The following is a 69671-nucleotide window of genomic DNA, read 5'->3' as shown; positions in this document are numbered from 1 at the left end:
AGTAACAGAGTTGTTACTTCCACCACTGCCAGCAAACTGCGGCAGGATTTTGTCTGATTAACAATACACCAGGCAGTAAGTTTGCCGAGTCACTTCTGGAACAAGGATCAGCAAATTTAACTCTACCTTAGGCTACTTCTGCACAAACTGGATGTCTTCCTGTTTGACTCCTATATTGTGGAGTTTGCTTTCCTGCTTCATGTAAGCCCAACATTGTCTCTCCATGGCTTCTAATACAACATTTGTATTTAGCACTGAGTCTTAGGAGATGAGCACTAACAATTGTGAACAAAGCAACAAGTACAAGAAACTACAGCCTCCTGACTTTGGCAGTGAAAACTTGCCTGCATGCAATATGTCACAACTGTTCCTTGTTGTTGCTTATACTATAACCTGCTGGCTATATGCTGAGACATCTTAGAGTCAGAGTGAGGGGAGGTATTAATGGGAGACAGAGGCATAAGCACAGACAGCACCAAGGAGACAAAAGCACAGGATAGGCGTGGGCAAGCCGCACCATGACTCACTGGTAGAGAATGCTTGTGGATACCAAATGTGCCTCACACAGACCACTCTGATAATGCTGTCCTCCCTTCACACCAAACATCTACTGAAAGTGATCCGCTTAGTACATCAGCCATCAAAAATGCTGTAATTGCTTCAGGACTATTGTGATAATTGACCCCTTCCCAGTAGGGTTTTTCCACAGATTCAAACACACCAGGGAGCGAGTCGCTGGACTGCGTCGCACACTGATGCACATGGAAGTTGTGTTTTGTGAGTTCCCATGGTGCAGCACAGCTGCTTGTGGTAGGGTCCTTGTGGATGATCCAGTTAATTAGAAGGGCAGAGTCTTTCATCATGATTCCCAGACAAATTGTGCCTGTACTATTACAGTGTCAAGTTTCAGATAGCAAACACAAAACAAATGCAGAACAAGTTTCATCTACTTTGCCATTTGTTCTAAAACTGCTTTGAAGGGGGAAGAGATGGGCAGGAGTGCACCAGGATAACTACATTATCTGTATGCCTTTTGTGCAGAAGCTTCTTGTAATTTGACGTTTTGATACTGATTTGATGTTTTTTTGGCACGCTAATGTCCATCCGCCAGTCTGGTCCACCAAGACTGGACCAGACTGAATTTAACAACGGAAACTATTGGATGGACTGCCATGAAGTCTGGTTCAAACAAAGCATTTCCACATCTACTGGGGGGATTACCACAATATTTTGTGCAGACATTCATGAGTCCCAGGCGACAAATCCTCATGACTTTGGTGATCCCATGATATTTCCTCTAAAAGCACCGTGAGGTTGACATTATATATTTCACTCAAACCCATTTGTGGGTTTGAGTGAAATATCTCAGCAGCTATTGCGTGGACAGCCATTAAATTTCCCCTCCCCTCCCCTCCCCTCCCCTCCAACTTTCCATATCAGGTCAAAATTTCAACTAGAACAGAACTTAAGTTAATGACCAAACACCGGACAGCTAACAGCTTCCGTTTAAAGCAGAAGTAAAGGCTTCAAACATCAAACAAAACTCAGATGCCTAACTTGTGATTTTGAGCGTAAATACGTTTTTCGTGTGCAAAAGAAACCGCGTAGTGTAATACACTGCTGTTAGTGTTGAGAGCAGGCCTCTCTATTTTTGGCCAAACAGGCTGCTGTTGTGTGCTGTGTACTCTCTGCCCCCCTCATGGCATCAACACCAAAACTTTCCACTCCAGCCCAGTTGATTGTTTGTGTGTGTGTGTGTGTGTGTGTGTGTGTGTGTGTGTGTGTGTGTGTGTGTGTGTGCAAGTGTGTTTGTTTACTTCGAGTAGAGGATTTCACAGAGGAAGTCGCTAAATTACATTACAAAGCACTGGTTTTAGCCGCCATAAATAAAGGAAGATGAGAGAGAAAAAAAGAAAGAAAGAAGGAGAGAAAGAGTGAAAAAGTAAGAAAGAAAGAAAGAAAGAAAGAAACAGACAAACAAAGGAAGAAAGGAAGAAAGAAAGAAAGAAAGGAAAACTACAGCTTTTTCTTCCTTTTTCCCCCATCTTGCTCTTCATTCTCTCTCATCCCCTGTTCGTTTGGTAAAAATTTGCTTAGACATACAAACAAAAATGCAAAGTTATGTGATGTACACACAATGTGAACAAATCATTTACTTCCTGGTTTCTGTAACTCAACAGCATATGCAATCAATTATTCTAGTTTGATCTAAAAAAGCCTGTAGCTGTTAAGCAGCTGCACTTGCGCAAGAGCGTGTCATAACTCTTTTGAGTTCATTATAGTTTATGAGCTATGGTTTGGCCGAATGTATCCCTGGAAAGGAATGAGATCGAAACTGCTTAGTTCTCTTGGCATTTGTGCGGTTATAGCAAAAATAATGCTGCTGCTACCACGCAGCTCTGTTTACAAAGAGTTACCATTGGACACCAGGAAATATGAGACCCACAGAGTGCAACACAATGAAATCCACATTTGTTCAGTGACTCTCCCCTTGTCTTTCTCTCTGTGTTTGTGCTTTATTTGCTCTCGTTTCCATTATTTCTGAGCTTTGTATGATGACTGATTATGCAGACAATATACTCCTGTAGAACAAACAAACTGCTGGTAATTTGACTGTTTACAGAATATTGCTAAAGTTGCTATTGCTATTGCTATATTTTGTTGAGTTGTGTACATACAGTACGTTATCACAAAAGTTTCCAATCATGTTCAAACCCAGAGGAATTTATTCAAGGTAATGGTGCGTTTCATTTGGCCGCCTCCAATGGCGACACAGGAAATACCAGATGATGCAGAGAGAGTGAGGAAGGCAGTCGGCGAGCTTTAATAAAGCTTTAATTCATTACCTCGCCCGTGAACACGACTTCTGCCTGAGTCATGTCAGATTTTCATCGCCAGTGGTGGTTTAGCGATGAAGACAACAACGCCCATGATCAACGCCCACACTACTTCACGATGCCATCAAACTATGAATTTTGTTACTGCTTCAACTGAGAAAGCCCTCGTGGCAGGAATGACAGACTGTGCATCTGCTGTGCATTTGCATGTGCAGGTACAGAATAATCTTCGCACATTCATGAACTCCGTTAACTGCAGCAAACAGTCTAACTCCAACAAAGCACCATTCATAAAAAGTCACTTCTGCTGCCAGCACTCTGCTCTGGCTGGAGCATTTGAGGTTACAGAGTGTTTTAGGAGCCTTCGATTGTTCCAAAACTCATTGCTTGTCTGTAGATGTCAATTACAAACGGACGTCTACGTTCCATATATGCATTCATAGGTGTTTACTTTTGTTTTTTGAACATTTATTGCCATTCATAGTATCACCTCTATGGAATCAGTCAGCTGATAATAAGTGACAACCAATTACTGCAACTTTGCGATGTTTGTGTGTGTCAAACGTGCTGCATGTTATTTCCTTTCCTCTCTTTTTACACTTTATTTCCTATCTATTTCTGTTTAGTTTTCTGTTCACTGTTTGGTGGACACTCACAACACGCAGCCTGGAATCAAAAAGAAGAACAAAGGAGGCACCTGGCCACCTACGTAGCCTCTTTCACAAGTGGAGGTGATTACACCTGGCTGGGGGTTGAGACATCAATGCAGACATATCTCCATGACATGCTCTAACTGGTTCTAGGGCGCAGAGGGAAGCTCTGAAGTAACATAGAGACGCGCTGCTCATTTAATTTACCAGTGTGTTGTCTCTTTAGGATTAATTATATGTCTTTGTGCAGCAGAATAGGTATTAGGGTTAATTTATGCTTACACTACTTTTGGTATAGCTTTACTTCTGCAGACAGTAATTTGGGTCCCTTGCAGACCACTTAACTTAATTTGTTATGAATAATTTAAACAGAAATATATTAAGAAGCTGCATCTGGACGGTTCATGTCATAAAGCCTATATACAGTATGTCACCAAGAGGACATTTAAGGTGAGACGCTACACAGGAATAGGGAAAAAATAGATATCACCATGAAACTTCCCCAGCTGATTACTTCCATTAAGACAACTGTTACATTACAAATTTCCTGAATCTTTATGGGGCATCATCTGTTTAGACAGACTTTAAACTCACATACAGTGAGATGCTTTTATGTCCAGTGGCAAATATGAATTTCTGTGGCACAGAACAGGTTCTTTACATGTAAACAACCTGTTCTGTCCTTAGGTTAGGCACAAAATCAGTGATGTTATATATTTCCTTCTTTATGTTACCACCTGAAGTGGATTTAGAGGTTGGGAGTTTAAAAAAAAAATACATTCTTTCTGGCTGAAAAGGAGAGAAGAAGTTGGTTTTACTTCACAGCTGTATTTTGATTAACATACATGATGGTTGAAGCATTTCCACAAAACCAAACTGTGGCTGGAGAGAGCTGAAATGCTTCAGACCAGGTGCTTTCTGTTGACCCAGCTTCACCTGGCGGACGGGTTCATAAAGGAGGCGCTTTCAAACAAATAGATGCAAAGAGGCAAAGATTAGTCGTGTCACACAAAGAGATGGAGACTGGGAGTTGGACAGGGGAAAAATACTATGTAAAGAGGTCCTGATAACAGCCAAAGATCAAATGTGTGGGGGACTTCAATAAAAGTCCATGTTCATGAGTCCATGAAGGAGCCCATTAAACTTAATTGTTTCTGTTTATTCTCGTAGGGACACTACTTTGAAAACCAGTTTACAGAAAGTCACGTTCTGTAGCTTCTGCTGTCAGTGAAGAAGCGTCCCATTTTTTATACATTCTGATGCAAAGGTTTCCTAGTCAATCTTCTGTTTAGCCTTCACCTTCCTGGCATTTGCTTGTCTTCTTGCAGCAGCATTTGGACATGAGATGCACACACCTAATAAACTCTCTGAAGTGGATCAACGCTGCCCCATAGCCATGTGAAAGTCAGCTGCACTGACTTCAAGAGCATCATTGTGAACGAGAGGCGGGACAATAAGAGAATGGTTTATGTCTAGAGATGCTTGTTGTATTGCAACTGTGCCATGTAAAGTGAGGGTGTGGGGTTTGCGTGTGTTGAGTCATAGCTGCAGCTGGACAAACAGACTGAGATTGATTTTGAGGTATATAAAAAGAAACTGGTGTTAATGTCTTCGAAACACGAAAGTTAAATACAGTCGCAGACACGCTGTTAGGCCAAAGTTTACAGGTAAGAATGTAAAAGTCAGTCGTTCAAACTCTTCACCGAAGGTGGACGACAAATGCTCAGTTCTGAATAAAGCATTAGTGAAAGTAAGGAAATACACTCAAGTTTTAGGCAAATAATGATGCTGCCAATTTGCAAACAATATTTCGCCCTTTCTGTTTCAGGTCTCAGGCTTTTATTTTTTTTACTATTCTGTACCTCAGTCTCTGATTATGTTACAGCATTTTTTTTCCTTACACAAAACTGCCTGCCTCCATATCTTATGTTACATCCGAACTCAGCCTCGGGCTCACGTTCACCAGGTGAAGAGAGATCATGTGTGTATCATCTGCTCTGTCCCAGAAGAAGTCTCCTTTTATAACAGCAGACATACAATATCTGACACACAGACCTATGCACAAAGAAACACATTTGGTGACTCATATACTGGAAATCTGGCCTAATCCCCACAAACCGGCCTGACCTGTCCTTTTGTGCCATAAATAGAGCATTTGCACAGAAGATGGATTGACTATTGTGTTGTCTGTAGAGAAAATTTGTATTTGCTGACACTGATCACATGTGTATGTATGTGTGTTACATTGATGTGTGAAGTCTACGAAGGTTCTCAGTCATTCAGGTCATGTTTATCCAAGGAGGGTTGAAATGATTCAGCTTCAAAACTTTATTTTTAACATTATTACTAATTCATTAATACCTGGTCTAAGAGAAACCCGAAGTCACTGGCTGCAGAACTTTTGCAAGAGCAAAAGTTCTGTAATCATAAATTAACCCTAAACCCTATTCTGCACAGAGATATACAATTAATCCTAGAGATGGAGGAAACTACTCCCATGTAAATGTAGTGTATCCATGTTTCAGTGGGGTGTTGGTTCCTTGTGAGACTTGAAGTTCTTAAACTTCTTCGTTGGAGTTTGTAAAATTTGCTATTTGCCGCCTCCCCCTGCCTCCAGTCTTTGTGCTGGGTTAGAATATGCCTCACAGCTACGTCCGCATTGATCTCATCTCTCTGGATAAGGCTCCACCCCAACGATCATAAGACAAACATAATAGAGTCAGATAAAACCGGCTGTTGCACCAGACTTTACATGAGATTAACATTTGAGTTTTGCATGTGGAATTTCCTCACTTTTCATATATAGTTCATTTGATAAGAAGACAGCCACATATCCAAATGCTACTAGCAAAAGAAGACAGGTCATGGCCAAGAATGCGAAGAAGTTTGACCTATGAAGAATCACCATCATCTGAAAAATGTGACACTGACAACAGAAGCTACTGGTACATCAAATCTGTTTGTTGGAGTTTGAAAACCGGTTTTCAAAGAAATGTTCATTCAAAACTGTCTGAGAAGAAAAATAATGCAGCTGAACTTGATGTCGTCTTGTGCACACACCACACGACTGGAAACAAAAGGAAAGAAAGGAAGGAGGAAGCGGAGACGATCTCTTGTTAAGATTACAGAACATTTTCCAAATTGTTGTAACTTTCCTTCAAGGTCTGGTCAGTAATGAGGATTTATGGAAGCCCATTTCCACAAGGTAAACAAACCCCCCCCCCCCCCCCCCCCCCCCAGAAAGAAATCATGTCAATATAAACAAGACTATAATATAAGACTTCAAAAGGCTCAGGCTTTACAAGCGAGAGATATCTAGTCAAACAATGCGCCTCTGTGTTTTAGGACTCATTATATTTCCTTCTAAAAAGACATATTAGGGTTGATAAATGTTAACACGATTAACAGCTGCACACTAGGTACAGTTTTGCTTCCGCAAAATGTGGTGCGTGTTCTGTATCCAAAAGGAGGTTTAAGGTCATAGAAAGCTTTTGATCTCCTGTTTTGAAGATATGCTGATACACTTGCTCCACCTGGCAGGCAGCAGTGAGAATGCAGTCCAGTAAATGTAGTGTGTTCATGTTTCAGTAAGGTTTGGTCCCGAATGAGACTTAAAGTTCTTACACTTCATCATTGACCATACCTTCATGGAAATGTCCAACATTTGTCCCCCCTGCCTCCAGTCTTTGTGCTGGGCTAGAATATGCCTCGCAGCTACGTCTGTACTGATCCTCTCATCTCTCTGGGTAAGCCTCCACCCCAAGCTCTATATTTGGAGGATGTAGTAACACCGTAAACTGCGGCTGTAGAACGTTTGTAAGCTTGTACAATGTGGCAAAGTCATTCCAGTGAAGCGCAGACTGAAGGAGAGAAGGGTCTGATATACTCATGGGTTTATGGAGCTGACTGTAGGCAGCTGCAAAGACTCAGCTCTCAGTCAGAGAGGCCGATAGGGACCTCTGGTGGATCTGAAAGAAAACACAGCAGCTCATAACTGCCAGCATGAGAAAACTATCCACCCATGGACGACACAACTGTATCATATTAGTCAGATTTTCAGTCCATGATGGTGATATCATGAATAATAATATGATGCATTCAGAATCACTCCAAACAAACAAACAATCAGTCGACAAATATAACACATAAAAAATCCAGCTGAACTTGATGTCGTCTTTTTTATGCATCCGACACACGACTGGAAGCAAAAGGAAAGAAAGAAACGAGGAAGCGGAGACAATCCTTTGTTAAGGTTGAAGTGATTGTGTCTACAGTAGGTACCGTGTTTTATTTTGTAGGCAGTGGTGCTGTTTCCCTTCTCACATCAGGTGCTGTCGAGCCATCTGAGAAGGGATCTGCAGCAGGTAGAAAAGCCAGTTCTACAGGATTTCATATCCCAAACATTTTATTAGCAAAATCACTCTAAAGGCAACAAATTAGCTCATTTGTCATCGTGCAGAGAAGTTGATAAGAAAATCAGAAAACAGAGCATTTTCCAAAATGTTAAAACTTTCCTTCAGGCTCAGGCTTGACAAGAGAGAGATATCGAGTTCAACAGTGCACCTCTGTAATTTAGGACTTATTATATTTCCTTCTAAAAAGACATATTAGGGTTGATAAATGTTAACATGACTAACAGCTAGGTATAACTTTGCTTCCACATCCAAAATGATGGCAAAATATGGTGCGTGTTCTGTATCTAAAAGGAGGTTTAAGGTCATAGAAAGCTTTTGGTCTCCTCTTTTGAAGATATGCTGATGCACTTGCTCCACCTGGCAGGCAGCAGTGAGAATGCAGGGCAGTATGTAAGTCAGTTTTCTCCGTGTGGAATTACATTAATTCTGACTATTCAAAGCATCCAAACACAAGCTTTTGGACGCAGGTTTAGATTATACTCTTCATTTACACTTTGATGTCATTGTGTTGTTGCAGAAATCCATCCTTTTGTTGACCAACCACATAAAGGAACAGGTGGTTTGCTATGAAGTCAATCTTGGAGCAAATTAAATCCAAGAAACTTAAATCCTGTGCTGTTTTAGGGTGTTGGTAAACCTCAAATGGTAAACCTGCACAACCCGTTCTGTTCTGTGACACCTGTTTTCTCACAGGGGCCTCGCTCAGGCCCGTCTCATTCCTTTATATCACTGCCTGCAGCGTGCAAATGTTCTCGGGAGAACTGGATGCTCAGCCAATCACAAGTGCCTCCCAGGAATGCAGGTCAGTTAACACTTTGCGGGGTGGAGCCACTTGAATGGACGCCAAATTGAATACAAATTGATTAAATTGGTGGTGCCATACAGTCACACTTTCAGCCCCTGTGGACACGTTCCCATCGCTTGCACCTGCGTCTTCCTTAGCAGAGCGAGTGCGCCGTTCAAACTTCTGAAGGGACTATTGGGTGACAACAAACCCCGCACATCTCAAGCAAAGTATTCTGAGTGCCCCCGGGTTTTCGTTTTTAATAAACGAGAAGCTATAGTTCCACTGTGCATTGAGGAGTTGGGACTTTCATTGTTTTTGTCATTTTTTCCTGAGAGACCGAGCTGTGTGGGGTTTAATTCATGTGATTTGACACAAAAAACATTGAATAAGAGCAAAACTGAAAGATAGATATTTCCAATGAGTTTTATGACATGAAGCATATCTGATGTCAGTCAAAGCTTAAACCTGTGGACTTCAATCAATCAACAAAATAGACCGGACATCTCCACTGAGGAAGCACTGACAGCGATGTGCACTGGAGGACAGAGTGAGCGACGTCTGCTTAATGTTTGATGAGTCCATGCTTGTTTCCTTCCACAGCAATGACACCGAATCCCCAGAATCCCCCCGAATCACCGCACATGCAGTGATTGCCACAAACAGACGAGGAAGCTCACAACAAATCACACTTCGTCACTGCTTTTTATTTTCAGGAATAGAATGTTCTTTGAAAACCAGTTGACACAGATACAACGAATGTCCCATTTTCGGTGCATGTTTCAAACATAACAGGCTTGAGCTTTCCAAACACCGGTAGCATCTGTTTTCAAGGTCAGCAGTGTAATAACATACATCTGTCACATATATAAAATGTTTTTAGAAGCATTCATACACATTCAAGGAGTCGTAGCTAATCTTCTTTAGTCTTCCTCTGCTTCTTCTTCACCTTCTTCTTCCTCGTCTTCTTCTTCTTCACCACCCTCTTCGTCACCTTGGCCTCTCCTGGCACCTCTGCCACCTTTGCCTCCCTTTCCTCCCCTTCCTCCCTTGCCTCCCTTGCCTCCCTTGCCACCCTTGGGCTTGCAAGTCTTGCCGGTCCTTTTGCAGTAGTGGGATCTGGCCAGGATTAACACAAACCGAGTAAACTCTCTGAAGTTGACCTCGTCGTCACGGTTTTTATCGATGATTTTCATGGCTTCCTCAATGTCATCTGCATTTATTTTTTCCTGAAGAGTACATTGTTAGAGTTAAAAAGCAGCTTGAAATGCACAAAAGCACACTTGAATTATCATTATTATATTTGTCTTACTCTGAATTCAGGGCTTTGTGTTTCTTGATCCAACACATTCTTCATTGCTTCTCTGCTTATCTTCGTTTGTTCATCACCAGAATACTCCAAAAATACATCCACGAGGTTTGTAATGACCTCATCCAGACGAGGCATGGCTGTAGCTGGAGAAAAGATAACAGAATAACATAACATAAAGGCAGGAGGAAATAGCTTTAAAACAAACTGGATGAACAGAAGATACTTTGCAGGCACTGTGTAGTCAAAGGTTACGCAGTCTATATAGTGGTCCATTAGAGGCACATAGTGCGCTGTAATATTAGTGTTTAAAGAGCATAAGATAGAAAAGTCGGTGGTTCAACATCAATAAGTTTGCAGAAGCGCTGAATAAAGCTTTTATAAGTTTCGCTCAAGTTTTAATAGCAATAATGCCAGTCAATATTCTAGCACTTCATTGCACCTTTTAATGCTCAGCATCTGAATAAATGCTGCTTTTTTCTTTCCTCCCACAAAAGTCTCTTCCCCGACACCCTGCTTCTCATCGGCACTCACCTTCTAGTTCACGTTCACCAGGTGAAGAGAGATCACGTCCGTGTCAGCGGTCCCAGGTGAGACTGTTGACTGAGGGGAAAGCCTCCTCTTAAAGAGTCGACACACACGCTGTCAGACGTGCACACACCCATCCACAAACACACACACAGGATCACACGCATAGTGGCGTGAGAGGCACACACACCAGCAATGATTCATGCTTTGGAAATGTTCCCTACTCCACCCAAACTAGCTCCATCAGTTCTGTCACACAACTACTGCACACTACAGAAAATATTAACTAGAGATGTTTATGTCTGTGTTGTGTACAACAAATGCTGGCACTTGCTGACGTTGCTTGTGTGTTTGTTCAGAGGAGTCTCTATGTTTGCGTGTGCAGGTGTTATACTGCCCTAGGGCTTTGCTAATGTTCTACATCCACAGGGCTATATTTCATTTCATCCTTTATTTGTTTTGCAAATGCGGGCAGGGATGATACTATGAAAACAGAGCTTCATGCCACTCCAGCTATCACCACGATGTTAAACGCTTCATTTTTTGTATTTAAAAAACTCTGGCTTTTAAGTAGCTAAGACGGAAAAGTGTGTGCAAGCCAACAATGTCAGTTTTATACATGTATTTTATATCTGGTATTTGAATACAGCTGAATTTGCTTTCGAATGCATGTTTCTAACTTTAACTGATGGTATCTGTGAACATCCTGCTTTAGGTCAACTGAAGTAAATAAAATTAACCTGTGAACTTGAAAATCTCTGATCTGACACAAGTCACTCCTGTTAATCCTGTTATGTAAATCAACCTCCATTTTCCACTCGTCTGAGGCAGCAGTAGGGCAGCGTTTTCTTCTTCTCTTCGCCTCTCTTGCCCCCTGCCAAACCCCTTTACAGGTCAGAGCGAACTGTTTAGCGCCAGCCTCTCTGCACTTTGGCCGTATTACTTTCGCTTATTGAATACTATCAGATTCACCTTGCAGGGGAGGAGAGGAAAAACGAGATGGACGAACACATGACTGATTACAAAAAAGTTCATCTTTCCACACTCTGCTCGCTGAGGTGTGAGTTACACGTTCACTGCTGGAGAGGCTGTGTGCCTCTGCAGTGGTAAGTTTGCACCATGAACATGAAAAATAGAAATAGCTTCTCAGTCAATAGAAATAGCTTTGCACTCCTTCCTTGAAATAACCATTCGGTCTCAGACGTAAATGTTTTAAAGACATTGCTTAAAGATATGTGATACATTATTCTATGTGATCTAACAGTCGCACGCTGCTGTGGCTATTTTCTCCTCATAATCAAAATAATCCACCTGAAAAGCAAAAAGGAACTGCAGATAAAGTCATAACAGTGACATCTTTTTCAAAAGCCACACAAAAACAGAGCCTCACAGCAGTGAAAAGAATTACATTTTTTCTCAAATGCATGGGTGTGGACTACAGGTTTCTCTGCATTTTGGTATGCACAAACAGAAGTGGGAAGGCCATAAGTGGTGACCCTATAATTATGTTAATTAGTGCAATGCATATCTTGCAAGTTTTACAAGGGAGTAGGCACAACCGTCAGCTCAGAAAAGACAAATGTTCTCGTAGGAACAATTATAAATGATCATATAAACTGCAAATCCAACTGGGAGCTCTGTCCAGCTGGTCAGTAGTGCAGCAGCAATGTGGCCTGCTGATGACGACTCCTGCACCATCATCAACAGGCACCTTGTCTTGTTGACACTAACAACACACTACACTAAACCACACCCTGTAACAACGTGTTTTCTTTCTTTCTTTGTCGTGACGTGGTAAACAGTGTGGATATTGCATTTGCATGTTCAAATCTGGTTTAACGCACCGTCACTGAAACCAGCACCCTTATAAAACAGGGTCATTCCTCCCTCAGCTGTGGAACTGGTTTCTGGGCAGACTGTCAAAATGGTTTTTAAGAGTTTGGCTACATCTAGAGGTGAATTAAAGACATCACTCCCTGCTTAAAGGACCAAATCAACAATTTTCATTGTTGTTGCAATGTTTCGTCCTTATTAAAGGCTACACATGCTGGTTGAACTGTGACCACCAACTCCCCAAGAGAGTAGATTTAAGTACATTTAAGTGTAAGTATCTTTTTGATATTTAACTTGTTGTGTCTTATTTAGCATCCATTTGCCTTCCTATTCCCAAAATCCCAGAGAACTTACTTGCTTGCCTTTAGTCGTTAATTAGCAGTGAATCAATAGCCTAGAACTGGGATTGCCCTCACTGTTTTGTTTTAGTTGTATCTTATTTGTAAAGCAGGTGGTGCTCCGTTGTTGCTGACATTTAAATTTCCTCTCACCTGTGGTGTGCTGCAGCACTCACTCTGCACTGTCTGTCCAACAGCACTGATGGACTGCATGTTAATTAATGACTGACTTGAGACAGCAGGAAAATTCCATTTAGCTGCTTTGATTTCATGCAGCCACGTCCTACTGGGACAGAACAAAGACACTGTTTATGCAATAATAACAAAATATATGTATTTGTATAGCGCCCCTCATACAAGAAATGCAGCTCAGAGTGCTCTAAAAAGAAATCACATGCACCAAGTCCTTCACATAAAAAAGACTTAGAATAAACTCACAAACAAGGATAAAGAAATTACTGTAAAAGAGATATAAGAAAGAGAATAAAACCCACTTGATAATAATAGTAAATATAAGATAGAATAATGATGAAAACAAAGAGAATTGCATAGCATAAAATTTAAATTTAAACCACTGAATAATTGAGTAAATATTGAAATAAACTTAAACTAAAGTGCTCTCTCCTCTTGGTTCTGGTTAATAGCCGAGCTGCAGTTTTGAATGACCTGAAGTTTTTCAGTGTTATTTTGGGAGGCCAGTAAATTTTTCTTTACAGTAATCGAGTCAGCTTAAAGTAATGGCATGAATTTGTTTTTCAGCATCTTTTTGATTCACAAATGTTCATACCACAACTATTGTTTTAACTTGCTGTTGAATGGAAGGTTGGAAATCGGCCTATAGTTAGCGAGTGTGTTACCATCTAGGTTGGGTTTCTTTAGTAATGGATTTACAGCAACTGTTTAAGAGTCGTCTGGGAAGATGCCTGTTTGCAGAGATGCATTTATAATCTTAAGCAAACAGCTTGAAACACCTTCAAACACCAGCTTTAAAAAAGCTGTAGGTACAAGGTCAACACAGGAGGTGGACTCTGTAACAGTCTTGCAGAGCTCAATTAATGCGATACAGGTAAATTTTCCCATGGTTACATCTTTTTACAGGGTTTACTGAGCTCATCTGTGTTAACATCTGCAGCAATGCAGATCCTGGTTAAGGTTATTTTGTTATTGATGGATGACACAAGTTCCTCACAGTTTGATGTAGAGAACTGCCGACAGGTGGGGGCAGTGTTGAGTAGCTGGTCAATGGTGGAGAATATTATCTCAATATTCTCTGTAATAATCTTGGAAAGGTAATCCTTTCTTGCCAGACATAATTAAATTACAGACAGGCATGGATTCTTTGTAGATATTACAGTGAACTGTGAGCCCAGATTTCCTCCATTTTCTTTCAGCTGCTCGACAGATTCTCTTAATCTCATTAACACTGTTATGTCTCAACCATGGAGTGATTCTGTCGGTTGACTTCTTCTATAACCTTTAACGGAGCAACAGTATTAAAGGCAGATGACGTGGTATTGTTGAAATATTATGAGTAACGCTGGTGCTTTTTGTAATATTACAAATCAAAACACCTGTAGGCTTCTGGCAAAACTGAGGCAGCAGTAGGGCAGCGTTTTCTTCTTCTCTTCCCCTCTCTTGCCCCCTGCCAAACCCCTTTACAGGTCAGAGCGAACTGTTTCGCGCCAGCCTCTCTACACTTTGGCCGTATTACTTTCGCTTATTGAATACTATCAGATTCACCTTGCAGGGGAGGAGAGGAAAAACGAGATGGACGAACACATGACTACATCTGTAGATTTCCATGTTGCCTGGTACATGTGGGGTTCAGTCCCTTCAGGGATCTTCACGTTTGCAATGAAAATCCTGACCGTGCTTCTTGTGTGAAATGACAGTAGAATGTGCACAGAAGTTGAAAGGAATTTGTTATCCAAACTGGAGGAGGGCCAGGAGAGAAACTCTGCCGTCTGCAAAAACCACAAACCTCCAAACCCCATCCAATGTCGTACGCACTTATAAGCATGTTTATTTGGCACAACTCATGACATACAAGCATGTGTGCTGCACCCAGGTTTCATCTGCTATCAGCACATTCCCATATTGAACCATTTATATATTGTGAAAAAAAAACCTGCTGCCACAACTGAACATTTTTTATGGGTGAAATGATGCGTTTCAGATGCGAACGCATCAATATTCACTTTCTGGGGCATTTTTCTGGCAACTCCTCTCAACTATAATGGTTCCACATGTGCAAGAAATAGATGGCACAGCGCGTATGAAACAGTATGCAGCCAGAGGAAAGCTTTGTCAAGAGTCAGAAAAAATAACAAAAACATTTTTCTACCAAACAGACTAAAAGAGCAATAAGACAAACCGAAGGTGAAATCTTTTCAAAGGCAGCTTTTAATTGTGAAGCTGACACACACTCATGCTACAAAATGCTCTTACTCCTAAAAAAAAAAAAAAGAAAAAAGAAATCAGCATGAGTATTAGCCCATCACTTCTTGCCCTTCTTCTCATTGAGCATGTAACACTTCTCACAGGCCATTGAGAGCCCGGCGATCAGTGGAAGAAACTCTTCAAAGTCCAGTTTATCATCTTTGTTTTGGTCCAAATCTTTCATGATGCGGTCGAGAATTTTGGGGTTCTTCTGCATGAGCAAGAGAGACAAGTTCAGGGAGCAGCGCTAAGCAAGAGCAATAAGTTATGTTGTATGTGGAGGGATGGGACATAAGTATACATAGAGGACAGAGATTTGGTTTGATAGAGGACAAGAGATTCTTACTGTGAGGAAGGTGGGTAGCTCATTCTCAACCAGTTTTCTCAGTTCCTTCTTGTTTAAGGTCTTCCCATCACCGTCTTGATGGGCATACTGGTGGAAAATGACAATCAGAGACTCCATGCACTTCTCCAACTCAGTCATGGCTGCAGAAATGGGTGCTGGAAGGAAGAAAGACGAGTCAGGGTAGAAATTTCACACTTATCTGACAGCTGGTATGAGTTTTTGTGCAGGATAACATTTTCCATACAGATCACCAATGAGAGTGATACCCTGCTATAGTTTTATCTATCAAACTATATACAGACCTTGATCTGTAGCTGGCTCTGGACCACTTACATCAGCCAACAGCCTATTTTATATGTATAACCCCAATTCTGAAAAAGTTGGGACGCTGTGTGAAACCCAGAAAGCAATCATCTGCAAACAAACTTTGTTTACCAACAACGGTTCTACAAAGCGTGCCTGAGCCCATGTAGTAACAACCTTTATCCAATCATGTGTTCACAAAGTGGTGAACGTCGCTCCAATTCAGAATAAGCAGATATTTACAAAAATGAATGAAGCTGATGAGGTCAAACATTAAACATAAAATATATTAACATTAAATATATTGTCTTTTTGCTTTCAGTTGGGTATATGTCAGGAAGGATCAGCAAGTTATCACATTCGGTTTTATTTCATTACAGTTTTTGTTATTATTTTATTATTAACTTTTTAGGAATCAGGGTTCTATTAATGTATAAATTACCAGTGAAATGGAACTTTCATTTACTTTTTAACTTTTAAAATGTGTAACGTAAACTGTGAGTGGACGAACTGACATTGGGGCATTGCCACATTAACTTCAGTAAAGCAGTAGGCTACTCAGCGGTGGAAAGTGCTTTCACTCAAGTACCGCCGGCTACGTGAGTACAATGCTGAGATACCTGTAATTCAGAGTATTTCTACTACTGAGGGAAATATTGTGGACTACTTTTTATTCCACTACATTTACTTGACACCTTAATTTACTTTGCAGATTCAGATTAATAACGCAAAGAATCATCAACTAATAAAGATGTACCTTATTCTAATGGATAAAGATAAAACTTTATGGAGCCCTTGATGAAATATATACATGTACAATAATGTGCATCTTGATGCATCCATACTTATGATTTAAAAATAGAACATAAATAATTCTGATCTAGACCATTCTGCATACTAAGAACTTTTGCTACTTTAAGTATATATTTTAATACTTTCGTAGCCTGTTTGCTTTCTGAATTAAGATAAAAAATGCTAAACTTTGTAGCAGATTATTTCTGCACTGTGGTGTTGCTATTTATACTCAAGTAAGAGATCTGAGAACTGTCGTATCCATGGTGAACATGTACTTGAAAGGTATTATGGGATACACCGGAAGGAGGCTTCAGTTTAATAAACGTGTGAACAGGGAACAGGAGATGGACGCGTGTGACCGAGTGTCATTATTATACTCATAGATTCAATTGTGAATGCTGAATGCTGAGCAAAAGCAGGTACACAACATTGGCGACGAGGAGTAAGACGGCGTTGACATAGTTAAATGTAAGTTTAGTTAGCTAATATGGAGAAATCAGGAATTCCGAACTTCGCATGCTACACAGAGCCAGCCACGATAGGTTCCAGATGGAAAAGATGGCTAACGTCTTTTGAGCTATATGCTGACGGAAAAGGGCTCATATTAGCCGAAGATTCTCCTGCTGCTACAAAGCAAAGGCGACGTGCACTTCTTCTACATCTAGCCGGACCAGACGTTCAGGATGTCTTCTCAACTTTGGCTGACACCGGCGAGCCAGCGGACTACCAGAAGACGGTCGATGCTTTGAACGCCTACTTCGTGCCTCAAGTTAATGCTGCGCTAGCAAGGCATGAGTTTCAAAAACTGCACCAAAAGCAAGGTGAGACTGTTCAACAGTTTGCTACACGCCTGAGGCAAGCAGTAAAAGACTGTGGCTATGGTGGCGATTCTGACAATCAGATTAGAGATGCAATACTAAGTAAAGGCACTTCTGAATATGTAAGGAGAAAACTTTTAGAAGAGGGTCGTGGACTGACGCTAGCATGTGCATTGGAAGTAGCCGCGCGCTGTGAGAGCATCGAGGAGCAAATGACTGCGATGTCAGGCGCTGCTAAAGCTACAGAGTCAGTCAATCAAATTTTCCAGAAAGGAAAAAGGGGGAAGCAAGTAAGTGGAAATGCAAAAGGAAAGCAAAACAGAGACAATAAAAACGATGGGAAATGCTATAGATGTGGTAATACTGATCACATTGGACGAGATCCAAAATGCCCTGCACGAGGACAGACATGTAACAAGTGTCATGGGAAAGACCACTATGCAAAGATGTGCCGCACAAAAAGCGCGAAAACGAAACAGACTGTAAATAATGTTGAGGATACAAATGAGGAGGACTTTGCGTTTGCTATTAATGATGGCGACATGCCCGAAAGACTCACAGTCTGTTTAGGGGGAGTGAATGTGAGAATGCTAATAGACTCTGGTGCAACAAGCAATGTAATGGGAGAAAATGCGTGGGAAAAGTTGAAGTCAGAGCACATAAAGTGTCGCTCCTATGTCCCTAAGACAGAGAGGAAACTCTACTCATATTCTTCCAGCCAGCCATTAGCAGTCAAGGGTGCATTCACATGTGACATTTCCATAGGCAACAAAACTGAACATGCTGAATTCATTGTAATCAGGGGAAATGGCGAACCACTGCTGGGGAAGGAAACAGCAACACGCCTGGGAGTGTTGAGAATAGGCACCAACATTTCTGCTGTAACTGACCTTAGGCATGTACTCCAGCAGCAGTATCCCGAAGTGTTTAAGGGAGTGGGAAAACTGAAAACAAGACAGGTTAAGCTGCACGTTAACCCAGAGGTGAGACCTGTAGCCCAGCCACTTAGGCGCATACCATTTAACCTCAGGGGGGCAGTAGAGTCCAGAATTAAGGAATTGGTGGACTTGGACATTATTGAACCTGTGAATGGCCCCACCCCATGGGTGAATCCAGTTGTGATCGTCCCAAAGCCTGGAAATGATGTTCGTCTGTGCCTTGACATGAGGCGGGCTAATGAGGCCATAGTGAGGGAACGCTTTCCAATCCCCACGGTGGACGAGCTACTCCAAGGCATGAATGGCTCGATCATATTCAGCAAGTTAGATCTAAAATGGGGTTACCATCAACTTGAGCTGACTCCCGAGTCACGTGAGATCACCACATTTGCAGTGCACAACGGGGTGTACCGATACAAAAGACTGTTATTTGGTGTATCATCCGCCAGTGAGCAATATCAGCATGAGATTGCCAGCGCTTTAGCTGGGATTGAAGGCGTGGAGAACATCTCAGATGATGTAATCATACATGCCGCTGACCAAGAGACACATGACAGGCGACTACATGCAGTCATGACGAGACTCAAAGAGACCGGGCTGACCCTGAACCCAGAGAAATGCCAGTTCAATATGGACAGACTGATTTTCATGGGGATTCTGCTATCCGAGAAAGGAATAGGGCCAACAGAGGAGAGAGTGCGTGCTGTGACCGAAGCAAGAGAGCCGGAGAACGCCACAGAGGTGCGTAGTTTCTTAGGACTTGTAGGTTACAGTAGCCGATTTATCCCTCAGTTTGCAACTCTGTCGGAACCACTGAGACGTCTAACACGGAAAGACACACCATTCAGGTTTGGACCAGAACAGAAACAAGCATTCAGTGCCCTTAAAGCAGAGTTAGCTAGAGCTACAACCCTAGCCTACTTTGACAAAGACGCACCAACACAGGTGATCGTGGACGCAAGCCCTGTTGGATTAGGTGCAGTGCTAGTTCAAAGTCAGAGGGGAATTAAAGTTCCAGTATGCTATGTGAGCCGCAGTCTAACCGATTGTGAACGGAAATACTCTCAGACAGAGAGAGAGGCACTAGGTCTAGTTTGGGCCTGTGAAAGACTGCATCCATACATCTATGGAAGGAAGTTCGATCTTGTCACAGACCATAAGCCATTGGAGGTGATATATGGTCCACGTTCCAAGCCATGCGCACGGATAGAGCGCTGGGTCTTGAGGCTACAGCCGTATGAATTCAAAGTGGTCCACATAGCAGGAAAGAATAACATTGCTGATCCACTGTCAAGACTGTTGACCGGTACAGTGAAACGAGTTCAACATGAGCATGGAGCTGAGGAATATGTCAGATTTGTGGCAGTGAATGCAACGCCGAAAGCACTCACCACTAAAGAAGTGGAAGGGGCATCAGCCATTGATCCAGAATTAGGTGAGGTACGCAAAGCCATTGCCACCGGACATTTTGAGAAATGCAAACAGTATGCAATTGTGGCAAACGAGCTATGTACGATAGGTTGTCTTGTTCTGAGGGGCACGCGCATAGTGTTGCCACAAGCCCTGCGAGCGAGAGCGCTTGCACTAGCCCATGAAGGACATTTGGGTATCGTTGGAACCAAGCAAAATCTCAGAACAAAAGTGTGGTGGCCTGGTATGGACAGAGCAGCCGAGAGACATTGCAAGGCCTGCCATGGCTGTCAAATCGTGGCTAAGCCTGACCCACCAGAGCCGCTAAGACCAACACAGTTACCTGATGGACCCTGGCGGGATGTCGCAGTCGACATTCTTGGACCTCTCCTGTCAAACCACTCCATCCTAGTGGTAGTGGATTACTTCAGTCGATACTACGAATACGACATCCTGACTACTACCACAACAGACAAGGTAATAGACAGCATGGAGACAATTTTTAGCAGACATGGACTGCCAGTCACATGCAAGTCAGATAATGGACCCCAGTTCAAGTCAGAGCTTTTCAGACAGTATTGCGAGGAAAATGGAATCACACATGTGAAAACCACACCAAAATACGCTCAGGCTAACGGAGAAGTTGAGCGGCAAAATCTGTCACTGTTAAAGAGAATTAGAATTGCTCAATCAGATGGACTAGACTGGAAAAGAGAATTGAGGAAATATGTGACTGTGTATCGTGGCATCGCCCACACCACAACAGGCAAAAGCCCAGCAGAATTGCTTTTCAATCGCAAAATAAGAGGGAAACTGCCAGAGCTCATTGAGACTCACATGGACCAGGAGGTATGTGATCGAGACGCAGAACAAAAAGCAAAGAGCAAAATGTATGCAGACACGCGCAGAGGAGCACGGCAGTCAGAGGTCAGTGTCGGTGACACTGTACTCTTGAGACAAGACAAAACTGACAAGTTTACAACAACATTCAATGCAACACCACACAAAATCATCAGCAAGACAGGAAACAAGGTTGTAGTGGAATCACCAACTGGAGCACAGTATGCGAGAAACACCACCTTTGTCAAAAAGTACGAAGGAAATGGACTGAGACAAGACATGCTTTACGAAAGGGAGGAAACCAATGGAGCTGGGAACACTGATCACAGTGAAGCAACGCTTGAAGACGAACACGAGACGGTTGCGCAGACTCCGCCAGCAGGAACTGATTTTCAGACGCAGACACAGTCAGACATACCAGCTAGGCCACAAAGGGTCAAGCGAACACCCAGTAGATTGTCTGATTATGTTTGTGAGTGAGTTATGTGAAATGAGTTAAGTCTTGTGTTCATGAGATGGAAAAAAAAAAAAAAAAAAGGGTGCATGTCACACTGTTCATGATTTTTATTGTGTGATGGTGTAGTGAAATTTCCAGTTGAAAAAAAAAATATTGCAGGTTATATTTTCTGGAAAGGAATGCATTTGTTTTACATAGGAGTTTACAAAGACACAAGTAAAAGAAGACAAGTGTATGTTTGATAAGTATGTTAATAAGGAATCTGCAGTTACTGATGTGTGGAAATGCTGTTTTTGAAAGCAGATAGTTTAAAGTATCCTGATATGGACACTGTTGAAATATAATGAGTTTAGTGGGACACAAGTTAATCCTAAATTCTAATTTTGGTTATTGTTGTAACCTAGAGTTTAATTCCAAGTAAAGGGGGGATGTCGTATCCATGGTGAACATGTACTTGAAAGGTATTATGGGATACACCAGAAGGAGGCTTCAGTTTAATAAACGTGTGAACAGGAGATGGACGCGTGTGACCGAGTGTCATTATTATACTCATAGATTAAATTGTGAATGCTGAATGCTGAGCAAAAGCAGGTACACAACAAGAACGTGTTCCACTTCCACCACTGAGGCGACTTCATCCAAAACCAACATATTGTTCACTGAGGATATGGGTGTTGCTTTTACTGGCACTCAAAGCGCATTCTTTGGCTATTGGATATTTTCTGGCACATATACTAAAATCCTTATCTCAGGGCTCCCACTCTCGCCCTGCCTTCCTTCCATTTACCCTTTTCTGGATGAGTTTCATAAAACGAGCTGGGCCTATACAGAAGTTAAAGACAGAGGAGACTGAAGGAATGTCAAGGAAAGATAACGGAGGTCCTGCCGCAACTTGTCAGAGGTGGAAAGTCCTGCGTAATGCGTAGCAACACCGAAACCCACCCAAGAAAACATGGTGAAAAGCCTACAGACTAAACCTTAACTGCGACAGTAGCAGCTTTACACAAAGCACACACAGCAGCTGAGGTGAATAACCTTCACTCTTCCTCATAAATCTGCAGTTTTCTGTCTAAACTCGTGCAACTTAGAAAAGCTCGCGAGACAACACGGGGGACAGAGAGGTAAGAGTTTAAAATGATTTTCATGAACTTACCCGGACACAAAGAGGCAGAAACTGTGGTCTGAGATGATCAGTGAAGAGAGCAGGGGCTCACTGGAAGTGTATTCAAGAATTTATAGGCAGCCAGGCAACGCCCAGTGTGATGGGAGGATGAGGGAGGGAGGGATAGAGAGAGGGAGGGAGAGAGCGCAAATAACGTGGAAAAAAAAGAAAAGAAAAATGTGCAGATACCACCCCTGCCCATGTGTCTCAACAGCACAGCACAATGACTCAAAGCTGTGGAGTGACACTTGTAGGATGCTGGGACTTGCTGCCTGTAGGCAAGTCTGGGCCTAGACTGCCTGAGTCACATCTTTTGGGGAAGAAAAATGGTCTTTAAGGCTCAGGTGGCTTCTCCTGATCCGGTCTTCTGTTACAGCTGTCTCCAATAGATATATTTAACAAAAAATACAGCTTTCTTAAAACTGTTTTAATAAAGTTGTATCTAATTTTTGCCATGAAATTGATTGCACACAAGGGAGACAGTAGGGTCATACTAAATAGCTTTTTAAAGCCTTTATCAGCTTGGGGAAGTTCCATGCTCTTTGTCAGGAACGCCCTGTTTACACTGACACCTGGAAGCTGCCCAATACAACCACTGAGTGATCTGTCGGCCACTGAACAGCTCCGTTGGAACTGTTGGGAATGATTTCACCTTCCCCATCGACTTGTATCCTGCTGGTCCAGGGTTCAAAGCCTGTGAGCCTCTTTTTGTCTAACCTTTAGGTCACCATTGCCAAAAACCCCCAAAATAGAGCAAATATATGAAAACTAGAAACCACTGTACATTTTTCGACATGAAATTCATCCACTCTGGCACTTTTTACCACCCTGTGTCACCTTGACAAGATATGTAAACCCATCATCACCCATCCCTTTTCAAGCGGGCAGTGGTGTGTTCACATTATCAGTTGACACTCAGCCAATGGCCATATCTCTAAGACTTTTAAGACTTGTCAGGTCCCTGCACACAATCACACACTTGGGTTAGTCAACCAGTCTACCTCTGATGACCACGAAGCAGCTGTGAATTAGTTACTTTGTCAGGGGCGTTTGAACCACAGGTAATGGAAAAGGAAGACAAAAACTACGGTTTCCATTCCTCCCCCATCTTTTCCTGAACAGATGTCCATCAGCTCACAATTTTCAATACACCTACTGATGGACTATTTAAAATTTGTTTGATAGAATAAAAACATACAGACTTTTATGGAGTTTAATTAGAAAATGAACCAAACGAAAAAGCAATTTCATGTGTCGATGAATGCACAAATCATGGGATGTATGAATCTCTTTGCAACCAGTTATAAAGAGTGCTGAGGAAACAGTTGTCAATGGAATGTAGAAAGCTGTTAAGGGTATTTTTTTTATGTTCAGGGATATTTCTCTGTAATTCAAAGTCAAGATCACTGTAAAAAAAATCATTATAATGGTTACAAACTTGTATCCACTTAACTGATCAGCACTTTCAAAGTAATATTCCCAATCTCTTATGTGAAAAAATATGCAAGTGCTGTGTTGCTCTAGCCATCAGCACCTGGGTAATATTGACTGAGTAACTGGATGCAAGTGGGATCCAACAGATTCATCAATTCTTCCTTTTGCCCTTGCTGGCAGCCTTGGCTGGTGTTACTGCAGGGACAGCTGCTTGGTAGAGGGCGGCAGACACTTTGTTGATGTAGTACAGTGCGAAGAGGGAGAATATCAGGCTGAAACAGAAACAAAGGAAAAGCACATATATAATTTTTCTTTCATTTAGAGACTAATTTTAACTGTATTGTATGAAGTTGAAGTAGGTATTTGTGATCTGCAAAGGACACATACCATGTGGTGACACAGACACGGTGTACCAGACCAGAGGCAAACAGTGACAGGCACAGGCACAACAGAACTGGAAGTTGAGAGTGAGGAGGAGAGCATGAATGATTTATTAATGCACATATTGTTTGTATATTAAATCGATGACCAGCTGTGTATTAAAGAGGTTATCTTCTATTAGGAAAGGACCAGCACACAATGTAGAGTGCATGAATTTGATTTCAGGGCTGTCACCACTTACTCTCTGGGAATATTTTGGCTTGGAATCCCTTCCCGAAGATCAGGTTTTCCAAATTATTAAATGCCTGCAAATAAAGTTAAGGTGGAACACTCCTCAGTGGTGTCTGTACATTTAAATGTACACAAGATACCAGGTTACTCAGAGAAATCAGAAAATGGGATGCAACATTTTGCTGGAGAATCTGTACACAAAAGACAGCAGCATGGGATGTTCATTAACAAAACGGAGTAAAGCAGTTCAATCAACGCTGTCATAAGCAGGATACAGTAAGGGAGCAAATGAAGAGGACTGAGCCCAGGAAACCTCCCAGGATGGTGAGCCACTCAGTAGATCCCAGCTGCTTACTGAACATCTGCATCCCAGCGAATACCAGCACTGACAGCAGACTGGACAGCACTAGAGACGTGCCTGTGTTCACCGCTACAAGGCAAAGAAAATCAGTTTTACTTTAGCCTTTCAAGCACAGATGCAGTTCAAAGTCATTCACAAAGGAGAAGAAAAACTAAGGCTGGTCTTGACATTGATGGAATAGTATGGTGCAATTAACCGACTGAAAAAACAGGACACTTCAGCTGCAACTAAACTGATGCGAGTTTTAATCTACTTGACCTCATCAGAAATAAAGACGCTTGATGTAAGCACACATACAGCTCGAAACAGGACGTAGACTGCATATCATGAACTGCTAATCTAGTTTGTTTCAGCTAGTAAGGATCAAATCGTTCTGAGCATTGTAAGAGTTGGAAAGACTTTCTGGCGCATATCATCATCATTTACATTAGAACAGCGTCAGTTTGGGAATAAATCAGATTAAAACGTCCGGTTAAAGAAAATGTAACGTTGACTGTTCATAACGTAACGCCACGTCAGTGTTCGTTCGTTCATCCGACAAATTGCTGTTAGCTTTAAGCTAAACAACTCATGTTAGCAGCGAAATTTTAATTAATGTGCCGCTCTATATACAGAATATGATCAAAATATATATATCCTTGCTGTGTTACAGTGAGTTGGTAAAAAAACAGTAAAAAATGTTGCTGTGCTGCTACCAGTCAACTTAAAGTGAGCTAATTCTAAACGTTAGCCTTAGCTAACTAGCTTGACCACAGGCGCTGTATTACAATATCTATGCAAATACCGTCTTGCTTCGTAAAATTGCTCGAATGATAAATTTATGGTACAGTATACATACCCATGACTCAATATTAAAATACTGTCCTTGTGATGAAACAGAGCTGAATTAGGTTTAACTCCGTTGAGCCTGTTAATTTTTCCGGCTCTAGGAACTAAAAAACCCACCACACGGTCCAAATAACAGGTGGGACCAGTGGGCGGAGTCGTGAATCGTGAATTTCGCGTTGGTTAGATAAAGTTTTATTTTAAGTCAGCAAATTTCAGTTTTCCTGTTACAGCTACCCCTCCAATGGTGTATGTCTTATGATTAATTACAATTAAGGGAGGCTTCCTTCATAATATCTTAAGATTTTTCTCTGAAAAAGCAGGCTCATTTATTGAAGTGAAAATTCCTCAATGAAAGAACTCTATACTAAGCCATGAAATCCGGCAGTCATAAGAAAACCTGTACTGTATATGAATATTGCCATATCATCAACATTACAACATTCATAATAGTTCAATAATTCATAATAGTAATGTAACAAAAAAAACCCAACAACAACAGTTTTTTGACAACTTTTTTTTTTTTTTTACCCCGGCACAATTTTGCAACTCATCTTTAATAATATTTTGGAGAATCATGAATGTTATGCTTTCCATCTGGTACAGAGAAGGTTCACATGTCCCAACATTCAAATGCTTGAATGGACATTAGATTAAGAGACCCTGGTTATGAACAGGGTCTGATAATCTGGATGAAGGAGGAAGTATTTGTACACGGCATCCAGTGTGAAACCAAGAAGAGCAAAAAGAGTTCAGAGCAAAAAGAAGAGACAAACATTGACAGTTAAAGACAGAATTTGTACAAAATGTATTTGGGATTACAACAACATTCTTAGTTTTTCCATGACAATCCGTCAGACTGACTGCGAGAGCAGAAACAGAACTACATCTGTGTTTACTGACAAATCACCACTAATTCGTGACAAAGATGAAGTTAAAACTGACATTCTGGCACACATCCTCTCTAAACTAATCACTCTGGCTATGATAAAAATAAAAATACACGTAAGCCTTTTCTGCATCTATTTCATTCATAATATATAAAAATATATATTAAAAAAACATTACAGCCAGGTAGCAGCCACTACATTACTTTGATGCTTGTTGGTTAGTCATAAGTCAGTTTAACACTGTTGATCAGTTCATTCCCCTGCACACCTTTAAGGAATCACAAACTTTCTGTAGCTGCTATATCTGTTGATACACTGAGGCAGATGTCCACATCCACACTAACTTGTAGCATTTCAAATCAGGACTGTCTTTCATAACGGCTTCTTCTTCAGTCCAAACACAGCTATAAAGAGAAGAATTTCCACAAAAGCAGGTAGCGCACTACAGGGAGAGACAGAGAGAGGCAGAGATGTAGGAATAACCAATGAAAACAGTGCTCAGTGCTTACATGCATTCATGCTTGATACTTTCTGATACTTCGCTGTTTATAGAGGCTCTATGACTCTGCTCTCTGAAAGCTAGTACGTGCATGTAAACACACAAACACACCAACCTGCAGATGGCAAATATAACCCAATATGTCCAGCATTCCCACTTCTCAAACACAAAGAAAGACAACGATACGGAAGCGCTGCAGTGGACAGCCAATGCTGGGTGCAATATCCGTCAGGGAAAAAATGCTTTTGGAAAAATAAACACAATATTAAGCATATTCTCTATATACTAACCTGCAAATGGCAAGGATCCACCAGTAGATGTCACACTCCAACTGCTCAAATAGAAAGAAAAGAAGAGCCACTGAGGCACTGGCATGGGCTCCTGTTGCTATAGTAGGCAAAGAGGTGAATATTCAGGAGTTTGGAGTCATGGAATTAACCAAAGACTAGAACGACTGTTTAATACCACTTATATCTTTTTATACTTTGCTACATTTAGAGGGCTTCTCCAGAGATATTGCATTTAACAGCAATTTCCTGGCTTGCGTCGAGGACACCATCAATTCCAGACTAAAAGTAATTCTCTCCTCCCATTCTTTGTCTAGGTGGCAGACCCCATTGAATCTGCAGCTCTTATCTCATGCCTTAACGTTCTTCTTTGAGGGAGTTACTGTAAGACATTATTTTTGACATGCTTTCCTGTATCGCACAGTTGGTAGTGAAGAGTCAGAGAGGAAACAAAGGTGGAGAGAGGGGTATGAGAGGCAACAAAGGCTCCCAGATCAAATTGTGGCAGGGATGTTGTGGTCACGTAGCATCTGGTAAGGGCACTCAATGAAATTTAATTTTAGACAAAAATATATTAATTATTGAACTCTACTGTTGATGGATATTAATTTCTGTTCACCCATACATATATCAATTAGATCATCATCATGGATCAATCATCAATGACAGTGTCAACATAAAGGATACACAGGAGACCTTGGCTGCAGTTAAACATGGACACTCCTGAGAAGAACCCAGCCAACTCTACAGCAAACAGACCGAGGGTGACCGCCAGTGCCACCACCAACCTGACACAAAGAGAGACGCATTAGAGGGTGTGTCAAATTATTTCTTACTTGGTATGAGTATGTGTTTGTCCTATGCTTTCCTACTTTCTGTCTTCATCGTCGTATTGCTCTTGCGTGAAGTCCAAAGGCAAGCAAGCCTTCACGTTGTTTTCCTGAAACAAACGCATTAAACTGCTCAGCATGAAACGCGCTGACAAAAAAAAAAGAGAAACTCTGATGAAACTTGTAAAGATTTAAGGTGACACATTACTGGTTAACCAAAAATTTGTTGTTAAAACGCACTCATTGTATCTGTCTTACTTACCCTCGACCAAAAGATTGTGATAACGATGACAAGGTGGGCGACGATAGTCAAGAACCGTGCAGGAACAAGGCTCCCAACAGCCGACATGCTGAGGGACTATTTAATCAGACGAAACACACAATGCGCCAACAGCGCTGGACTGACGAAACGTTATTAACTGCAAATTAAATGTGCTGGCAACTAACGTTAAACCAGCGTCCGGCTAGCGTGTTTTGCTCACTTAGCACTTAGCTGCAGTCAGATAATTTAGCTCACTTTATCCAACACAAAAATAAAGTACACTGCTCGACGCTGAACGTTAACGTTAGACGTAGGCGAAATTATTTAAGGGAATATATCGTAGCTTCAAGTTACATTTACCACTACAACCAAAGAGACCGACAACAGCTAATACTTTCACGTTGTTGCGCCTTTGGGCGGTTGCTACAACAACCGACAACACCAACTTGATTTCGGTGCATTCTTAATTAAAGACCGGTGCCATCCACAACCGACATTCAAAGGTTCCGGACACGGACGACAATTAAGACAGGACTGATTGTTCTTGCACAACAATGCCATCTAACGGCAAAACGAAAAGTAGGCCACAAATAATTTAGCAAATGGACATTTTAGGCTACGGAGACACGAACCCCCACAAGCAAGAGGTTAATTTTGAGAAACTGAGCTGCTGATTATAAACAGGAATGATGTGTTTCAAATAAATTCAATGCATCAACCATTATTATAAGACCACGGTGAGACCGGACGGGATGATTCTACATGGTCAAATGTGAATATATGTTAAAATAAAATACCTACTGCTGTACCGTGACACCACAAAGATCCATTTTAACAACGGAACATATGAATCACTTCACGGGCAGTGCGGCTGTTATATAGCTTAAACCAGACCCTTCCAAGTCCCCCCTCCCATCCTATTCCTACCACGGCTGGACTCGTTGCTTCGGGACAGACAGAAGAGACTCGGCGTGTGCGCAACAGCACACAGCAGCCACAGAAAACAACCGACAGCTAATTTGTTATAACGGTTCACCAGCGAAGGCCCAGGCTTGCTTTCCCTCGGCTCGACCGACGCAAGCTGCTTCTGGCTTTCCTTAGAACAGACCAAAAGGTTTAATTGTTGGATTGCACAGACGGTGGCATCGTGGAGGCATGGCAGAAGCGGAGTTACAGACCTTTACCTCTATCATGGACGCGTTGGTTCGCATTAGTGTAAGTATGCCTCTCGTTATATCCCGTTATTAAATTCAACCACGTGTGCTTATTTGAAACCTTGTATTATTTTTCGCTCCCCACCACCTTCAGATTTAGCCTCGCAATTTTGCCATATTTCCTCTCGACCCATCTGAATGCACAGGTTGCGTATTAGGCGAAGGAATGTGATGCATTTCTTTCCTTCTGAGCTTCCTTTTATTTTTTGGCGTCTACTACGAATAAAGCAGGTTTGTAGTAGAGCTGTAGCACTGCAGGTGGAAACATAAAGAAAAGGCCACAAATAACACATACAAAAGCGCTGAAGCAGATAAAGCAGCGTATGTTTGATGTTTGACTGACAAAACATGTTGGCCAACAGCAGCTTCAAATACGTTCTTACCGAGGGCCTCACACGATGAGAAGGCAGGGATGAGGCGCGTTGTCATAGAAACGGGATGCTGCGTTTACTAGCTGCAGGAACAGGGCCTCCACAGCCAGCAACATTTGTGTAAAAGCGAGGTCCGCAGCCACAAAGTCAGCAGAAAAAAAAACAAAGGGCTATATTTATTTTATTGATTCGAAATGTTGCCCTTCCTCTTGGATAAAGGTCTGGTATCTGACATCAAACTGCGGTATCCAGAGATGCTAGAGATGCCAGAGCTAAATCCATGTCTGTATTTGTCATGCTACAGCCTGGCTAACACCTGAAGCCATGGAAAAGCTAGCTTCACATTTGCCCTCCCTGTGCTCTGTATATCCAACACCAACCTGCATAACCAGTGTATGCTGCAGCTCTTGACTCCTACACATCTCATATGCATTTTTTTCAGGTAACAGGAGGTGCGGAATGCAAAGAGCAGTTGATTCTTTATTTATTCTAGTGACTCAGACCTTACTGAATCCTTGTTCAGTTCTCCTTCCCCCTCTTCTTCTCTCCAGTCCAACATGAGGAGCATGGAACAGGAGCTGCATTGCCCGGTGTGTGATGAGATGGTGAGGCAGCCCATCCTTCTGCCATGCCAGCACAGTGTGTGTCTGCTGTGTGCGGCTGAGGTGTTGGTACAAAGAGGTTATCCTCCTCCAGACCTCCCACCAGAGCCCAACTCACCGGCCTCCACGCCCAACACTCGCTCTCCGCGGCAAACACGGAGACCCGCACCCAGGACCCCTGACCGCCTGGAACGGGTCCTCAGAACAGGTGGAGGATGTGGGGATTATGTGTGTGCGTGTGTGTGTTTGGTGCAACTGATGGGAATTTCAAGTGGACTTGCAAGAAACTAAATTATATCATCATGTAGCCTCGTAAAAATTATGTCATTGGGAAGCGTTGACTCAGGGGGAAGAGTGAGTAGTCCATTGATCACAGGGCTGGCAGTTCAATCCCGACCTCCTCCTGTCTACATGTTAAAGTGTCCTTGGGAAAGAAGCCAAAAATGGCTCCTGCTGATCAGATGGCAAAAACCCCATAAAAGCCTAAAATGTAGCCACTAACCAGCAACATTTAAAATGCAATGACGTGATGACGCCACAGTCAGCACTTGGGTTTCGTAGGTGATGTAGCTGACACATCGGAATCCCGCTGTGCATCCAGAGCGTCATGCATTCATCTCATGACTTATTCAAGTGCATGTAGAGCAAGGGCCACAGAGGAAGAGAGAGTCAAGGAGGCAGGAAAAACACTAAGCATCTGTCAAGCAGGTGTGTTGAGTGTAAGCAAATCTTGTTTCCTCCACACCGAGCACCCCTTTATCATTGCACTCTCTCTCTATGTATATCATATATTGTATGTGCATGTGTGTGTGTGTGAGGGACAAGCAAGAGTTCTGCTTTTCACTGTTTTTCAGCAGTCTCTCTCCTAATTTCCTCATTAACTGTCCAGTACCCCATACATATGTTCCATTCTGCAAATACTCACATTTTTCTCCCTCCATATCTCTATCCGTGTCTCTTTCTCCTTCATCTCCTCTCCTGTGCACACCTGGGCCCTTCTCCCAGTGTGCGGGACATACCCAGGGCGTAGGCGGAAGGACGCCGCCCCTCCCCCCATGCTGTTCCCGTGCCCTTCCTGTCAGCAGGACGTGGAGCTCGGCGAGAGAGGCCTGACAGACTGCCTCCGCAACCTCACGCTGGAGCGGATTGTGGAGAGGTATGCATATGCACAAACACCAAACATGCTGTATATACTGTTGCAGACAGAGTCACAGGCACAGTCGGGTGTAGTCAGAGCTGATACTGATGTTGCTATGATAATGTCTCATTATCAGCTCATGAGCAGAAATCATAAACAAAGTAATCATGGGTAAAGAAAAAAAATGTCTCTAAATCTATCCTGCAGGCAATGAAGAAAGGCAGCAAATGGAGGGGTTAGTCAATACTGCTTTATAAATGAGACAGGAAATCATTTGCTGGAATGAGTTTCAACAATGAATCTTTCCTTTACTCCTGATCCAAGGCTAAGTCTGAGAGCAGACTGCAGGGATGGCTCAAAAACTGCAGTGTACTGCACGACAGCGACTGTGGTAAAATGGTTGTGCTAAAGTTTTGTGGAGGAAGTCTGGAGTGAAATACTTCTCGTTCTGCTTTAATGCTAATCAGCCTCCTCTCTTATCAGTTCAAATAGTGAAGATCAAAGTGAGAGCAGCTGCTTTTGAAAAAAGGCTCGTGAGATGGGGAGAGAGTTATGAGGAGAGGCAGTTTCACGCACAGCAGTTTGATGAGTGCAGCTGCAGTGGTTGTGTTGGTCAGGAAAGTGTGACGGTGCATGTTTTACTGCGCAGGATGCACTAACAAGGCAGCAGCTGGTGATGTATCCAGGTCAGGCAGTTAAAGAGTTGGACTCCTAACTACTGAAACGAGAGCAGGGCAAACTCAGATGAGCTCAGTCTTCCCTTTCTTAACTTTGATGCACTCCCTCTTTCTTGCTTTCTCTTCAGCTGCAGAACTGTTTAGCCCTGCCCTTATCACCCTGTCCCCCTGTCTGCCCTTTAGGTACAGGCACACAGTAAGTCTGGGCAGCGTAGCCATCATGTGTGGTTTCTGTAAGCCTCCCCAGTCTCTGGAGGCCACTAAAGGCTGTGCTGACTGCAAGTCCAACTTCTGCAACGAGTGTTTTAAACTCTACCACCCCTGGGGAACCCCTCGAGCTCAGCACGAACACATTCTACCCACCAACAACTTTCGGCCGAAGGTTTGCCTGTTTTTGTGTTTTGTGCATCATAAACAGGAGCTTCTCTTCTACTGTCATTGCACCTTAATTATCTTTTGTTCTCCAGGTCCTAACGTGCACAGAGCATGAGCAGGAGAGGCTGCAGTGGTACTGCCGTAACTGCCAGAGGTTACTGTGCCCACTCTGTAAGCTCCGTCGTGTCCACCATGGACACAAAGTGTTGCCTATTGCACAGGCCTACCAGGCCCTCAAGGTGACTTTGTGTGTTGTCTGTTTCCACTGTGTTCAGATCCTGATGCTGACAGCACTGAAATCTCAACTTTTGTTTTGGTCTTACAGGACAAGGTCACCAAGGAAGTCAACTTCATCCTGGCCAACCAGGAGACAATACAGAGTCAGATCACTCAGCTGGAAGCTGTCATCAAACAGATGGAGGTGAATGATCTTTCTCTGTTTTGTACTACCTCTGGTTTGTCAAAGTCATTTTTCCCTCATACTGTATCTTTGTACAGGTGCATTTGTAAGAGGCTTTCCTGCATTATTTTGTTGGGCTCAATGGACCTGACCATCCCATGCAGCTGTCAGTTAAATACACGTTTCCTTGCAAAAACCAAAATTTTTCCTACTTTTTTTTATTGTACTTTAATACAATGGTAATCCATCCCCAGTAGTATAAATCCAGTGCAATGGCACATTCCTGTGTTTCTGTGTTTATCAGTCCTAATCTGCCCACTCTTTGGGGTTCCCTGTCTGTCTGTCTCCAGGCGAACAGCGCAGTGGCTCTCCATCAGCTGACCCACTGCATCCGAGAGCTGGGAACAGCCGTGGCAGAGCGTCAGGGGGCTCTGGCTCTGGCCCTGGAGGGATCCCGCAGCAGGAGGGAGGCGGCCCTGTCTGCCCAGGTCTCAGAGAGGCGAGGCCTGCTGGAGCACGCGGGCCTGATGGCCTACACGCAGGAGCTGCTCAAGGAGACCGATGCGCCCTGCTTCGTACAGGCTGCCAGAGTCACTCACAGCAGGTAACACACACATACTTAACGCTTAGGAGGAATGATGTGGTTAGATTTGACATCTCTTCTTTTAACTCTCTGAATAAAATGTTCTGTGTGTCTTTCCCTCTGCAGGTTGGTGAAGGCTATAGAAAACATCCAGTGTTTCTCTCTCTCTGCTGACCCCTCCTTCAGACACTTTCATGTAGACGCAACCAAAGAGGTCAAGCTCATCCATGCCTTGGAGTTCATACGTGGTAGGCCCTTTCTTTCTGTGACGTGAGCCATGTAAATGAAGAAGGCAAATAAACAGAACCAGCATCTCTCTGTCGCTTCGTCTCCTCCACAGCCCCGCTGGCTCCAGTCATTGACACTCAGAAGACGCTTGCTTATGACCAGCTGTTTCTGTGCTGGCGCCTCCCTCAGGACTCGGCCCCAGCTTGGCACTTCTCTGTTGAATACCAGCATCGAGCGGGAGGGGCTGCAGCCACGTGGGGTGGCATCAGATCCCCTAACGCCGCGACAGCTTGGCAGCGCCTGGATGAAGTGAGAGGGACCAGCGCTGTCGTAGATCGACTGCAGATCAACAGCGTGTATGTGCTCAGGGTGAGAGGCTGCAACAAGGCCGGGTTTGGAGAGTACAGTGAAGAGGTTTACCTCCACACTCCACCAGCACCCGGTGAGATATGTGCATGTATTATATTACAATGTTTATTTGTTTTATTGTTTTTTTTATTTTTTACATTTGATTCACAACAAAAAACTCATCTTTCCATTCTTAAAAAAATCAGGCCGTTCCTTGTTTCCACTGCTGTTCCAGCGAATTAATGAATTTATAGGAAAGATGTGTTCTGTATAAAGTAATGTGGCTAAAACTGGATTTATTTTTTTAAATTTGTGAACAATGTTGGTTTGGATTGATAGCAAGAATAAACTGTTGGCAGATTTTTAGCTTTGATATTTTTCCAGTATTGTCATATTTCAATTGATTGACTAATCTTGATATTCCTTTTCTCTCCATCCCTTCATTTCCTCCATTCCCACTTTATTTTTTTATTTCAGCTTCTGCACCAAACCTTCCTTTTTCTGTTATGCATTCCAGTTTCATCCCAGTCAGACTCTTTCTGCTTCTGTCTGTCTTGCTACAGGTCTGTCATTCTTCCTTTATATTGTCCATTGTTTCTCTTGACACAGTCATTCCTTCACAAAACGCATTTGATCAAAATTCTATCATCTCGGTTGAAACAATACGTAGGTAGAGTGAATGTTACCTCTGCTCTGTTTCTCACATTTTCCACCACTTCCTACTTTTCCTCTGGACTACACCTTTTCTCTCTATCTGCCTTTCTCCCACTTGTCTTTAGCTCTTTCTCCATATGTGTTCAGACTTGCTGTAGCCTGACTGTCCCAGCTTCAGGATCTAACCCTGCCTCCGTCTCCTCCTTTCCTTTACCCTTTACCTTCCTCACCACCTCTCTCCCTCTTTACTCCTCCTTTCCCTCCTGATACGCCTCGTTTTCCTGTCCTCTCAGTGTTGAGTTTCTCCTTGGACTCACGCTGGGGGTTGCATGCTGACAGGTTGGCGTTGGGTAGAGGCCAAACGTACGCTCGCAGTGTGCCAGGCCTCTCTCTGCTGCAGGCCGCCGACCGCACGCTCACTTCTTGCCACTTGACCTCTGACCTGCTGGTGGCTGACCTGGCTGTCAATCAGGGCAGACACTACTGGGCGTGCTCTGTGGAGCCTGGCTCCTACCTGGTAAAGGTGAGAGGGGATGCTTATTGATCAGCTGGTTTGACATTACAATGTGCTGTACATATTGAATCAGCGTTACCTTACGTGCTGACTCAAAATGGATGCGACGAAAGCTTTCAGTCTCTCTGATTGTCTCTCTTGCAGGTGGGAGTAGGGCAGGAGGCTAAGCTGCAAGAGTGGTTTCATCTCCCCCAGGATATGGCCAGCCCGAGGTAATTAAATCAAACCATCTTAAATATAGAATTTACTTTAATTGTCACCACCAAGACTGCTTCACAGACCAATTTTTGTTTTGTATTTCAATATAATAAACTGAGCCACAAATACAGACAGGTATGAATGGGATTTTACCTCTGTCACACTGATTGATAGAGTTCTTGATGATGTAAGTACATTCATTAACACACGCTGTACGAACGGTTAGGAGCCACAACAGCATTATTCCTTTCTACATACTTGAAGCAGCACTAATTGGTTTTCCATTGATTTTTTTGCTCCTGCGCGGCATGAGAACAACCTGTAAACACAACACTGATGTAAATATTAGTGCAGCTTTTCAGTATGTAAGACCAGTGAATAGTACACACTCTTTAGTGCATTCTATTTGGTACATAAAATACACCATATTCTTTAACTTGATCCATCCAAGTAAAAGTGACTTAAAAACAATAGATATTTATTTTTCTGTCACTTACACAGCTGATTTTTTGTGTTTCTTGACTACATGATCTGTATAGTTAAATTTGTGCACACTAAGGACACAGCAGATATACAATCTACTAGTGTGTAGTAAGAGCAGTTCCAACAGAGGAATAAGGTCACAGTTGGCACGAGGGGACAGTCTTGGATTATGCTTTTTAGCTTTCAAAACAGGTGTGAAAAAGAAATGTTATTGTCATTGAGGTGGAATGCTAGAATTAAAGTCCTACCGTATTCAAGTATATTAGCACTGCTGGCTTACTGGAGGTTTCCAGCAACAGCTGAAAGAAGACTTTGTCAATTATGCCCTGAACCTCTGAGATGCACCAGTTATAGATATCAGGGAAGCCAGCTCGCTAAATATTTTAAAAAGAAAGCTAAAAATGTATCTGTTCACATTAGCCTCTCACTGGCCTTTCCTGATACAGACCTGAAGCTCATATACAGTACCTTTTATGAACTTTGTTTATTATTATTATTATTATTATTATTATTATTATTATTATTATTATTATTATTATTATTATTGTTGTTATTATTATTATTATTATTATTATCTAGTGGGTTTTATTCTCCATCTACGTATCTTTGTCTTATTTTTGCAAGTATTGTCAAATGCTATACAACTACTGTTTTACATTATTACTGTTACATGCATTTCTCTCCTTAGTGTAGTTTTTCCCTTGTACAGCCTAATATACTCCTCCCCTCTGTTTCCCCCCCAGGTGTGATCCAGACAGTGGCCATGACAGTGGGGCAGAGGATGGCCAGGACTCCCCTCCCTTCTGCTTCCTCACAATGGGCATGGGCAAGATCCTGCTTCCTCAAGGACATGGTCACAGTCAGAGCCAGGGGGAGAGCCACAGCCAGGGAGGAGTGCACTCCCACAACAGCAGCCACAGCAACCTGCCTCACCCTCACACTGCCCCGCTGCCACCCCGACTCGGAGTGTGTCTGGACTGTGACAAAGGACGTGTCACCTTCTACGACGCCCACTCGTTGCGGATCCTGTGGGAGGGACACGTGGATTGTTCAGCTCCGGTGTGTCCGGCCTTCTGCTTCATCGGCGGAGGGGCCCTGCAGCTGCAGGACCTCGTGGCGAATCAGAACATCGAGGAGCCGCCGCCACGGAGGGTAACTATCCAAACATGTGCAAAAAATCTCAGCAAATAAATTGTGGTGCGACGGCAGTTTATTGGGTGCAGTTCAACCGGTGTTCAAAGTTTCTCTTCTGTCTGTAGAGCTAAAGGTGGTTTATATTCACCACTTAATGTGAGCTGATAATTAATTGCCTTGATCCTGTCAAACTTCGATACTTGATTGAACTGTAACTACTAAGTATGGTTATTTTTTTCCATTAATTGAGATTTTTAAGATCTGACTATAAATATCTCACGTTGTTTTGCATTTGCACTTAGCCTGAAAATATTAAATCTATCTTTTGGCGTTACTTATTTAATATATTTTCTCCTTTTTTCCCTCCTTGATTATGCAATGCTCCTATGGACATTGTGGCTGAAGTGATTTTAGACTATGCAGAATTCTGTTGATGAGGGTGAGCTGAACACCTTTATAACAGGTTAACAAAATCTGTTTCAGTGTAAGAAAAATCTGCCCTCCTTTTACACTTGTCCTAATTTGTCCCAGAATGACTGGACAACAAATGTTGCATGCAAGTGTAACTAGGATTCATATGCAGATAACTGTCACCTTGTAAAAGCACCTCAGATGTACTGTATGTCTAATTTTATATCTTTATTTTTTTTTAAGTAGCCTCAACAAGCATTAACAACGTGTATATAATTCAGAATTACAGAATGTGACTATTCTTCGATCATTGAATTGAAGCTCTGCTGGCTTGTGTCAGGATCACGTGTCTCGCTGTCTAAACAGTCCCAGTTGGTATTTTATATATTCGCTGTTTTGCATTTCAAAAAGGACGCGTGTGGCATTTTGTGCTCACATGCTCACAGTTGCCTCTGTGTTTTCAGATTACAAGAGAAATCAAAGTAAAAAAGGTTCTGAAGAATAACGCAGTTTGACTTAATAACATGAATACATTTCAGTGTTTTGCATTTTGATGAAAGTTAGAAATGTGGATGGCCTACTTGTCCAGTATTAAACTGTGGTGTCCGAGTGATTTGCACATACATATTAATGATGAAATGCCACCTTAAAGGAGGTGGATGAATGACAAGGTAACCAGCTAAAGTAGGGTAATGACAGCAGGTCTTTTTTATGAGCTCTGGTTGACTTTAAATGTGACTTTCTTTTCTATTCTAGCTGTTGTTTTTCTTACTGCAAGTGACAGTAGCTCATTTATTTACTGACTTAAGCTGATTCACCATTGTGTTTGGGGAATGTAAGAGCCCAGTTATGCGTCATTTCAATGCAACAGATTGTCTATATTGCAATATTTTCAAATCGACTGGCTCTGACTGTATTTTGATATATAGTATGATTTTTCCGGTGTGTATGTGAGCTCTGGCTGTGACTTTCATGCTTTCTGTTGTGTGTATGTGTGCGTCCTGTCTTGAATGGCGTGTCTACACTCCTCTACTTGTGTTACAGCACAGCACTTGAATGACTTTAGACTGTAGCATCACAGAAATCAGAATCTCTTAATTTAGATTTATCCTTAATGGCAGAATGTTTCTATCATGTCATGAGAAAAACAATAAATGATTGAGAACTGTAACATGGAGTCACTTTGTGTTAATAATGAAAGTGTGATATTGTTGTTAAATGCTGTGATTTCTTTTCCCTGCTCTCAGAAACATGAGCAAATTCTCTGAATAATATCGTTCATAATTTGCTTTTCCTGACACAGTTCAGAAAGGAACCCTTTTCTTTAATGTCTGACGTTCTGCTTTGTTTTGTCTCTTGGTTGTAAACCTCTTTTATTTTCATCACCGCCTGTCATTTTCCTGCTGTACAGCCAGAATGATAAACAAGTTTTTGTTCAAGTACAACTGTCAGTTTAAGTGTCACGTGCCACAGAGTTGTCACATTTTGAATGGCTGTGAACTGCAGAACAATACTCTAAGAGGGATTATGAAACCAGCCTCTCCTTGCTCAAATGTCATGGAAAAACGGATGCGTCTATGAGTGTGCTGTGCCTCTCTGCATGTAAGGGCAAGCGTGGCCTTAATCACTTGAGTGTGCCGAAGCTGCATGAACACGTAAAGTGCATCTTTTGTGCGAGAGGGCTTATAAATATAATCAACCTATTTTGAACAGTGCCAGAACACACCTTATAGGACACCTGATACAGAACGACAGCAACAGGAGGAGGCGAGCTAAGAGCTCAACAGCTGTATTCTGTGTGAACAGAAAACAAGGCAGGAGAAGGCGAGCAGGTTGGACTGGAAGTTGGAACATTGTTTTGACGCCCAGACAGTGACAAATAGGGATGTTACACAAAGGTAAAAGAGTCAAAAAAAAAAAAAAAAGGTATTGTGTCACATCAGCCGGGAGATTTCACAGTCAAACCAGTGCTGGAGCTCTCGAAGTACGACCTGTCTGCTGCAGGAGTTTGCAATAATAGAAACTTACCATTAGGGGGCGACATTGTTTGTGCTTTGTTGATTATCCTTTGTCCTGTGTAAAAAGTTAGTCAGCAACAGGTGCGCTGTGTGTCAGCACTGACTTGTCTAATCAGATCTGTGATGGCAGGTCACACAGTGCATGTTAAGAGCTCTCAGCTTCTGTGTAGCTACTCTCAGCCAACCTTTGCACCCTTCACTGTGTTACACCTGGAAGAATATTTCTCTCCCTGGTCTAATTCCTCTTTCTCTTTTTTTCTCTTTTTGTTGCGCCCAATTTTTTTTGTCAGTGACACTGCATATAAATCAACATGAATTAAAAGGCACATTTAGCTTGCTAAAGTGCTATAATTAGCTCGACTAATTCGCATCTGCAGTCTCTTGACAGAATGCACCTGCATGTTGTTGTAGTCAGCTATATTGAATTTTTACCACACATGCCAAAAGTGACATAATACAAAAGAGCAAGACAAAACCTCCCACAGATCAAAAAAAATAAACAAAAGAAATCTACATTAGTCTCACAAGAACTTTAAGCACAGTCACACTTCATTGCAAGATGAATTCCACCTCCACAGGGCTCTGGTTCCAGTGTGATTACATTGTCTCTTAGCTACAGCTCAGTTTAGTTTACACATGTTTACCCCAAAGAGCTCCTCCCCACAAAAGTCAAGCCAGGGTTTGTCTGTGTGTTTGCACGCAAGCAGGGTGGTGTGAAGTTCACCTGAATCTTGTGGTGAAACTTTATCGGTCTTGTAAGATCATTTGATGGAGGAGTTGATCAATTGCCTGATGACGAAAAAGATAGGTTAAGATGAATAAGCGACAAAACCTGGAAATTTAGAATTTCAGATAGCGGTGGAATTATCTTATCTCCAAGTATTTCATATATATCAAGATAAACCTGCATATGTCATTTTTCATGCTTACAATCTACAGTCACTGAGTCATTAGCTGGGATAAAACTACAGTATTTGAATAGCTAATAAAGCGTTGTTTCATGTGTTAGAGTTGAATGAGGCAAAAAATGCTGAGTGCCATGCAGAATAAGTTCCACACACATTGAGAGGTAGCAACTTCCAAATGTGCATACAGTGCAGGAAGCTGCAGAAATGTTTGCTAATGCAAGCACAGACTCCAAGTCCCCTGAACAGCTGTGTCTCCTGTCTTTCCTCAGCACCTCTGCACATCACAGCAGACGTCTATGTCCTGCGCGCGCGCGCGCGCGCACACACACACACACACACACACACACACACACACACACACACACTCACTCAGACACGTTCTACTCCCCCAGCATTCACTCTGCAAGTTCCAACTACGGTCCATACTTTTTTCTCCAAAAGAAAAAATGTCTGTAAAACTGTCAAACTAAACGGATCTCCACCGCTCACTCAGGGTTGTGAACCTCACCAAAAAACCCATTTTGTGTGTCACTGCATCGAAATCCATACACACATGCAATCAGATCCTTATCCACTTCACACGGTTGCCATTCAAAAACTCTTCCAAATCCACACTGACACATGTGCACGCACAGATCTGCCACATGTGTGTGTTCTGGACGGACGCCAAGCTGGGAGAGCATGCTCAGACAGGACCGAAGCTCCTCAGGCTCTGTGAGTGTTTATGTGTGTGTGTGTGTCTTTTTTAGACAGGAAAAACATTAACTCTCCATAAAGTTGTCAGCTGTACTGTACCACCTGTTTGGCTTGATTTTTAATTGCTTTCCCGACAACTATGAGCTGCTTTTTGCGGCTGTATTTACTATACAAGTATTAGAATTAATGCACAGAATGAGTCTGTGAGTTTAATGCAAGTGTATTTGAAAGCAGCAAAACGCAATGACAGATGTAACTTTAATGAAATAAGTTAAATTAAACTTGCTTGGCACAGGTAACGCCGCTGTTGGGTCCAGTGGTGTCAAGATATTGAAGCTCGGATATGTTTTGCTGGTAAAACAGAACGATGCCTGACAAATGATTTATATCAAAGGCAAAACGTGTATGTTGACAGTGTTTTGGTTCCTAAGCTGCCCTCTGACAGCTTAATGATTAGCTGTCCAAATATCACTTCACTCACTGTTCCCATTCTGAAGGGCGGCAGAAGCAGAGGGAGGACGAGGAAGAGGATGGAGGAGGAATGAGAGGGGAGCAAAACAATCTGGGAGACAGGACATACTGAACCACACTACAACCCTTAGGACACACCGGAGGGCTGCCTGTAAATCTATTTCTGTGGCAGAGCTACAGAGCAAAGGTCTTTCAGCACCAACTGCTAGCAGTGAACGAGCTGAAGAGTCACATTTTTGCACGCGCGATTGTGTGTGAAAAACAGGAAGGTGGTCTTTGTGTGTTACCTGCGTTGCGTGCAAGTTGTTGCGTGAGCCCCTCAGCTGCGTACTTACCAGGCTCTGAGGAGAAAAGTGCTGATTATAAAACCAAAATAAAGGTGGAGAAGCTGGTAAAACTGGGAATAGAAAGCCACTTGTTGCTCCCTGCATATGGTCCCCCCATAAATACCTACAGCACCAACTGCATTTACAAACAAGGGCTTGCATATACATGCTCACTAATAAAAAGCCATGACAGAAAGCTTTGGTGGTAATTGGGGGACTTTTATGTGTAAATCCGCAGCATATAAAAAGAGCTTGGAGTGATTTTTTCTTGGCTGAAAAATGCTTGTGTGCTCCTCTCCTCTCTTCCCTCCGTTTATAAAATCTATATAAATCTCAGACTGACTGACAGTTTCACAAGAGAGACCTGATTATCACTGCAGATGATCTGAGTGTGACTATTTCATAAATGCAGGAGCAAAACTGCAGGACCACCATGTATTTTAGAAGAGTGAAAGGTGAAGGAGGAGAGTCATTTATTGAGAAAGAGAGAGTTTAAGAAGATATGAGTGAGCGCAGTGGTTTAGGAAGTATTCTTGTATTAAGTAAAAGTACTATTTCCACACTGTAAAAAAAAAATCAAGCAAAGGTCCTGCACTAAAAATACACTTGTTAATGTCTTATTCTGCTTGACCATATCCTACAACTACTAGGGTCATTAACTAAGAGTTTACCTCAATAACCCTCTAATAACTTGATAGTAAGTAAGGCAGCTGTTGTGAATGTTGTGAATGAATAGCTTGAATAACCCTAACTCCCAGAGTAAGGTATTAATAAGTGCTTTATAATGACTAATAAAGAGTAAATGTGCGACTAATATGTATACTGATCAGCAATTAGCTAATGGTGAATATGCGCACCTTAATATAACATGTGACCATTATATCATTAGATTGTTATTACACATGCATTTATGTAAAAGATGAACTTTACTACTACGAGTATCATTATTTTCATCATGGATTATTCTGCTGTGTATGTTCTAGATTAATTGATTGACTGTTTGGTTTGTAAAAACTCTTCCAGAATTACCCAGAGCCCGAAGTGACACCTGACACCACAAAATGCTTATGTCCAACCAACAGTGCAAAATTATTAACAATAAATTAAAATAATTAAACTAATTAAAAGGAAAAGCAGCAATTCCTCGCATTTGTGAAGCTGGAACCATGACATGTTTTTGCATGAAAAATTACAATCACCAGAATGTATGTATATAAGTAGCATATTAATTTTCTATGAATCAGCTAGTTAATTAATCGAGTGTGTGTATATTGTTGGATTATTTAATCTATAACAAAACTAAACTCTTCATATGTTTTTTATGCAGAAATCTTGATGTCATACAACAAGGGACTAAAGCTATCAGATAACTGCAGTGAAGAACAGAACAATAACCCCCTCAGATGTGGTGGAGCAGAAGCAGAAAGTGACATGATAAGACTCAAGTCGAGTACGACTACCTCAAATTTTGGTGCCTCAGTAAATGTACTCAGTTACATTCCACCGCTGAGTAAAAAACATGATTTGGGAGGAGGTAGACAAAAAAAACCATGAGGAGAAAGAAATAAATGAGATGACAGTGTGTGCGAGAAGAAGAGGAACAATAGCTGACCATGGGAATAATTAGACAAACAAGGCAAGAGAGGAGGGCGACAGGGGCGGCGGGGAAGGGTGAGGGGCTGACAGGAAAACTGAGAGAAGCACATTCCTTCTTTCCCTCCTCTTCTCTTCAAAACAGCAGCTGGGACAGGTGTGCTTTTACTGATGGTAGAAAGTGCACAAGCTGCTGACTGCCCCCCCAGTGTGAATGCCGTGTGTGTGTGTGTGTGTGTGTGTTTATATGCTGAGTATGCACACTGTCTGGCTGCACACTGCATGTTAGCAGAGATTTTGTTGTGTGTAATTACGGGGGAAACAAAACCCATAGATCAGAAGTCGCCCCATCATGACAAAAATAGACGTCTGCTGAAGGCACACATGGTGTTTGTCGGGGAGAGGTTGTGGGAGTGCCTGTGTGCAAGACAACATACTGTACATGCAGTGTGTATATATGTTTAAAAGGATGTGTGCAAAAGTACAGCCAGCTTGTGTGTGTGTGTGTGTGTGTGTGTGTGTGTGTGTGTGTGGTGCTTAAGGAGACAGTCTCTACTACAGGAAACAGAGGGATCCTGTTTGTGAGTTGTTCTCATTGTTCAGCTGATTGACCCCCCCCAACACCCCTTCTCTTCCACACACACACACACACACACACACTCATATACAAAACATAAGCCCCCTGTCAGTATTTGGCTGTGGACCGAAGACATGTACACATCAGCGTGAGGACCGTGCTTTGATTTCCTGCCCAACACTTGACACGTTGTCTCTTCACAATAAAGCCGCAGTTTGTAGTGAAGGGTGTGTCCGGCCAGTCTGTTTGACTCCGTGCATTGTCCCTCCGACCTCACTGAGTCTGTCTCTTTTCACTAGAAGAATGGACAACACCCAACACTCCCTTATCGTCTCCTGGACGCATCATTTTTCATCTACCACCTAACTGACTCATTTCTGTTCACAAGGCCCCACTTTATTTCTGTGTGTACGTTGTTTATCAAAGCACATTTGCTCATATTTCTAGTCAAGAGCAGACCTGATGAGACTGACTCACTTGTCTGCAATATCCTGTTTGCTTTCACAATACACTTGTTTTTTCTTTTCTTTTTTCTTTTTTTTTTTTTTACCTTTGGTCACATTAAAACTTTATTCACAGAACAAGACAAATCCATAGAATTCCCTTTGGTGTCCCAAATTTGACTTTGTCCTTTTCTTTCCCTCCTGCTTCCTCACCTCCCACTCACATCAACACTGCCTGTCTGTTTGTTGGTAGTTACGCCACTTTGTTCCAGACTGAAATATCTCAACAACCATTGGATGGATTACCATGAACTCCTGTACACACTCATGGTCCTCAGAGGATGAATTTTACTGACCTCTCTTGCCACTGACATGTCAAAGCTTTCCCGAATAAGTGAAATATCTCAACATCTATTGGTTGGATTGCGAAAAAATATACAAACGTTCACGGTTCCCAGATGATGTATTCTACTGACTTTGATTATCCTGACTTTTCCTCTGGGGGCCACCATGAGGTTCACAGTAGGCCACAGTAGCCTGTGTACTGTCCACAAACAAACTGCAAGCGAAACTTACTCCCTACTGAGGGACACCATAGCATTCACTCTCGTAATGCCCTGACCTTTAATCTACCAATACTTTTGATTATGACCAAATATCTTAAAGACATCAGCATAAACTATACTTACATGTGCTAACTGTCAATTAGCAAATGTTAGCATGGTGGTCATACAAGCATGACACATGCTGTACACTGAGCTGAATGTTAATTTTGTAACTGTGAGCGTGTTAGCATGCAGGCATTGCTGCTGGCATGACTGTGGAGTCTCTTTTTTTATTAAACTTTCATCAGGGTACAACAGAACTACAGCACAAACCAAACCCAGTTTTCTCTTTTCCTTGTCCCAGGTTTTGCTGTTTTCCACTCCGTCTCATTTATTCATCCCTTCTGCTTCGTCTCAAAAATGCCTCCTTTTCTTTCTTGTTCCCTCTTTCAACTGTAGCTCGTTTATCTCCCACCTCCAGTCCTCTCAGCTTAGCTTTTCTACATAACACTCAATTCCAGCACAATACTGTGTTGTGTCTGTGTGCTCTTTGAGCTCAGGAAGAGAGGCCAATGTAACACACACACACACACACACGGGATGAGAACCTCTGGCGTGGCCTTTCCCACCACTGCCCTCTCTTTATCAACATACTCACACAAACAAGCTCATTCACACTGCTGCACCATCAAACAAGCTTTTGTCTCTTCTTGCACAACTACCCAAATCACTCACACACACACACACACACACACACACAGACTTGTCTTCACACATCTGCATGTAAGCTCATTACTGCGTCCAAAACAAAACCTCCAACCTACAGTGCAAATCTTCCTACTTCAGAGGGTCAAGTGCAGCTTTCTCACTACAAAAAAAACCCCTTTCGTGTCCACAAATTAACAAGCAATCAGCAAATAAAAGTCATTGATGTTTAGGGTAAAAATTTATTTACATGGCACCTTTAAAGATCTTACATCCTTCGGTAATGACACTCAGCTGTTTCATTTGCATAACATATGTCCTTATTACAGATAATAATGAGGAGACAAGCAAGACTTTATTACCATGACAACCAGCCACCAGAAAAAATAAACTTCATTCATTCTTGTAAACAAATCCTGTGGTCGTAATTTCTTTTCTTTTTCTATTTAATCTCATATCCAAGAGCTTATAAAAATAGCATTAACAATATAGTTATACCTATATATATATATATAGGAAATATGTGATCTCGGGCATTAGCCAACATACACACTGTGCATCAAAAAGAAAAAACATATAGAAAACAATTCTGGACAAACATAACTCACTGCCACTGGTGTGACTCAATATTCTGTCTGCATGGCGATACACAGGTATGAGTACCAATTAAAGAGATATGAAATCGTCATTTCCTCACTGAGCTGTGGGGAAAAATATGAAACTTGGCATTACACTGTTCCATACATGAGCATTGGAGAGCAGAGCAAATATATGTGACATTACTATAGCAGCCAGCAAGTCACAACTACACAAAATCTTTGGCTAGTATGAGGTGAGGAAGATTCAATCCACTTCACTGGATTGTGAACAAAGAGCAAGTCTCTTGACATGTTTGTGGATCAGCAGATGCCACTGATCTTTACTGGCAAACATGATCGAACAGAAGGCACTTGAAGGACACGGAGAGGAGAGGCAGGTCACAAGTTTCACAAATAGCTGCAGAAAAAACAGTTGAACTTAAATTGAGCATAATTTTCCCACTTAACTGAGTAATTGATATACCTGCCAACTAACACGAGACATTATGTCCACGTCATCTGTGGGTGAATGGAGAGCTTTGCTGCCCCCTCCCTCTATCCTCATATATGCATAGGCTTATAGGAAGGTGAGCTGTGACTGATGGATGCAAATCTCCAAAACAGGTAAAATCGGATGAGGCTGGTGAAGATGCCCGGTGCGTTTGGAACCTGGAATGAACACAAACAGGAAGAAAAAAAGGCATTACGGATAATAGCTTTCGCAATATGTACTTTTTATATATTTTTTAAAATATTTTTTCTTCATATTTTTTCTTTATATAGTCAAATTTCATTTTGCTTGTATAATATGTACATATATAGTCTACTTTTTCTTTTTTTTTTTTTGGATATTCACTACGGAAGCCGAGAACGGCCAGGTCCGTATAAATTATTTTTTTTACTGTTTTCTTGCGATAACAAATTAATTATTTCGTTATCTTGAGATAACAAAGACCGTTTTCCCGTGATAACGAATTTAATTATTTGGTTCTCAGCATAGACTGCTTCTCGATTTCGGGGTTTCTACACAGACAAATCCCTAACGAAGGCTAGTGCTAATTTAGCACGATGTAGCTTGATAAAGTGTTTATTAGCAGTGATGTGATGAGTGTGTTTACATTATGGTTAGTGCAGCACAGTGCATTACAGTGATCAACTTAAAATGTGTCTATAATCAGAGGAAGTATGCCCCTTTGTATTTAAAGTTCAGGGTTTCCCCCAGTGCTTTACACAGAATGGATCATCTTTTCTTGCCCCCCCGCCAGGCTAAGCATCGATTGTTTATGATGAACGATACCTGGTGAACAACAACTTGTGTTTAAAATCGCAGTAACTAGCAAAGCAAACCTTGCTGTCAGCAGACCTAACGAGCGCTGTTCCCACTCATGTTCCCACTACTGTATGCTGTGTTCACTCATGTCGACGAAGTTTTGTTTTGTGACAGCTGTTTTTTAGGCAATTTTAATAGTATTTTGAGTATGCTTGTGCAAACATCTTGCTGAATTAGCAGCTAACAGTAAGACATCCTAACAAACAGCACGTTTACAATCAATAACTCCGGACCGGAGCAACACACAGCCTTCAGCAACGATGACAGAGACCATTACAATGCCAAGGTGATTCCTGGTGGACTGACTGCAGCAGCTTCCTTACTTAACTGAGAGCTAACTGCAGCTGCCGTTGCTAACATAAAGTTAGCAGTGTCGGTGCTAATGTTAGCTCTGTGAGCACTCCTCTCTCCTGACTCAACTCTGAGTTGTCCGGAGCCAAACTCGGCAAGAAATCCACCTCAGCTCTGTGTTCCCTTGTCATCAAATTAACCTCCTGTTGGAGGCTCTGTGTGTAGGCTATACGGAAGCCGAGAACCAAATAATTTAATTCGTTATCACGGGAAAACGGTCTTTGTTATCTCGAGATAATGAAATAATTAAATCGTTATCACGGGAAAACGGTAAAAAAAAATTATATGAACCTGGCCGTTCTCGGCTTCCGTAATTCTCTATCTCTGCTGCTATTTTTCTTCCCACTGCTATTAAATGCTGCTGTAATGCCCAAATTTCCCCAGCTGGGGATAAATAAAGTTATTAGTTAAAAATAAAGTTATCTTATCTTATCTGTGTTTACAGATGTGACTCAGGTGCATATTTGCTTCGTCTTACCACAATATAGTAGTCGTTCAGCTGGAGGCCGTAGAAAACCCAAGAAGTTGAAGTGAACAAGGTGGCTACAGTCAGGGGGAAGGACAAGCGCTGCACGTCACCACTGCGCACTATTTCTACCTAAAAGGGAGGAGAGAGAGACAATCAGTAAACAAATTAAATGCTTAAAGCTTTTATATTCACAATGGATGAAGTTACTGTGTGTAATGTTAAATCTCTGCAGTTCCCCTCTGCTCTACCGAGCATTTTAGCAACTTTCAGTACATTGTTTTGGTATAACAGCTGGCAACTTTATTGTGTTGCAGGCAGCTGCTTTCAGCAAAAATCCCTGATAAACCAACAGTACTGGCTCATCAACAAGTCAGCAACTAGTTAGTGAACATAGTGGAGCATTGAGCGAAACCAACACACTTTTTAAAGGCCAACCAACAATCTTTTTAAGGCGATAATGTTTCGTGTTTACAGCTTGTTGCGCAGTCTTCCAGCAGAGACTGTCTGAAAACATGTACTGGTCTTTTATTTTTTTTACTTTATTAAACCTTTATTTTGCCTGGAAAGACATTAAGAACAATTTCTTATTTAAAATGATGCATTTTTGGAATAATGCTAAGTGGCAACATAAAATCATGTACAGTGTAGGGAAAAAACAGCAAGTAACTGAGGGGATGAGGCACAAACAGACAGAGACAAAGAAAAACAGGAAGAGGCAGATGAGGGAAAGAAAGGCAGGAAACTGACTGGGGATCAGTGGGAGCTATGAGGCAGATGGAGGGAAGGAGACAAACAGGATAGTAGACAGAGAACAAGACAAGATGACTCAAAGAGACAAAAGGAAAGAGAGAAAAAAAGGGGATTTATTCCTTCATTAGTGAATAGCGCACGTGCAGAGTTGACCGAGTTGACTGAACAGATGCTGCCTGCTGTCTGTACACAAGTTCAGTCAGGCATATGGTCGGAGAAGAAGACTACATATGGACTGAATACAGCCAGTACATACACCTGTGTTTCAGTGAGTAATACTTATACAAGCTGTGATACATGCAGGAGACAGCTTTAATAACGCACTCAGTGCTTAGAAACAACTGCTACCTCTGCTCTAAAATCCTGGGATCAGTCAGTCAACCCTGACCCACCTGCAGCGGGTCCAGGACCCCACAGCCAGGCTCCTGACAGGCATCCAGAGGAGAGACCATGTTACCCCAAGCAGCATCCTCTGAGGCTGAAAAATGAAGCCAACGAGGAAGTGCCAAAAACTGCAGTTTCTTGAAATGGCCACTTGAGGCTGGCTCCAAAAGCGAGTCAACCCCCATAGACCCCAATACTAAAATGTCAAAGTCTACAGCAGAAATAAACATGTTTACTAAATGATTATTATGGGCATGGCCACTTTGAGTGATAGCTAGCTACGAGGTTTTAGTAACCAGGCTTTGTTCGCTGCCTCAGCCACGCCCACACTAAGATTTTTGACTTGTGCCTATGTGTTGTGTACTTGTGCCTATGAGCTGTGTGCATTGATGTTTATGTCTGTGTTCCTTATATTTGTGATTTCAAGTACTAGATCTGATCTGTACAGCACATTGCTCATTGTGGGTTGTTTTTAAACATACTTTATACATAAATTCGGCTTTACTTGACTAAAAACTTTATTTGCAGGCTGCACAGTATGAAGCTCTTCTAAGCTAAAATCAACTCTTGCATTAACAGGTCACTTAAAGTCAACATTTCCCCATCGTAGATTAATTATGCAGCCCTGAGGTGCACATTTCCCCATTTTAACTTGAGTGCTCATAAGCATGAACAACACATTTAAGAGGTCACTGATTGCACAATGTCAAAGGTGCACTTAGTTGTGCAACGAGCTCATTGACTGGTTCTTCTGGATTTTAATGGGCAGAAAAAACAGCCATGACTGGTTACCATGAATGACCGCGTCCACTTTGAGGTGAGCAATAGCTCACCAACTTCACCACTTATCATCTTTCAGCAGAACTGCTGCATAATAAATAATATCTTACAACAATTACATTAAAATCAAAAGACTTCATTTTGCTTGCTACTGCCATGCCACAAACATCTATTCGATGTATATTAGGGCGATTAACTGATTAATTATTAAATATCTTCCAGAGTCCCAGTACATGGTTTAAACCTGCTAGTTTTGTCCTGCAGAACTTGCAATTAACTGCAATGTAAAATACAGAAAAACATCCAATCCTCATATTTGAAAGGCTGCGACCAACAAGGGCTTTTGATAAATTACTTAAAAGACAGATAAGCTGACAGTTAATTTTCTGTCGAAAAAAAACAATGAAGCCTCTGGTCTTTTCACCACTTGTGTGCCAGTCTGATAATGTGCTTATTGGATAAAAGATATTTGGTTACAATTATTACCAGAATAGACCACACTACAATTAAAAAAAAAAAAAAACATTATCTGTGACACCAGTGAGGCGAGTCAGCTCGTTCGGCTTTCTACATGTGTGTATGTTATGTTTATGTGTAAAGCGTGTGAGCGTACCAGGTCGGTGAGCGGGGACAGGTACATGCTGACTGTGACCACACTGCAGGTGAGGCCTAGCTGACTGAGGCGAGTGTCACCCTCGGGCAGAAACATGGCAAAGTAAAACCAACCGCAGGTCAGCACCATGCCTGCTCCTAAGGTCTCGGACATCACGAGCCTCTGAAACACACACACACACACACACACAGATGCTGAGAGACAGGTGTGCGCACCACAAATAATGTTGAGGTATACTTGAGGCCCTGCTGACCTTCTGTTTTGTGTAGTGGAGGTACACAATGATGTAGAGGATCTGGAGTAGAGCTCCAATAAAGTTAACCAGGACGATTGTCTGATCTCTCTTCAGAATCCCATAATACAACCAGCCCAGGTTACTATGGAAACGAGGCAGCATTAGATGTGCTGTCCTGAGCAGGACGACAATGCTACTGAAATGATAACAATGAAAGATCAACACACTTCAGACACGTGGTGAGGAAGGGGAGAAACTGGATGTTATCAGCACTTTTGGAGTCTCGCATCTTCTTCAGGTCGGTCCTAGAAACACACACACGTGCACGCGCACACGAACGCGCGCACAAACACACATGCGCAGAGGAAGGCAGAGAGAGATCAGCACAGTGACAGACAGGCCTACTTCTGAAATAAACAAACCAAATAAATCACATGATCAATCTGGAGGCAGACATTGCGCTACCATCCCTGCAGCTGATCTGGGTTCAGACAAGCGAGTGAAAAAGTGCCCTCGCGTTATTTACCAAACCGAGTAACAGGAGCAAATGAGACTGAAACATTGCCATGCAGGATGATGACAAGCAACTCAACTTACAGTCCAGTCGAGAACATCCCGACTGTAAACACGATGCAGGCCCATGACAGAAGCTGCAGCAAATCCATGGAACGGGAGAAAAAAATACTAACACACTGCCCGGTTGTGTATTTTACGTGCAACGTATGCGTCTAGGAACGAATGCTTGAACTGCATGGAATTAAAAGCCGGAATAAAACTACGCTGACGCCTCTTCGTCTCACTCTGGTTCCGTGTTTGCAGTCAGCGTACACAGCGATTCTGCGCTCTGATTGGCTATGAGAACAAACCGTTGGGGTGAATTTGCTCCAATAGGGTGCTCAAACGATTGGCGGACGTCGCGCTTTACGTCATCACGTTCATATAATTTTGCAAGTCCACGAGGAATATTTTTACTCTAGGATGGCGACGGCATGACTACAATGACTATTCTGCCTCTGATTGGCTTCCCCTGATTTTTTTAGAATAATCTTAACCAGTCATAAGTCCTAATGTCTAAACCCAACCAACCAAACCAACGAAGGCTGCTGGTACTGGCCAATCAGAGGCAGAGTTGGTGGGGTCGTGCCCTCGGCATCCTAGTTAAAAAAAATATTCCAGTGGGGCATCCTATGGATTTTGACCTCAGTGTGATGGATGGAGGGAAGCTGTGCTGGGACAAGTTAGGTTACGCAGTGGGAGTTCATAACAGTTCAACTAAACTTTATTCATCTCAAAATTCAGTGGTAGAAATAAATAAAATAAAAAAGAAGAGGCAAGATGAACTGCTGAATATACATACTGCAGCTCCTCAAAACGTAGATGGGGCAATAAAGGTGCATCTTAAAAAAACCTGTAGATTTCAGTTTATGATATTTTGTGTTATGTGTATTGTATGCATGCATGCAGTACTTTCATATCAGTTTGAATCAGTAGCTCCTGATCTGGGGTTCAGGTTAGGGCACTCCAGTGATTTTACACAAGAAGTTTACTTAACTCTTCATAGTTGGTACAAGTCAGCCTGAGATAACAGTAGTTAAGTATCTTTCACTTTCCAAAGTTTGATAAAATGTGTAATCTTGGGTTTGAAGTGGGCATTCAGGAGGCAGTGGGTTTTAATGAAAGGTGCTTTTGAGTAGCACTGCATGATTTTGATAATTCTTTTCTTCAATCTGCCTCTCCGAGAACTCCAGCTGTGTGAAAGTGCAACACTGGAGTTCCCCTTCAGCTGAATAGGAAAGCAGAGGAAGCACATTCCTGCTATTCTTTGCTTTTTTTCTTGTGAGTTACTGGATGTTTTTACATCTTAAAGCCCCTAAAAAGTAGTTTTCTTAACATTTAGGTATTCAAGTACTCAACTGAAAGGATGTGAGAAGGAAGAAATCAGTCTTTGGTTGAACTAGATTCCTAATTCAAGTTGTGATTTAAAACCTTAAACTAGCGCCGCCTTCACAATTAGCAAAGCTTGGGTGAATTTAATGCTGATTGCCTAATAAGTCCTCATTAACTTTCTTTGCCCCTTCTTACCGTTCTCACCCCGTCCATCATCACGGCCCATCATGGACTCGTCTCTCCTGCATCACGGCCGAGCATCAGAGGGGTGGATGAGGCTTTCAGCAGCACAGCCACAGACCCTTTTACACTCTACACTCAAAATCTCTCAAACCTGACCTTTAACAACAGTCTCTGATGTATAATTTTCTCTGATCTTCTCCTTAATTTTCTTTTAGTTCTAGCTTTAAAAAAAAGAGAAAAAAAGCTGGCATCTATTTGACATTTAATTTTTTCACTTGACATTATTTTTAATGTCATTTCCATAAAGACACTGAACAATTTCACTTTTCTGGTTCATATTTGACCGTTCTCTTATTAAATTGTCATTCCTTTTCTTTGTGTGACAATGTCTTTTAGTGTGAGTTCCTTTAAATGTTATGCAAAGAAAATCTTCATCTAGCTTTGGTATTTAAATATCCTTTGTCTTTTCAGCCATATTATAAATATAAATCCAATATTGACTCATTTACATTTCCAGACATTTGAAATATTCAAATACATATTTCAAAAGCAGACTTATTTCATTATAAGACAGCTTTGTTTTCTACTTTTCTACTTTGGATTAGATGGAAATAATGAATAATCTGATGGCTGTAGTTATGAGTTGTTTTGCAGATTGTTCCATTAACATAAAATAATGAAAATACTGCAGAGTTTCAGAGAATTCGTACTTGCGCTGCATCAGAGTGTGTGATCCTCAAACTGATCTAAGAGCATGAAAATACTCAGAAATTGAAGATGTACAGTTTGGAGAATTTTGATTTCATGTTGTACAAATTTCTGATTTCTGGGAATTGGCGCATTTTCATTTTCCTCTCTCTATATCTCTATCTCTGTCTCTGTCTCTTTTCCTGTCTCTCTCTCTGTCTCGCTCTCTCTCTCACCCACCCAACCAGTCGAAGCAGATGGCCGCCAACCCACAGCTCGGTTCTGCTCGAGGTTTCTGCCTCCTTAAAGGAAGCTTTTCCTCACCGCTGTTGCCAAGTGCTTGCTCATGAGGGAATTGTTGGGTCTCTGTAGATAAAGAGTTTGGTCTGTACCTGCTCTATATGAAAAGTGTCCCGAGACAACTTTGGTTGTGATTTTGTGCTGTATAAATAAAATTGAATTGAATTGAATTTATGATGCATGTAGATGTACCATATGCATCAACAACATGACACTCTGATGGTTACCATATTTTAGAATGGGTTCTTTGGGTACCTGATTGCTGCTAATACTTATTTAGCTTTATTAGAAGTAAAAAATCAAAGGAAGGACTTTCTCTTATGATTTTTGCTTGTGGTTTTAGTAAATTGACCCAGGTCTAGGGTTTGCATGCCTCTTCATGACACTAGGTTATTAATTGTACACCTTGTAGTCGCAATTTGAGTACATTTCATCGACCTTTGCACACCACTGTATGACACCATCTTGAGCTGAAACATTCCTATAAAAAGTACCATGTTTAGTCTCTTCCATTAGGCGCAGTGACAGGCTGTCCTGCATTAACCTTCTGCACAGAGCCACACAGATGCATGGATGCTACACTGCAACAACATTTCTCAGACTGTGTGGTCATCTGCAGTGAATTCAAACCATGACGTGATCATGGAAAAACAAACAACTCAGTTTTATGTTCAGGTTTTGAATGTATATGTTGTGTGGTTTTACAGGGGATGGTGACTTTTGACAGTTTTCAGTCAGCTCTGAGGTTCTTGCACTGTGCTCCTCTTCATTCCAACACACCACTGCATACACGGATGTTCAGCTTTCCCTCCAAAGAGGATGTACAGAGCAGTAAAAGAAATGCCCAAAAAAAGAGTGAAAGACTGTGAGCGAGGAGGCGAGAGTGACACCTTCACACCCAGTTGTCAGTTTGCTCGCTGGCCTTTCTCGCTACACTATCCGTACTCTCGCTCCTTCATCATCCCCCTCTCGGTTCTTGTGTTTGGCTTTCTGACTGTGAAACCTAAGCCAGAGTGAGCAATGTCAAATGATGAAAGGCAGAGAGAAGAGGGGATGAGAAACAGAGGTTGGGAAAGACCTTGGGGTGGAAATGTGGAGGGTGCTGGAGAGATTTCTGCAGGCCAAAATTCACAATTAGAACAGGGGGCAAAGACTTTTGATGGGATTATTTTAACACTTCACTAAATCAGTTTTTGTAGCTCAGTAATGTGTCACTTTATATTAAGGTAAAAACTGTGTAATTATTCAGAGATTTTCATGCCAATCACGTATTTGTCCAGTTGGTTACTGAAAATGATACTTATTTGCTCATTTATACACCAGCTTCTACACTGCTGACACTTTTCCAAAAAAAGAACAAAATCTTGTCTGCTTCACCCAAGAAAGTTTAAGGTCCATAAATTCACACTATGTCCACAATGCAAATGAATTCAGAGAACGTAGACAATAACCAACATGGTAATAGCTGTATTTTCGAACACAACGCAGAGGAAGCAGCGTGATGCAGATGAGACTGTATGGACATTATCTAGCAGTATCTGCTCCATTAGCTGTTATTATCATTCTTGTTCTTGTTCTTGTTCTTATATTATCATGATTATTATTATTATGACTTTGACTGCCTGATCATCATCATCTTCATCATTGGATTGGTCTGACATGATGATATGAAAGAGGGAACAAATCTTTCACTTTAACCTAAATACACACTCATGAAGGATGATAACCTGAGGCAGTGGTGGCAAAAACTCACTGCCATAAGATTCACACTGCTTGCACACTTTGCTATGCTATCACAAATTATGGCTCAGTCACCCCCATTTTTCACATGTTTGAGAAAGGGAGTGACGCTTACCATTTCAGCAACATACCTGCACCTCCTCCAGCAGCATGTGCTGTGTGAGTGTGTGTGTGTGTGTGTGTGTGTGGGTGGGTGGGTGCGTGCGTGCGTAGGCTCCCTGTTTTCATCCTGCAACTTCTGGAAGAAACCAATATCACAGGGAACAGGGGGTGTGTAACTTTTTGAAGTATGATCTATGACACGATTAGAGAAATATGTTTGACTCAAAATAAAAAATGATCATAACTTCAAAAGTAGTAGTAGTGAAATAATATGATCAAGCTTTAATGGGCGTGATGCCTGTGGATAGCTTTAACAGAATATGGCTTCATCCATCAAAATCTCAGTGATGTCAGTGAGATTTCAAGAGCCAAAGCAGGTTAGTGCAAAAATACATTTTAGTGCAGCTGATTAAAAAAAGAGGCAGAAATGTTTATTACATCACAACTTTTTTTATTTCACTGAACATTTTTCACATCTTAAAACAGTTTCTTATAGTTTTCTCTATATACAAATGTACATATAAACATTTACAAAATGACACAAGCATGTTTAACAAGAGAACAGCTGCAAATATGTTGTGAGAAGTCCCTTCAGTTTGAGGTTTGACACCGTGCAAGTGGGATCACGTCTGCACATCGGCCAGTGTACCATGATACTGCCAAGACAGTAAAAATGAGTGAATAACCATAAGTACTAATGAAGCTCAGCTCCCTAAAACCCCTGTTAGAGTCTGCTTTGTTCCCTCCATCAGTGGCTCTCAAGCTTATGAGAGGATATAATACAGTAGTAAGGACTTACAACAAAAGAAATAAATATTTCTAGGATCTAAACGAATTTTGGAGCATTTCTTCTGAAATACATGTTAAACCTTTAAAAAAGAATATTTTTTTTACTGTTAAATTGGTGTGAGTAGCAGTAGGCATCACTGTGTAATATGGATTAGACCATTTGTTTTCTAGTGTTGCTTAATGGCTGAACTGATAAAATATGTGATGCCAGATACTTTTGTTCATTCAAACCGCGGCACCTGAACCAAAGGGTTGGCTTTTGTGCCAGCATGAATGTGACAGCGGTGCTTTGACAGACTTGCAGAGATATAACAGGGAGCTGAGTGCTACACAACAACATGACAAAAATCCTACATAACGCATACTACTCTGGCAGTAGCCGACAACATTTCCAAGACAAAGAATTAATAGTTTCTCTACATGTAGAGGAAGAAAAATGACATTACATTGACATGACATTGGAGATGAGGAGTACAATGTAAATCTGTTGAGAACACAGGATAATGAAGACAATGTTATCTTCTCGTCACTTTCAATTTGATATTCATCCGTTAAGTATTTTGATTCGCTTGCAGTTTTGTTCATTATGACTGAAAAAAGTGTGCATCTGAAATAGTCATAAATGAGAATTTCCATCCTCATAGTAAAGTAATACAAAAAGATCTTTGAGGTCCTCTTCTTTGGAACGATCCACGTTCCACACTCGCGCAAAACAAACACACAAACACACACCGACAGCAATGTCCATGCTCTTATAAAAAAATCTGCTTTAAAAAAAATCTCTTGAGTGTTCGTGGCCCCAGTGACCTGCACTGGGTCGGCATTGTCTCTGTTATGGCATTATCAGCCTTGGTGCAGCATCAGGGCTAGTAAGACTGGGATCATGGTAAAGAAGAGTGGAAGGGAGAGCAGCTGTGCTCCCGAACTGCCGATGCTCATCTGAACGTTTGGCTCCATCACAGCGGGGTCATCTGAGGAAAGAAAAGGGAGGGAGAGAGTCAGTATTGGGTTTCATCATTCCTTCGTGGTGACCACGCCCAGCTGAGCTCCTCTCAGACGTGGGACTGCTGGGACTATCTTGCATCTGTCTGGTATTTTTTTTAGAGGAATCCTCACCTGCTGGGAGCCGGTTAGAGGGGTTGTGAACTCCTCCGGCAGCAGCAAATATCTTTTTTCCTCCATCCATGCTCTTCCCTGTATCATCTGCCTTGGATTTATCTGGATGGGTCTTTCCAGAGCCTTTATGCCCGGCAACGTCCACTCTCAGCCTTAGACAATCCTGGCCGTGGTGATGCATTGGCTTTGCTGCGGAAAGTCAGACAAGAGGGAAAAGTTAGACACAAGGAACCTCCTCAGGATCACAATAAGCGGATAAAAAAGGTTATTACTGATACTTACAGATATAATAATAGCTCTCTCCCTGTCTGAACTCCTTGCCCAGGGTGAAGGGAGTGAAACGCTGGAATTTCTCAGAGAATTTCTCGGGAGCGTGGGGAGCGAACGGCCGCGAGCACTCCCAACGGAGCTGGTCGAAGGAGTGAGGCTTACACACCTCGTAGTCCTCCCTCTCCACCATGTACAGCACATAGCGCTCAGCCGCGTGCGACGACACCTCGCCGTGAGTGTAATGTGGGCAGATGATGTCCAGATAGTCGTTGATGCGCACTTCCACCGTGTAATCGTTCCACAGGAAGCTGCAGGGAGACAGGAAAGAAAGAGGAGGGTTAGCGACTAACGTCCGCACCCTGCGCGAAAACATCTTTATTCTGCAAAATGAATAACAGTGTGAATAACAGGCGCACATTGTCTCCACACACCCTGACAGCTTGGCTCATACGACGCACGTGTGAATAATAATAATGAGGGCTAATTGCACGCAGACACGCACGGCAACTGAAAGCAGTCTTACTCACACGAACAGCACACGTTAACACAAAGGTACGGCTACTGGGGTGGAATCCGGGTGCCATGTGAGGGTGTTTGTGTTGGCGTTTTTCGGTGTGCTTGTGCAAACCCGTCACTTGGACTGAAATAGAAAGAGCCGGATCAGGCTGGAAAACATACCTAGAACCTCATAAAGCCCTTCCACCATCCGAGTCACACACACACAAACCCACACACACACCTTCCTGCTCTCCCCTCCTCGTCTAGCTCTCAGCAGAGGTTTTACCTCTCACTTGCTTCCAAGAGGCCGAGACTTTAAATGACAGCTCAAGCCCAATCTCTCTTTTTCACCTTCGCTGAGAGTCCACTTCTCTATCTGTGCAGCTCCGTGACTCGTTCTGTCAAGTCTTCTTATCTAAGCTGTTTTCCACTTTCTGGGTGTTTGTCTATCTGTGTTGAAGCTCCTCACACTTATTTGCTGTCTCTATCTGTATCTCTGTCTCTCAATTTCTCTCTTGTTTCATCAAAGACGGCGAGGGTGTGGGTGGAGACAGTCAGGCTGTCGCTCTCTTTCTCGCTTTTCATCTTTACCCTTCATTTAGTTTTATGGCTCTTTTTAAGCCTCCTTCCTGTCTCCTCTCTGCACGCTTCCTATGCTTGTTTCCCCCCAGTGTCCCACTCAAGTATGGAGAAATGGTGAAAATGTGGATGAGTCCTGTACAGCCCCACTGCTCATTTGTGCCGACGGTGTTCAGTTAGAATATAAAAGCCGCTCTCATGCAGCAGCGTTAAATTTTCACCTTAGTTGAACTGATTGTTAATAAGTAGCCACAACTCGGTGAAAGAACGGATTTGTCGGGGCAAAGAGGGAAAATAATTCAAGTGTAAAAACTGAATGAACTCCAACCTGCTGTCTTCACTTTACTAATACGTCTTTCCTTCCGAGTAAACATAACGCAGGCAAGGCCGTGCTGAGCTGCAGCATGTGATGAGCTGCTGGCTGGCATGTTGCAACTAATGTGAGATCAGCCGAAAGCCAGTAGGTGAAGAAATACTGATATTTGCGTATTGCTCTGATGACACCCTCGAGGACAACAGGCTCCAATCCTCAAATTTAGTCTGTGGTTCATGTTAACGTGCTGTAGGCAGCAAAAGTGACAAGAAAACAGCTCCCGCTTGTCTGCCGTTGTTAATGTGTGCTGTCAGTGTGTGTGCCCCGGCTTCAAAGCATGGGATGTGGTGGCTCTGACCCCCCCTCAACACACCTCTCCTGTTGTTGTGGCTCCTGTCAGGACCCCCTGGCCAAGTCACAGACACGCTGGCTCCAAACATGGGCCTCTAACCCCTCCTTCCTGCCTCTGTATGTGTGTGTGTGTATCGTTAGCGCTAACCTACCTGTCAAAACATGCTTTGTTAGCTGAGCACAGCTCTACACTTGTTATCCAGGGCTAACAGGCTGATCACCTTCCTCCGCTTGCAATCACCGCTCTCTCTCAGAAAAGCGTCTTTGTAAGCGTGTACACTCCCGTGCAGGTGTGCACGCCTTTGTTTGTGTGTTTCTCTGCGAGGGCGAGTGATTCAGTGAAAGGAAAAGAGACACAGCCTGTAGCCGCCTAATTGGCTAAATAATCTCTACTCTCATCTTGTTCCTCTCTGCTCTCTTTTCTTTGAGTCAGATCAGTAATAACAGAGTTGGAGAAAAACAAGACGCTTGGAGATCTCTGGCTGCTCCCTCTGAAGTAAAGAATCGTTTTAAATTGGATGGGATGCACCTTTTTCCCCACACTGTGTGCTTGTCAGTGGCCTGGCTGACCTCCGCATGAAAACACAGGCTTGTCAAAAGCCAAAAAAAAACAGGTTCTGTTGCTAATTTCATTCACAACTCATGTTTTTAAGAAAGCTCCCCTTTTATCCTTCTCTTCACCTCCTCATTTCCTCCTCCTCCTCGTCTCCTCCATTGGTCTGGCTAATTAAAAGCTGTTAGGGGTCTGGGGCCAACGTGTTCCCTAGAAAAGGAGGGGAGGAGGAATGAATGGGGTGTAATTATACTCTTTCCCTCCCCAAAGACAGAATGCCTGAAGGCCACAGGGCCCCTCCAACCCCTGTTCCTTAACCCCTGTGGAGCTTTCACTACCCTGGCTGGTGTGGATGTGCGCTATATGTGTGCTCATATGACTGTGAGTGTGTTTTTAGTGGTTTCACAGTTGCATTTGAGTTGTTTATGCTTGAATGAATAGCTGTTGTTTTTTTTGCTTGCTCTGGTTTGTGTTATCTTAACGCAACCACAAGTCAAGGAAGTGGAAAAACTCCAGCCCACGGGTGCCTGCTGAACCAGGCCAGCATTTCACAACGCAAAACTCTCTCTCTGGTCCTCTCCCTCCATCCTTCTCCCTCTCGCTGTGTGACGACGCTTCACTCATCAAAGCTCTCCACTTCTGGAGACTCTCGTACCTCCCTGCATCTACTCTCGTCCTGACTGACAGTTCTCGGGAGAGCGAGAGTCGCGTTGACGTGATAGCTATGTCGAATGTGAGAGTCAGAACCAGGTGTGTGAGTTGTTGCAGACCTACTTTCCACACAGCTTCATCTTCCCGTGTGTTGATTGTGTGTGTGTGTTTTCATGGGAGAGGGATTCTCTGAAGACCCTTATTCAGGGCGTCTCGTGCCCCAGGCTTATGAGCACATCTGTTTATCAAGGCCTCCTGAAGCCCCTTGTGTGTGTGAGTGTGTGTTCTTGTGTGTGACTGAGGTGTGGGTAAACAGTGAGGGTTGAAGGTGGCTGTAGTCGTTCTTCCTCTCTGACGCAAAAAGGTCATTTCTCATTATGGAGCTAGTCTTGCTTTTACTTCAGTGAGCAAGGTGTGTGTGTGTGTGTGCGTGTGTGTTATAAGAATGTAAATAGTAAAATAGCTCCAGAACTGGCAGTTATGACAGTAGGTGAGTTTTTCAGCACTTAGCCTCTTCACTCAAGCTTTGAAGTCTCGCCACTGTCCTTGCGCTGCTCTGCAACCTCTTTCCTTTCCTTTTCTACTGCCTTCCCTCTCTCCTTTGTCCCCCTTCCTCTCCCACAACCCCGCTGCCGTCCCTCCCATTTGTCCCCCGAGCTCTCACTGGTTTCGGTTGAACAACTGATGCAGGAACTCTGTCTTTCACCGTCCCTCTGGGGAGTGTTTCGAACTGGCAGCCGGGTCAAGGGGTAAGAGTTCAGGGTCGCAAATTCTCGCGCACACTACTATCTGAGTCAGCACTGAAGATGTTTGTTACACACACACACACAACACTCATGGAGCAAGTCAGCACCACTGAAACACTAAACAGATGCACCCCCCCAACCATTTGCTCTGCAGGTAATCAGTAGTAAGTGTGCACATGCTGGAATGTCACAACGGGGGGCTGCGGTTTGGACGGTTTATGTTCTCACAAGGCGCACTCATCAAATTTCCAGCCGCACTCTCACACACTTTTACTTTGAGGTGTACACTTAATACCCTATTAATTTGCTGTGGTATGGCAGATTCACACCTCCTTTCACACAGGCGGAGGAGCTGTCAGTGGTTCTAATGGGTTTAGCTGCTCACTATTGGGATGCTCCATTATAGCCAATCTAATATACACTGAAAGGTCTTTCTATATTAGCTTCCAATGTAATCTACCTTCATTCCTCCTCTCATCTCATTGTCTTGCAATAAGAAACCCAGTGGGGATTCTCACAATATAAGACACCAATACAATTTTCGTTCCCTACTTGGATTATAAGTGCTGAACTCTGTAGTTTCCACTTTTTGCAAATCTCTGTGTGCTTAAATATGTGTGCATGATATAGTTAAGACACCGAGAATCCTTTCGCAAGATGAGAGCTTTTGAAATGGTTAACACTGCAGTTTCTCACTTATTCAATTCCAAACTTCTCTCCTCCCTTCATCCATCACTGTCCTCTCTCTCCTCCCTCCGTCTGCCTCTCTTTTATTCTCCCAAAATCGGCCCATCCCCCCCCTCCCTCTCCTCTATTTTGTCCTGTCCCTTAACGCTGACATAATATACCAGCGCTCTTCATCCAGGCTAATTTCTCAACACAAATCCCTTTCTCCAGTTCACCCTTCTCTCACCCTGCACCCTCCTCCTCCTCCTCTCTGCCCCCAAAATCTTTTCACCCAGTCTCCCCTTTATGTAGCCTCCCATTCTGTCTGCGATGAATAGAAGAAGGCCAAATGGTATCATGCTTGGTTTAATATGTTGGTGGTGGTGGTGGTGGAGGCAGGGGGGTCACAGAGAGTTAATCTGTGTGCCTGTGTCTGTCTGTCTAGCTGAGAGACAAGTTCAGTAAGTTCAATGACTTTACATTACATTTTGAACTAACTGAGGCAAAACAAAATACTTGAGCATAAATCTGACTTATCTGACTTAAAATCTGTTGCTAATTCTGCCCTTTAGGGGGCGACAGTGAGCTACAAGCAGACAGCAATGGCAAGGTATGCCTGCAATGCTATGAATGAGCAATGTGCACACACGCACGCACGCATGCTTGCCCACACATACTACGATAACGCTGGGCAGAAAGCAGGCCTCTCCAGTGTTAGCAGAGCCAGGGCTGAGAGGTGCTCTGTCCTCCTCCGGTGGAAAACTACTGGAGCAAAAAAACAGAGGAAGGTCTGTGAGAAAGAGGGGGACTGATGGAGGGAGGGGAGGAAGTCTGGACCACAGATAAGGAAGCGAGAGGAAGAGCAGAGAGAAAACAGAGGTACATGGATACTGTGACGGGGGGGTCTGCAGACCTGAGACGCAGATATAACGTATATACTGTAGTTTAGAAAAACGTTGTTGCTAAAATCCTCTCCTGTGTGCCACGCTGCATGAAGGTTTGTGTGCACACTTCTAAGCGTGTTAGGTAAGCGGACAGTTATATCTGCAGGAACAAACACAAAGCCCTCTGATATGAAACGGGCAGGATTCATAGCAAGATGAATGGAGATGTCCTGTGGTGCTGGTAACTCATTGTTCTGATGTACTACGGATCCCATCTGGTAGATTATGGCAGGAATGATCCACTGTGACAACTTCAGGTTTATGAAGCAAGTTAAATATATATATATATACACACACACACACACACACACACAGCAGTTACACAATAACCCACCTACCCAGATACACACACATAGAGACTGTGAGGGACAAAACGTAATGAAACAGATAGAAGTTACATCACCAGATCACAGAGGCATAAATATATATATAGAATGAAGCCAGCAGGTTGATGGTTTTGTGTCTATGGGTCAGATGGTCAGATTACAAGCCGTCTGTAATCTATGTTAGTGTGTTCTCATTCTGGTGAGATTAAAGGCCAACAACCAGACAGGACACGGGCTGGGGAGGGGTAAATAATGAGTGGCCAGAGAGAGACAGAGAGAAGGGAACAAAATGCATAACATGTACGAGTCAAAACACAGTGGGGAGGGTGGAGGGGTCTAACATCAACCCCCCTCACTCTAAACTCATCCTCCAGGCCACATGTACATGTCAAGGCAGGCCAGGGCTGCTTCAATAACAGCAAAGGCAGACAGTGCCAGACACAGACAGAGATAAACAGAATATTACATTACACCAAACTCCTGATAGAGATATTTGCACTGTTAGTAGGAGCGTGGCAAATAAAAAAAAAACAGGCTACTCTGGCTGGATGAGAGCAGGCAGAAAACACAGAGATAGCAGACATAAAGGAGGCCGTGGAGCGCTGTGTTAATAGCACCCACATCTGTGCAGAAAAGACTCCTCGAATGTGCTTGAATTAGTCAGTAGCGAGAAAAAGGGATAGAGAGATCGAGGGCTCAGGGCCAGTGGCCGGTCTGGGAGGAGACCCAGCTGTTAAAGAGAGGGAGAGGAGTGAAGATGGGGAGAGGAGCAGACAGGTACAGTGAGACACACACACACACACACACACACACACACACACACACACACACACAGCTGACTGAGTTGAGTATAGTAACAGCGGGTGGAATGTTGGCTGTAGCTAATATTAACATCCAAGTGCTCCCTCTTGCCCCCCAGTGTGTGTAAGTGTGAGTCACACATTTATCATGTCTCGGAAAGGCTGCCTACGGTAACAGACACACCTTACTTTACTCTAATGTTGACACACACACACACACACACACACACACACAAACACACACACACACAGACACACACACACACACACACACACACACACACACACACACACAAAGACACAGGAGCAATCAGGTACTTGTAATCCACAACAAAACAAAATCACTTCCCGTTAAAAGCTGGTAAAGGGCAGCACAAGTTCAAACTCTCTCCCACACACACACACACGCACGCACGCACTCATATCATTGGCACAAGCAGAGACACGTAGTGTGAAAACAAGACCGGACCAGACTGAGAAAAACATGGCTCTTCACCTGTCATGTACACACACATGCACACAAACACACTCAGAGTGTCAGGCCCCCGCAGGATTGAAGTAGGGGATTAAGCCGTAATCATTAAGTCGCACCGACAAGTTGGTGAAAATCAAACACGCTCATACCGGCATAGAGAAAAACACACGCCTGAGCTGCCACTGTGCTTCACATCTCTCTGCTCCCCAACATGAATGGGCAGGCTGCTGCCATCTGGTCACTGTCCTCCACCTAAGACAAATCGCTGCAGATCCCGATCAGACCAAGAATCAATTAGCATCAATTATCCGCAGCCCGCTGCTGTCAAAGCCCGCTGATGGATCAATGCAATCCGCCCAACAGGTGACTGATTGATCATCGGGGAGGGCTCTGAGGCAGGTGGGCTTTTAGTTAAAGATGGAAACCAGAAGACAAGAGTGAAAGAAGCGGGGAGGGGGTGAGAAGGGATTACAGAGGAGCAAGAGATTAGACTGTAAAATGTGGCAAGAAATATAATGCGAGTGGCATGTGGGGGTCAGCCGATTATGGTTTCATTTTGGCTTTTATCTGCCATTATCCTCCTGACGCGAGCCGTCTTTCCGAGAAACTTCCATCCTCAGCGCGTATTTGACGAAACGGAGAATGAGGAACCAGCCTCGGTTCAAATCATGTGTGACACAAGTGAAGCAGAATAGCCACATTTTTTTGCTATGTGTTGTTGTAATATGTGAAGTTCATCTGTCAGTGTCCCGGTCTATATTTAGCCATCTAGGAGAAAGGGATTAGTGTTATATTCTGATTTTTCTTCTGGTTATACAACTCCCATTTGACAGCAGAAATAGTGCAGGGCCGGATTAGAGACAGCAGACATATGATCTGACTATTAGACCACCCCCGTTCTCTCTGTGTCTGCCTTCTTTCTGTTTTTTTGCCAGCCTTTTCTTATTTGAACTAAAACTTACAACTCCAGTTTCCTCCTTTAACCAGAGCAAAGAGCCTCTGGTTTCTCATTTCTCTCTGTGTACCTGTCCTCCCCTCTGTCTGCGGTGACTCAGGTGTAAAACCCAGGTGGGTCAGACCCGGGCCGTTGAGTCACACATGAACTAACCCATGACACAAGCACTACTCATGACGGCAGGACTTTCCATGAGACTCCTTATCCAATTATCGGGACAATTGTTTTCCTTGTTGCATTGCGCTTTTTTAGACCTGCGTCTATTGTCATTCTTAAAGGGCAATTAGAGAGCCAGTAATGTAATCAAGACAAGACTAAAAGGCCATAATAGCTTTTGCCCTTGTTGCGGATTTTAATCGACCTATCCCAGCAGAAGAGAAGAGAAGAGAAGCAGGGACGTGTCCTCCTGTTTCAGCTCGGTTGTAGAATAATACTGTCTTTCAAGCGTCGGGATCGCTCGCTGCGCGCTAAAAGCTCAATAAATCGCGCTGCGATATTGCGCGTCTGTCAAGCTCAATCGATTCCACTGAGTGGTCGGATAGCATTACATTTCTGACCTCAGAACTAAATAATCAGCAATATGTGCCCCCCCCCCCGTCTCTGTCTCTCTCTGACACACATCACCATCAACACCACCTCAACACACCAACACTTAATGTGGTTTCTGCATGAAACTCATTATTAAATTAACCTACTGATGCATTCTCATTTATAGACTTTCCATGACACACACACACACACACACACACACACACACACACACACACACACAGGTGCAAACCCTACAGACAGCGTCACCGGCCAAGTTCATACTTGTCAGTCTATTTTCTACTATTAGAGTATGTCTGCGTCCACGCGTTGCGGTTAAATATAGTGGTGAATCTGTCCATCTGTCTGGGCAGCCGCTCACTATCTCCTGCTTCTCCCCCCCGCTGCCGCTAGCCCCTCACCACGGTCCCGTTAGGTGAGTTTAAAGACACATGCCTGTCTTTGAACGCTACATGGATGGAAACAGCGACAAGCTTAGTCGAAGCCGGGTTGAGAGCGCGAGCAGCCTCGGGGGGCATCGAAGATGAAGGGAACAGTGAGTTTAAATGTATGAAATCTCAGCAAGGCAGAAAATGACATCCACTCGCCTCTGGAGACATCAGGAAATAACCTACACACAGTCACACGGACAGAGCAGCGAGAGATTGAGCCCTCGCAGGTACTCACACGTTAGACAACTTCCCGGACTGTGCGCACACACACACGCACATATTCCGCACAATGGCAAAAAACAGCACTTACTTTGGGTTCGAGCTGTTCCAGTAGACGCTGTGTCTCTCTGCAGAGGCGAACCAAGCACCGATGCTCAGCGCCAAACACACCAGATACACCAAATCCATAGCTCCTCTTCTCCAAAAGAAGCTTACCAAGTTCAACTAGTGAGTGATAACGTAAAGATGCGTCCGATTTAAATGCGTAAAAACGCGCACGGACACTGATGGTGGATTTTACGCTGCTAGCGGAATGATGAAGACAATTGAAGATGATGTAGTTCACAAATCTCCGTCGCAACTCCTGACTGGTTTACAGAAACGCTACTTGTCTGTTTTGTCGGGGAGTGGCTCCACCCCTCGATGTGCCAACAGCCAATAGGAGTAAGGCAATCTGAATGACCCGCCCAGCGCACTGGAGACGCTCCCTCCAGCTGCCCGCAACTCAGAGCAGAAAAACAGAAAAACAACTCCGCCAGCACTCTAACACCGTCGTAGAAGCATAATCAATAAACATAAGGCGAATTATGATATTAGGATGATAAGATAAGAAAAAGACAAACAACAAAAAAGGGAAAATGTTAAGACAAAAACACTGACGCGCGCTATGTCTAGAGGACAACTTATTATTATTGTTATTATTATTATTTTAAGAATTAAGACATAATTAAAATAAAGCTAAGTCGACTGTCAACGGTTTTTATCTGCTGTTAAACTAAATAAAATCAGTTAAGAGAAAATATGTGTAATATATTAATATATTATATATATAGTTAAATATATAGTTAAAGTCTTGCACTCAAAAACATGCACAATTGCCAACAAAATGTACTCATAGCATCACATGTATAAAGATTAAGCATCATTCTGTAGAATGGCTCCTGTCAGCGTTATAATATATTACTGGATCATAGTAATCGATGCATGAACATGGAAGGGATTGCTGTAGTTGGTTGAGGTGGAGCTAACTGTAACTCTCTATATACGACATTAACTATAAGTAACAATGCCCAGTTTTATGAACTCATCTATGTATTTTGATGTCAAATCTTAATGGGAAAAATAACAATAGCTTTCAAAGAAGTCTAGCAGAGTAAAAGTGCAATACTTCCCTCTGAGTGTTGGAATAGAGGTATAAAGTAGCATAAGCACAGCACTTGAGGGAATGTACTTTGTACTTTCCACTGCTGAAAAATCGATAATCTAATGTAATAATTTAAGTGAATCCCCACATCCGTTATGTTTATTTCTGTTGTTGTTGTAATTGTGTTTGTATGTTGTTGTGTCACATCACACATGTTGTTGTGCTGTTTTGTAACTCGTAGCTGTTGTGCTGTATGTTGCAACTCATTGCATTGTGTTGAGTTGTCATTATGTGTCGTAATGCTGTTTGTCAACTTGTATGTTTTTTTTTTGTATTGTTTGCTGTTGTGGACATTGAAACTGAGCTGTAAATATGTTGCTGCACTAATGCTGCCAAGACAGATTACTTTAATATATTCTATACTGGAGAGATTTTGGCTCTGCTCGTCCCACTGGTTGTGTTTCAGTCATTTGAGAATCCTCTGCAGGATGGTGTGTATGTTCTTGCAGGCTGTTGTTGTCTCTGCACGCTGGTGTACTGATTACGTTCTGTCAGATAATAAAGAATTATTACCGTCTTATCAGTCAGTCTCATCTAGTAGTCTCCGCTTAGCCGCTTCCCCAGACAGGTTACTTTACAAAACAACCTCACAGATGGAGTGGATAAAGTCCAAACCATAGGGTGTCTGCGGGATTGTGGCCCCAGAGAGGTCTTCCCTTGGGCAGGGATGGAGCCCAGCCTGGGTTAGCTGGTTCAGAGCTCCATAGCTGCAGGGCAACAGGAGGGGGCATTGTGTGTGCATGCTGTAAGTTTGTGTGTGTGTGTGTGTGTGTGTGTGTGTGTGTGTGTGTGTGTGTGTATTTATATGTGCAGACAAGCTGAGTGTCTGACTGTCCCTAGGCTTGGCTGGGCAAGCACACACACGTCCTGGCACTCTGAGAAGATCTCACACACACACACACACACACACACACACACACACACACACACACACACACACACAGACTGACTGTAGATCCCGTAGGCAGTGGGGGGTTAATCATGGCTGAGGGTGCTTTTCCATTCTATTACGTCTCCCCCAAAAATGAGGGAG

At 42.7% G+C, this 69671-nt stretch overlaps 6 protein-coding genes across 9 annotated transcripts; 1 reads left to right on the top strand and 5 right to left on the bottom strand.

Moving 5' to 3' along the window:
- Positions 1 to 9372: 9372 nt before the first annotated feature.
- On the bottom strand, positions 9373 to 22333 carry LOC121610369 (protein S100-A1-like). Of its 2 annotated transcripts, XM_041942419.1 has the most exons (5): positions 22194 to 22333; positions 15480 to 15634; positions 10530 to 15344; positions 9999 to 10141; positions 9373 to 9915 (listed from the first exon to the last, which is right to left on the bottom strand). In XM_041942419.1, exons 2-3 carry the CDS (start codon positions 15615 to 15617, stop codon positions 15192 to 15194), a joined length of 291 nt encoding a protein of 96 aa, XP_041798353.1. In that variant the 5' UTR covers positions 15618 to 15634; positions 22194 to 22333; the 3' UTR covers positions 9373 to 9915; positions 9999 to 10141; positions 10530 to 15191. The 2 variants fall into 2 exon arrangements, with proteins under 2 accessions (XP_041798353.1, XP_041798352.1); XM_041942418.1 differs by lacking the exons at positions 15480 to 15634; positions 22194 to 22333 and having other exon boundaries at positions 10530 to 11359.
- Positions 22334 to 23401: 1068 nt separating this feature from the next.
- Positions 23402 to 25583, bottom strand: krtcap2 (keratinocyte associated protein 2). The gene is made up of 5 exons (XM_041943219.1): positions 25448 to 25583; positions 24524 to 24678; positions 24259 to 24322; positions 24024 to 24090; positions 23402 to 23908 (listed from the first exon to the last, which is right to left on the bottom strand). The coding sequence occupies exons 1-5, from the start codon at positions 25449 to 25451 to the stop codon at positions 23788 to 23790; spliced, it is 411 nt and encodes a 136-aa protein (XP_041799153.1). The 5' UTR covers positions 25452 to 25583; the 3' UTR covers positions 23402 to 23787.
- A 410-nt stretch (positions 25584 to 25993) lies between these two features.
- LOC121610774 (transmembrane protein 107-like) lies at positions 25994 to 28622 on the bottom strand. Of its 2 annotated transcripts, none has more exons than XM_041943046.1 (5): positions 28203 to 28622; positions 27983 to 28050; positions 27798 to 27898; positions 27114 to 27210; positions 25994 to 26766 (listed from the first exon to the last, which is right to left on the bottom strand). In XM_041943046.1, the coding sequence occupies exons 1-5, from the start codon at positions 28287 to 28289 to the stop codon at positions 26697 to 26699; spliced, it is 423 nt and encodes a 140-aa protein (XP_041798980.1). In that variant the 5' UTR covers positions 28290 to 28622; the 3' UTR covers positions 25994 to 26696. The 2 variants fall into 2 exon arrangements, with proteins under 2 accessions (XP_041798980.1, XP_041798981.1); XM_041943047.1 differs by lacking the exon at positions 27114 to 27210 and adding an exon at positions 26939 to 27035.
- Positions 28623 to 29357: 735 nt separating this feature from the next.
- On the top strand, positions 29358 to 37531 carry trim46a (tripartite motif containing 46a). 2 transcript variants are annotated; one of them, XM_041942996.1, is made up of 13 exons: positions 29358 to 29417; positions 30339 to 30597; positions 31039 to 31045; positions 31363 to 31545; positions 32388 to 32586; positions 32672 to 32818; positions 32905 to 33000; positions 33330 to 33583; positions 33689 to 33810; positions 33903 to 34232; positions 35086 to 35315; positions 35451 to 35518; positions 36731 to 37531. In XM_041942996.1, exons 1-13 carry the CDS (start codon positions 29358 to 29360, stop codon positions 37176 to 37178), a joined length of 2403 nt encoding a protein of 800 aa, XP_041798930.1. In that variant the 3' UTR covers positions 37179 to 37531. The 2 variants fall into 2 exon arrangements, with proteins under 2 accessions (XP_041798930.1, XP_041798931.1); XM_041942997.1 differs by lacking the exon at positions 31039 to 31045 and having other exon boundaries at positions 31395 to 31545.
- Positions 37532 to 46042: 8511 nt separating this feature from the next.
- Positions 46043 to 52108, bottom strand: slc50a1 (solute carrier family 50 member 1). Its single transcript, XM_041942800.1, has 6 exons — positions 51902 to 52108; positions 51532 to 51609; positions 51323 to 51446; positions 51070 to 51231; positions 48552 to 48671; positions 46043 to 47061 (listed from the first exon to the last, which is right to left on the bottom strand). The coding sequence occupies exons 1-6, from the start codon at positions 51967 to 51969 to the stop codon at positions 46954 to 46956; spliced, it is 660 nt and encodes a 219-aa protein (XP_041798734.1). The 5' UTR covers positions 51970 to 52108; the 3' UTR covers positions 46043 to 46953.
- A 4535-nt stretch (positions 52109 to 56643) lies between these two features.
- Positions 56644 to 67790, bottom strand: efna1b (ephrin-A1b). Its single transcript, XM_041942528.1, has 4 exons — positions 67526 to 67790; positions 58391 to 58686; positions 58109 to 58297; positions 56644 to 57963 (listed from the first exon to the last, which is right to left on the bottom strand). Exons 1-4 carry the CDS (start codon positions 67621 to 67623, stop codon positions 57836 to 57838), a joined length of 711 nt encoding a protein of 236 aa, XP_041798462.1. The 5' UTR covers positions 67624 to 67790; the 3' UTR covers positions 56644 to 57835.
- Positions 67791 to 69671: the final 1881 nt, after the last annotated feature.

Source organism: Chelmon rostratus, chromosome 8, assembly GCF_017976325.1.
Source record: "Chelmon rostratus isolate fCheRos1 chromosome 8, fCheRos1.pri, whole genome shotgun sequence".
In the NCBI taxonomy this organism is placed as follows: Eukaryota; Metazoa; Chordata; class Actinopteri; order Chaetodontiformes; family Chaetodontidae; genus Chelmon; species Chelmon rostratus.
Note: the sequence above shows the minus strand (reverse complement) of the source record. Positions and strands in the feature narration are given on the sequence as shown.

Bases quoted from the DNA above. Each gene is read 5' to 3' on its own strand.
- LOC121610369 (XM_041942418.1), bottom strand. From the start codon at position 10,133: ATGCCTCGTCTGGATGAGGTCATTACAAACCTCGTGGATGTATTTTTG. The intron at 9,916-9,998 runs GTAAGACAAATA...TGTACTCTTCAG, and splicing joins CACAAAGCCCTGAATTCAGA to GAAAAAATAAATGCAGATGA.
- trim46a (XM_041942996.1), top strand. From the start codon at position 29,358: ATGGCAGAAGCGGAGTTACAGACCTTTACCTCTATCATGGACGCGTTG. The intron at 29,418-30,338 runs GTAAGTATGCCT...TCTTCTCTCCAG, and splicing joins ACGCGTTGGTTCGCATTAGT to TCCAACATGAGGAGCATGGA. The intron at 32,819-32,904 runs GTGACTTTGTGT...TTGGTCTTACAG, and splicing joins AGGCCTACCAGGCCCTCAAG to GACAAGGTCACCAAGGAAGT.
- efna1b (XM_041942528.1), bottom strand. From the start codon at position 67,623: ATGGATTTGGTGTATCTGGTGTGTTTGGCGCTGAGCATCGGTGCTTGG. The intron at 58,687-67,525 runs GTAAGTGCTGTT...GTCTCCCTGCAG, and splicing joins TGGAACAGCTCGAACCCAAA to CTTCCTGTGGAACGATTACA. The intron at 58,298-58,390 runs GTAAGTATCAGT...GACTTTCCGCAG, and splicing joins AGAGAGCTATTATTATATCT to CAAAGCCAATGCATCACCAC.
- slc50a1 (XM_041942800.1), bottom strand. From the start codon at position 51,969: ATGGATTTGCTGCAGCTTCTGTCATGGGCCTGCATCGTGTTTACAGTC. The intron at 51,610-51,901 runs GTAAGTTGAGTT...GTGTGTTTCTAG, and splicing joins GGGATGTTCTCGACTGGACT to GACCGACCTGAAGAAGATGC. The intron at 47,062-48,551 runs GTAAGACGAAGC...TGTTCATTCCAG, and splicing joins TGAACGACTACTATATTGTG to GTTCCAAACGCACCGGGCAT.
- krtcap2 (XM_041943219.1), bottom strand. The intron at 24,323-24,523 runs GTATCCTGCTTA...CTTTATTTGCAG, and splicing joins TCTTCATTTGCTCCCTTACT to GCATTTAATAATTTGGAAAA. The intron at 24,091-24,258 runs GTAAGTGGTGAC...CTCAACTTCCAG, and splicing joins AGCCAAAATATTCCCAGAGA to TTCTGTTGTGCCTGTGCCTG.
- LOC121610774 (XM_041943046.1), bottom strand. From the start codon at position 28,289: ATGTCGGCTGTTGGGAGCCTTGTTCCTGCACGGTTCTTGACTATCGTC. The intron at 27,899-27,982 runs GTAGGAAAGCAT...TCTTTGTGTCAG, and splicing joins TACGACGATGAAGACAGAAA to GTTGGTGGTGGCACTGGCGG. The intron at 26,767-27,113 runs GTTAGTATATAG...CTCTCCCTGTAG, and splicing joins TGGATCCTTGCCATTTGCAG to TGCGCTACCTGCTTTTGTGG.